The following is a 72,089-nucleotide window of genomic DNA, read 5'->3' as shown; positions in this document are numbered from 1 at the left end:
TTGGATTTTCGGATGCATTTTCTATTAATCTGATTTAGTTTGGAAAAATTAAATAAATTAATGCCAACATAATATGAGGAGCTGGTAATATATTTGGTAAAATGTGAAAAAATGGAAAAGATTGTGCTGATGTCCACTAATAAGAAGGTTCAGGGGAGGTAGAGAAAAGATTTTATTCTTCATATTCTGATGGAGGGCTAAAGCATCTCATTTTCCATTTGAATATTATTGGAAAAGAGTTGTGATTAGTTGACTAAACATAAGATTCTATTCCAGCTCTGGCTTTTTAGCATAAAATGAAAACGCTGAAGGAAAAATCGCATACATGTTTGTTGGAATCACATTAATCTTGAATTGATGCAAGTCTTCTCCTGATCGATACAGTTACCATGGATTTTCATTTTGTCACTAGAAATGAATTGCTTAATTCCTGGAATTGTGCCAGAATGCAGGAATCTCGATTTTCTGCAATTCTGGCAATACAGATCAAAGAGGGATTGATGATTGAGCAACCATGGTGGAGTGATGATGATGATTAGATGTGGCTGGAATCTAATTGGCAGAGAGGTGTTTAAAGAATGTGGCTAGATTGAGAGAGACATTATGTCACTTGCATGAGGGGTGTGTTGCTTCACGGATGAATGAGGATGTTGAACTGAACCTCCAGTTGCAGGTTGGTCTGGCACCAGTGTTGATTGTTCTTGGGTCTGTAGTAGGTGAAACAGATCTAAGATATGTAAATTTGTGAAATGAAGTGCTGCAGCAGAGCAGAGAGAAACAGGCAGTTGACAAATTATTTTCATTCTTGATTTGTCTTTGATTAATCTAACTAAAAATGTTACTACTAAAATTAATTCCTTTACTAATTTCCCCGGCTTAATTTTTAATTTAGTTTTTATTCCACTAAATGCTACTCATGAATGCATATTCCACCATATGTATGTTTTGCAGCTTCTTTTATTTGGTTATTATATCATATGTAGGTATCTGAGACGGGGTGTAAATGAGAAGGGCAGAGTAGCTAATGATGTTGAGACAGAACAAATTGTGTTTGAGGCTGTTCCTGAAGGTCTCCCTGTCCAAATAAGCTCTGTTGTCCAGAACAGGGGTTCGATCCCTCTTTTCTGGTCACAGGAGACTTCGCGTCTGAATCTTAAACCAGATATTATATGTATGTCTTCCCATTTCCTGGATATTGTAAAACATGCAACGCTTATGTTACCTAATTTTATGCACGAGTGACCAAGCGTTTGCTTTTGGGATTGCTTGTCTCCAGTGTCAAAGAAGGATGAAAATTACCAAGCAACTAAACTTCACTTTGAGAATCTTGTCAAAAGATATGGGAACCCCATAATTATTTTGAATTTAATAAAGGTGATCTTCTGAAATGCCTCATATTTTCCCTAATTTGGTAGAAATATTATCCAACCTCCTCAGTCTCCAGTATACAATTTTATTGTAACTTTTCCAACTGAAGGATTTTGGTTTGTTTCATTCTTTGTAAGACTCTTCAAGCGATTGATGTTGCATTGTATTTTACCAACAGTCACGTGAGAGGAAGCCTCGCGAGTCAATACTCCGTTCAGAGTTTGCTAATGCAATTAATTTCATAAACAAAGATTTATCTGAGGAGAACAAGCTTAGGTTCCTTCATTGGGATCTGCACAGACATTTTCAGAGGTTGGTGTCTTCTAATAACTATATCCTCCTTAATAATTTAACTGGAAGTATGCTGTCATTAATTTAAGCTGATGAAATGTTTGCTTCCCCCTTTTCTATTTCCAGAAAATCTACAAATGTCTTGCGGCTTCTGGGAAAAGTGGCAGCACATGCCTTGTCACTAACAGGAATTTTCCATTGCCAAGCGACCCCTAACTTTAGAGCAGAAGACAGTGTGAAATGGCTATCTACTGAGTAAGTTTCTCGTTTTCAATCAGTTAGTTTCACCATTTCTATGTTAAATTTATACTCAAGACAAAGTATTATTATTATTATTATTATTATTATTATTATTATTATTTTGAAAATATTAATGGATGTAAAACACGTTAATTCATCTGCTGATATATTTTGTTTGCCGATGTTAAGTTTTGCATATTGCAATGTTGATAAAGGAAGCTTTCAACCTGCAAGGCATGTGGATGTTGACATTGAGGATGTTCATAATCTTGAGAGGAAACCTGGTGGTGAGAACAATATTACTAATGGAAAGCAGTCTATCAAGCTTCCCATGTTCCAAAGAGGGGTGCTCAGGACCAATTGCATAGACTGCTTAGATCGCACGAATGTGGCGCAATATGCATATGGGTTAACTGCTCTTAGTCACCAGCTTCATGTACTGGGAGTTATTGACGACCCAAAAATTGATCCTGATGATCCTCTAGGCGATGGTTTGATGGGATTTTATGAGCAGATGGGTGACACACTTGCACATCAATATGGTGGTTCTGCTGCACACAACAAGGTGATTTGTCGTGGTCTTAGTTGTTGTTTCAGTTTGAACTGGCTTTTAACATCCACTAGCTTTGTCACTGGGTTTAAACTTTGTAATGATAAAATATTGGATAATGAAAATTCAACACGAGAAAAGATGAATGACATATAAAAGAAAGGAGAGCTCTTTATCTCATCCAGTGTCTCAGTGAAAATGATGTAGTGGTTCATGATGGTTCGTGACTGTATACTGTGATATCTCTGTTGGATTCTCTGTAACAGTTTTCCAAGCTATCATATTAGTACTGTGACTTTGAGAATGGATTATCTCCTGTACTACCTATATATATCTACAACCTTATTCTGAACATTTCCGCATCCATTACTACTGTACTAATTTCTACCAAAATCCGATCACCATTATTAGAATGATTTTGCTTTCAGGAGAATGGGAATATACCACTTGTAGGCTGGTGTTAGTCAATCTCTGAGCTTTTTATATCTATTGGCTGTTGTTTTCCACTTCCTTAAATCTGCATAGTGAAGGGAAGCCTTAGAGCAATAGTGGCATTGTTTTTGTGTAATCTCAAGGTCATGGGTTCAAGTCGTGAAGTCAAGTCCTGATGCTTGGATCAAGTTAGACTTCCTGCATACACCCTTCGAGTGAGGCTTTCCTAGGATCCTGAATAACGTCGGATGCTTTGCACCTGACTGTCCCTCCTTCTGTTAAATCTGCATAGTAGTAGTGGAATGGTCATGAATTTTCATGTTGAAAACTTTCCGTTGATTTTGCATATTGACATAACATAAGACCTTAGCTTCTTAATCTTAAGATGGACTCTCTAACTTTTTTTGTTACTTGCATGTAGATATTTTCTGAGAGGAGGGGTCAATGGAGAGCTGCAACACAGTCACAGGAGTTTTTTAGGACTCTTCAACGGTATTACAGCAATGCCTACATGGATGCTGAGAAACAAAATGCAATTAACATGTATGTTTTGCAGTCATGCTTTACCCCCCTATTTTTGTGTGTCTCTTTCCTTTCCCCCTGTGACCAGATTTATAGCATGTCCTGTCATTTAGGGTCTCCCCCCTCCCTCTCTCCCCCTCCGTTTTTGTGAATAATAATTGAACATTTATTAGATGAAAGAAGGATACCATTGCTTCTAGAATACTAGACAACCAAATGAAAATAACTACTTTTTTCCGTTGATACTAGAAAAAACTGTTACGCATGATGGCTATACCACCTAAGGAGAGATTTAATCATCTTCTCAATAATTGTTGCAGCTTCAATTTTCTTTCTCATTTCTTCATTCCTTATCCTATCCCTTCTATTGTGGCCACTTATCCACCAAACCATCCCCGTCTTTTCCACAGTAAATTTATGTTCTTATTGGCTCTTTACCACCTAACATTACCATACAACAAAACTGGTCTAATACTATGTGATAAAGTTTGCATTTGAGCTTTATAGGTACTTAATTATCACGTGTTGAAAGTCAGTATGTAGTTGGTAGTTAGTAGCTTAGTATTTACGAATGTAGTTGGAGTTAGTAATTTAGCATTTATGATAGTAGTTGATAGATATCTATATATATACCTCTCTTTGGACGAAATGAAAATGCAATGAGTTCTTTCTCCGACGGAAGTTGTTCCTGTGATGTAACTGTCGGCTGCGGCGGTGTCAGCGCTTGCGAGGTAACCATCACCCGGTGTATCAACGGAATCTGTGGTGGTGATGGCTGAGATTCTTGCTTCGACAGAATCTGAGGCTGAGACTGAGTTGAGATTGGGGTTGAGGTTGCGATGAATTGAAGCTATTCCACCATGGCAAGATGAGTGGTTGCAACGGCGAAACCCTGAGAAGTGTGAGAGTCCACGTTACCGTGAAGATACCTTAGGTATGCGGAAACAGGGACTCGTGCTGCTGGCCTCCCGAAGCCAGAAAATCCTTCAACCCCAACAGCGTTGAAAGCGGGCTGTGGAGGTGGCATCTGATGGGGGTGAGGTAGCACGAAGGCAAGCATAGAGTGCAGGGAATTAGCAAGCTGAGAAGCGGAGGGGCGGATCCTTTGGAGACGGGAGCTCGAGGGCCTTGGCTGGTGAATGCGGTGAGGTATGGAGATTCATTCATGGGCTGATGAGCATGTGAGCTTATGGATAGCATCTTTGAAGTTGTTCTTGTAGACTGGTGGCTGGTGCTGCAGGTTCTGATGCTGTGACAATGGTTGAAGGTTTTTGTTTGCGTTGGTGGTTGGGTTTTGATTATGGTGGGTTTCGAAGGTGTTGGGCATTTCAGTGATGGAGGTTGTGGGTTTGGAGGTGTTTCAATAGCTTTTATTAACCACAATTCCATTTGCCACATAGCAGTTCCATTTGCCACATCTGTCTTTTCTACTAACGAGAAACCCCTTTTTTATGTTTGGGAACTTTAGAACGTTCTTAAATTCTTTGAAGGTACTTTTGTTGTTAGGAAAATTCAGGGGTATTCTTGTCAGCAACCAGAAAATAAAGGGGCTCTTTTGGTGGTTAACTCGAAACTAAATTATCTCACCCACACTCGTCTTGATGTTTCCTTTGCAGTAATGGTGGTTAGCAATTCTTGAATTCACCATATCAAAGGCTGCGTTTGTTTTTGAGATCAGGAAAAGATAAGATACTGAGAATAAGACACAAAAGACAGAGATACAAAATTTAGTGTTTTTGAATTCTGTTTGGTGATAAACTAGAACAAATTATGAAAATTTAATTTATTCTCAATTTTTTCATTCAAAAAATTTGAGAAGAAAAATATAATAATAAAAAATATAATTATGAAAAATTAACAAGAATAATGAAAGAAAAAATGAAAAATAAGTTGTGTCTCTTGTTAGTGTCTCTGTGTCCTTCCTGTCAAGATGGATACAAAATACACTAATTCAGTATCTTTGGACACAATTTCTCTGTCCATGTCTCATCTGTCAAATACGATTGTGTCTCAGTGTCTCTGTCTCAGTGTCCCGTTCCTGTAAACAAACGTAGCCCAAAGTGATTGGGATGCGTGATTCGTACCCTAAAATATGTCAAAGGAGCACTAGCCGGGCAGGATGTTGAATAGATAAATATTCAACCTCCAGCTATTGTGTGTTTACAGATGGCAATCTTATCTCTTGGAAAAGTAAGAAACAAATTGTGGTTGCATGATCTAGTGCTGAAGCAGAATATCGTGTTATGACATCAATTTTATGTTTACTTATGTGACAGAAGCAACTTCTTGAAGAACTTCAATTTGGAAAAATAGTCTATGAATCTTATACGGGACAATCAACTAGCTTTGCATATTTCCTCTACTCCACCCTTTCATGAGAGGAATAACAACAATGAAGTCGACTGTCATTTTACTTGACAAAAAATCCTATCTAGAGATCTCACCACAAGCTTTCTTTGTTCAAAATGATCAATTGGCATATATCTTAACTAAGGCTTTAAGAGGTCCTAGATTAAGTTATGTAACAAGCTTGGTATATATGATCTATATACTCAAGCTTGAGGGGGAGTGTTGAAAGTCAGCATGTAGTTGGTAATTAGTAGCTTAGCATTAATGTGAATGTAGTTGATAGTTACTAGTTTAGAATTCATGATAGTAGTTGATAGATATCTATATATGTACTTCTCTTTGGATGAAATGAAAATACGACGAGTTCTTCCTCCTATCTTCTCCTTATTAACAGTATGTAAAACCTGAAGTCCTCCTCCATTTTGCATAAAAAATTCAGCAATAATTCAGTCCTATAAAGGGCAGCCCAGTGTAAAGCAGGCCACACCCAAAAGGTGTGATGTAGGCGACCTAACCTGATGCAAGTATCAGTATCTGATTTTATGACTTGAGTCCATGATCTTGAGGCCACATGATAACAACTAAATCATTGCTCTGAGACTCCCCTTCAATAAGTCAATCCTATAATTACAAGAAAATCGTTAGTGAAATCACTGTCTCAGACTGATTTTATCAAATATAATTGTTCTTTATCTTATACCATTCTAAACTACCTTTTGAACCTGCAAAGTTCTCTTTTCATCACTTGGTCTAGGATTTCCATCTTTTACCAAATTTAAATGTCTTTGTTTCTCTTTGTATTACTTAAAATTTTAATGTCTTAATTTTACTAGTCAATTCTCTCTTCCAAGAAGTGCCTGTTATTAATTGGTGATGTTTCTGTTCCAATAATCATTTGATAACGATTTGATTTCCTTGGCACAGATTTCTGGGGCATTTTCAGCCACAACAGGGTAGGCCTGCTTTGTGGGAGTTGGATTCAGATCAACATTATGATGTAGGGAGACATGGAGATGATGATGCAAGGTATTTGAAATTGATTTTGGCTTTTTCTTTTTAACTCATTTTTAGTGGTACTTGATTGAGGGAGGGCATGGGAGTTTGCTTGGGACTTCTCCATGAAGTGTAGAAATGGACAAGGAAACTTAAACAAAAGAGTCTAAAATACAATGTGATGTATAGTAAATAGGCACAAGGTGCCACACTTTAGATATTGGGAGAGAAAAGATGGAGAATAGTGATTAGTTACAAAGCCTGCTGGGTTGGTTAAAATCCAGGGAAAAGCCTTTGAACTTAGAGCCACAAATGTGGCAGACCCTATCAATCCTAAAATTCCGGGTGAAATTGACATACTAGGTAACTGGTGTCCTCTTGGGTTTTGAGTAGGTGAGTGGATAAAATGTCCAAAACAAAAAGAAATAAAATTTTGGTGTTATCGGAATCTGATGCATTTTAGTTGTGGTATAACAAATATCTAGGAAATGCTAGAATTCATCAAAGATTCCAAACCTAGTGTGGTGATAGCTTTTAAATTCCATGTGTTTAGATGGAGGGCTTTTTCAGTCTTCTATTTGAGTTGTTTTAAGTTTTCAGGCCTTGCAACGTGCTGCTACTCCCTACCTACTATGATGGCAGCTGGAATTTTTCTTGTGGCTAAACTTATTCCACTTATCATAGCTATATCAATCAATAATAATAAGTGTTTTATCTATTCATATCAATAATTTAATGTGGTTGTGGACTATAAATAATGTTCTTTCTATATAATTTAGTTGATTCACTTACTTGTATTATGTTAACAGTAATCACTATTTGCAACAGATTAGCACGATCACTTGTATTATGTACATTGGAAGTTCCTTTTAATGCTGTGAATGTGCTAACTATGAAACATGGTTTAGGTCAACTGTTAAACGATGTTTCTCAGATGGAAACATTCTTCGTGATAGTTCTGCACTTATATCAACCCTGCATCTCAAGCATGGAAGGTTAACTAAGCTAGATTTTCTAGACCAATCAGAAGATGGAAGCAGGGGTTTTTGTGATTCATCACCTGAAATATCAACTTGTGAGAGTGACATGTCTTTTTCAAGGTCTGTACTATCCATTAATGTCAATGTAACTATAATCCGCTTATATAGGACAGAAAATGCAGCACCCTGCATATAAATGTGAGAAAAAAAGAGAAAAGGGGGGGGGGGGGGGGGCTCGGAGTGGTAAAAGGTGAGAAGTGAATTACACCATTTTTTGCAATTCTCTTTATTTATTATATTAGTCCATTTATTTTTGTAATGTTGTCCTTAACTATTAATTATTCTGGACTTATGCTTCATGGATTATGGTAGAAAGTTATATTAGTTGACACATCTCTTTCCTTCTCTTTTCCCTTGTCGTTTGTTCTGTGTTTAAACTTGAACCGACCGGTGGGTAATGTCGACCACTCATACCATGATCTTACAAGTTGGAAACTCATGATTCCTGCTTGCATGATGACATATCCACATGTTAACGATTTTGCAATTCTTTGACTTGATCTAAATAGGTACACTCCTCCAGTGTCTCGGAGACACCTTTTTGGAGAGATGCAAAGAGACTGTTGCTTTGAAAATGATCGAATTTTCTATTCTGAGCATCCAGAATCATTCAGCAGCTCCAACTTTGTTGACTTGAATTGGCTATCTTCAATAAATTCATGTGAAGAGGAGCATAAGAGGTAATAAAACAGGGTATGGGATGAGAAAATACGTAATATAATTTAAAACTAAAAATATAAAGTGTGATAACAGTGTATGGATGCGTGCTTATAACAACACATCTATGATGATATTCAACGTGACTTTACTTTCTTCCATTCTAGGGTAATGCATTACTGATTCCTGAATATCTCCGAAAATATATACATATTAAAGGCCTGTTCATGATATGCAGGTCGTCAATTCCCAGGCTGTCCTCAAAAAGTGTTGGTAATGGAATTACCGGTGGAGATGCAACTCCTTCCACTAGTGAGTCAGGCTACAGGAATAAGGTACCACCCATAATTGCAGCGTGTTATTAACTAAAGATTTACTGGATGCATGGCTGTTAGATTTTGTTAGAGACTTGGGTATTATGAGGTGCTCAAAATCTCACATCGGGTAGTATGGAATGCTTGATGTTGTATATAAGGGGAGTAGTTCTTCCCCTTATCAGCTAGCTTTTAAGGTGTAGTTTCTCACTTTACTTAGATACTTAACAATGGTAATGGAGCGTGGTTGTTGGCACCATGGAAAGGACTTCCTATAGGTTGGATTAAGGTGAACACCGAATACTGATAGCACGGTAGCAAAGTGGGCTACCGTTGGGTCGCCGCCGTGGATTCCGGCTCTCCAGGGGCGGTGTATTGTTAGGGAGGGTAGTATGGGATGCTTTTGCAGCATGAGTTTAAAGTTATTTGTTTAATAGGGAAAGAGTTCAACGAATGGTTAAGGCTGTAATTGGACTAATAAGTAGGTGTTGCTACTTTCTTTGATCTAATAGTACACGTATGTATTGTGTGCATAGTGTGCATCCACCTGTTATCATTTGATTATATCTATACATGAGTTTGATGCCACTACAAATCCCTTGGTAAACAGTTTGATTTTCCAAATGTCTTGGTCTTTTTGACATATTTTGCATTCTAATTCTACATAATTCTCAGGGTAGGAAGCAAAGTGGATCTGATGCATCCTACGACGATACCAGGTCCAAAATTCTAGAGGAATTTCCCAATACTTTTGTACAATGGGTGACTCATGGACAGACACTTTCTCATTGAATTTCCACTAATTATCCTGTACTAAGATATAATGTACATTTGTTTAATTGACTTTTCTTGCTCTAAAGATGTTGATTAGAAGAGAACACCAGAGAGGAGCTTATGATACACAAGCAGGAAATGAAGAAGCCGGCATTATGTAGGCTTCTCTGTAAGAAGCTTATAGTCCAAGAAGAAATCCTACAGGTCTTCTTGGTATTGAGTCGCAGCAGTAATCTTGTGAAATCCATCAAAACCTTGAGGTATAGTCATGTAGTTAATTAGCCAGAGTCTGGCCTGCAGCTTGCTCTTAGTAAGAAAGTATAGCAAACGGTTGTAAATTCTTTAGAAAATATATATTTTTTCCTTTTGCTCTTTTCTCTCCCTTGGAGCTCACTGTTTTCATTCTTGTTTCAACAGTTTTCATACGATTAGTTTTAGGTGCATTTCTTGTATATAGTTGCCCTGCATGTCTGAGCTCCACTTTTAGAACTGCAAATGATTCTTTTAATAATTTTGCTTCTTGGAATATGTAATTCTGGCCTGCACGTCATGCTATTAACGCTTTACCTAATGTGGTGATTTGAGTGTTGGCAACAATGTTTTGGAGCACAGAGCTTGTGCAATAAATTGCCTGGTATTTTTCCCTTGCCCCGTTTTTCAGTTCAGTTTCTTGTTTATTCTACTTGTTTCTTTTTTGCTCATGAATGCTTTGTTAGTTAGTGAACTATTCGTAGCTTTAATGCATCAATCTTTGAGTTCTTCCAAGTTTATCTTTCAACAAAGATAGGTGATATGTATCCCCATCCAAGAAAAAAGATTGCATTTTTTAGGACAGTAGCTTACAAATAAACTAATGCCCTGACCCCTGAATATGCATGAACTCTGGTGTTGGTACTTTCTCAACGAGAAAATGGTGTGTTACGATCTTTATTTGTACACATGCACACCAAAAATGGGCCGAGTCCACTGACTTTATTAGAGGTACACATGTATTGTTGGGTGTCACTGAACTTTGTGTAACTGACTGTATGTTTAGTTCCTTGGAATTGGATCTATACATGAAGTAATCTAATCTTGATTATCTTCTTTCGATAAGCTGCTGATAGTATACAAAGGTGTCTTCCATCTCTATTCAGTACAAGTTGCTTGTAGTAAATATGGGACCTCATGAACAAGTTAAAACCAAATTATATGCACTAATGATTTATTTTAGACATGAATGCTGTTTAGAAGCAAAAAATTTAAAAACAAGGAATAAAGAATAACAAATTAAAAACAATTGAAAGTGTTTTGAATTATATCATTGAATGAATTCAAGCGTAAATTAATTACTGTGTTTAAAAATAAATCAACTGAATGATAGTAAATTGATTTGAATTTAGGATTTTTATATTTTTTATCCTCATTTACAATTATAATGCATGCTCCTGCCCCCATTAGACAGCCGTTGGACTCTCACTGGACCCTAACTCGACTTCTGCCGGACGACTACCAGTCTTCCACACTTCCACCTTTCTCATCAAATCTCATTTCTCTTTACACTAATATTTAGAAAGCAAAATAGCTGCTGCTTTTTCTCATGATTTTAAAACTTAAATCAATTCAGTTGCAAGTTGCAACCAAGAAAAATGAGATAATTTTAAAGAACAAATAAATTTTTATTTTGTTTGATTGTAAATAAGATAATTAATCTACACCCGAAAGGAGAAATGAGATAGAGCAAACTAAGAAATTGTATCTATAATGGTACATTTGTTTTTATAGTTTGAAAATGGCAACTGCTAAGATAGTGTAATTTTAATGTAGTATTTTTGGAGTATTATTTTTTATAAGTAAACTGATTTAAAATTAAATTTGATATTGAAATTATTAGATGAAATAAAATCGGTCTCACTTTAGATAGACAGTATTATTTTCATATAGAATCAATAAAATTTAGGGTAAAAAACCATTATAAGCCAATGCCATCTCAAATTGACGTATATAAGCCAAACTGAAAATCGTTTCAGTAATGCGCAGGATCTTGTATATATATAATTCGAACCGATATGGTTCGAACTGCATATGAGAGTAATTTGAACCGGGGCAGTTCGAACTACAACCTGAATTTTCTTCATAAATCGAACCAGGTAGGTTCGAACCTTGGATGCACATAGTTCGAACCAGAGAGGTTCGAATTATAGAGAGTCCGGCCTTAGTAATTCGAACCAGGCCGGTTCGAATTAGTGGGAGAGAGACCTCTATATAACCGTTCTAAGCGTGAGCTGGTCTCATTAGATGGAGTAAGATGGCTAGTGAGGAGAGTTTTGTTGTTCTGGTTCACCACAGAGGATCCATTAAGAGGAAAACTCGTTCTGGAGTGAAGTTCACAGATAAGGATCCTCTCTGTATTGTCGTGAATCCAACGACAAGCTATGATGACCTTGTTAGATCTGTGCTGATGAAACTTGGCCTGGAAGGTGCGAAGCGGGTTAAGAAATTTTTCTATCGCATTCCAGTCACGATCCTGCACGATACGGTGAAGTATGATTGTCTCACGATTGGTAGTGATGAGGACCTGCAAGTCATGTTTCTTTGTCGGAGGCAGTTTCCGGAGGTGAGGACACCATAATTGCTGGCAAAGCTGATTGATGTGGTATCCAGCTCAGGGGGTTCGAACCGGAATACCACCAATGTAGCCACGGCAGTTGGTTCCAGTTCGAGGGCTGCCATGGCTTCTTCCTCCGTCCCAGTGTACGAGCCAGCGGTCCAACTTGTCGCCTCCCCGTCTTTTGCTGTTGATCTGAATGACGGCGTAGGCGACGAGGGAGGATCCTTTGATATTCTGCCGAACGCTTTAGAGGGCGTTCCACCGGTTGGCGTCGGAGACGGAGTCTTGGGTGATGCAGATGAGGACGACGTCGAGCCGGATACGATTGAGGATGACAGCGGCGACGAGGTTGGAGCGACTGGTCCTACATTGGCGGGCGGTGGTTCTAGCTCTGGCACACAGCAATATCCACCACATTTTTCCTAGTTGGACCTGGACGCCATGAGGCATAAGGGGGTTTTAGGGCACGCTGTTGGATTCGGAGCTAGAAATGCGGAAGGGACTGCTGGTCTGACAGAGTTCCAGGTTGGTCAGCAATTCCAGGATAAAGACGAGGCCCTGTTAAGTGTGAAGACTTACAGCATCCGGCGAGGGGTACAGTACAAGGTGGTGGAGTCTGATCACCGTCGGTATGTGGGCAAGTGTTTCGAGTTTGGGAATGGGTGCACATGGTTGATTCGACTGAGTCTCCGGAAGCGCAAGGGCATTTGGGAGGTCAAACGGTACAATGGACCTCACACTTGCCTGGCCACATCCATCTCGAGTGACCACAGGAGTTTTGATTATCATGTGATTTCGGCGTTCATTATGCCAATGGTTAGGGCTGACGCATCCGTGAGAATAAAGGTGCTCCTAAACGCCACGGCAGCGCACTTTGGTTTTAGGCCGACTTACAGGAGGGTATGGATGGCAAAGCAGAAGGCTATTGCCCTCATCTACGGTGACTGGGATGAGTCATACAACGACATACCTAGGTGGGTGTTGGGTGTCCAGCTGACAATGCCTGGAAGTGTTGCGATCCTCAGGACGAGCCCGGTTCGAGTTGGAGGACAGGTGGACGAGTCTCAAGCGTATTTTCACAGACTTTTCTAGACTTTCCCTTTGTGCATCGAGGCATTCCGTCATTGCAAGCCGCTAGTCAGCATTGACGGCACACATCTGTATGGAAAGTATGGGGGAACGTTGCTCATCGCGATTGCACAGGACGGGAACTCCAACATTCTACCTCTAGTGCGAATGCAGAGTCCTGGACATTCTTTCTCTCCCACCTTCGACAGCACGTGACCCCGCAGCCCGGTCTGCTGGTTATATCGGACAGGCACAACGGCATCAAGGCTGCGCTTGAGGCCCCTGATGGAGGTTGGTTACCGCCATCTGCGTACCGTGCATTCTGCATACGACACGTAGCGGCTAATTTTGCCCTTACCTTCAAGGGCAAAGACGCTAGGAGGCTTCTAGTGAATGCAGCGTATGCGAAGACCGAGGTTGAATTTGATTACTGGTTTGATATTCTGCGGTCTGAAGACCCGGCGATGTGTGAGTGGGCGAACCGGATTGATTACTCCTTGTGGACTCAGCATCGTGATGAGGGGCGGAGATTCGGTCACATGACGACGAACATCTTCGAGTGTGTGAACTCAATCCTCAAGGGGGTCAGAAATCTCCCTGTAGCATCCCTGGTGAAGGCAACATATGGTAGGCTTGCGGAACTCTTTGTTCGCAAGGGGAGAGAGGCTGAGGCCCAGATGGGAACCAGACAACAATTCAGTCAGCATTTGGTGAAGTGTATTGAGGCCAACTTGAAGACGGCCAGGTGCTTCACGGTGCCACTTCTGCAAATAAGACGGGAACCATCGATCGCCGCCTCTCCCGTCCTTGGACATCAGAAAGTCGATGTTCAGGGCGGGAAGCGGAGGGGGCTGTACCCCTCCAAACTGCGGAAGAACACGATCTATCTGATGCCACTCTATGACAGCAAAGTAGATCAGCGCGGTCACAGAGCGCCACAACGCCATATGCCGAGGCTCCAAAACCTCTGGATGCACAACCTGAAGTACGTCGGGGCTACTGTACGGCATCCATATAAACTGCACAAGGAACTCACCCTTGTCAGGGCAACTGTTGGACCCAAATCGAAAAGTTTGATTATAAAAGGACACTTGTTAACTAGCATACTCACCTCCCTGTCCTGTAACCGGTCTATCCTGAGCCTCCACATCTGCACTCTAGGACCCTTCTCGCTCCCGGAAGGGTTGTAACCTGACCATCTGCACCATACACATGGGTTACATCTACTGAAATATGTGTTTAGAGTATGCAATATACTATTAATGAATATGCAGTTATGTATGTAAAATTGAAATAGAGAAGGCCGCTTCTAGTACCTCGAGGCCAACGGCCAGCTGAATGTCTCATATCCTGCAGGCCTAAACTGAGGAAAGCGCCAAAAGATCTAAGACTGAAGTAGCTGAAGCGGGCCCGCTAACTTGACGACATGTCTGTTCGCCACTCGGCACATGCACCGGTACAACCAAGCCAGTGCTGCAGAACCCCAGCTGTAGGTACCCAGCTCCTCCAGCCTCGCTACGTACGGAAGCCATCTGATGTGAATCTGGTTCCCGGACTTGTCCGCAAATAGCTGCGTGCCCAACAACATCATGATGTACGCACGGGCATATCGGCGCACAGTGTCCTCATCTGCATCCTCAGGGCACTCACCAAAAGTCTCCTGAAACCAGCTGCAGTTCACTGCGTACTTCTGAACCTGACTAGGAGGAGGTATAACTCCGAGCAACTCCTGGAACCAGACCCAGGCTGGACGGCCACCCTCGATGTATATATGGAACTCTGACAGGCACCCGCTCACGTAACGGCCGTCCACTGGCAAACCCAGCTGGTATGCCACGTCCTGGAGTGTGATCGTGCACTCTCCGAACGGCATATGAAACGTGTGCGTCTCGGGACGCCATCGCTCCACGAATGCACTGACAAGGGCCTCGTCTAGCCGGAACCATCGGTCGTTCAACCTTGCAAGATGGTATAGATCTGCCATCTGCAAGTACGGAACGTATCTGTCATCAAGTCGCATGCCCTGCTGCCACCGCATGCTCCTAATACATCGCTGGGGCTGCGCATGAAATGAACCGCATAGTTAGAACCAGCTTAAAAACCAACCACAACCGTAAGCCACACGATAAATCATCAACAAACCATTCTGCTAAATAAAACCGCATAACATTACATGAAAGATAAGCAACTGGAAAACAAACCCATAGACAACACAACTAAACCGCTAACATAAACCAGCTTAACGAGATCCACTAACAAGAAACAGCTTAACTAAACCGGTTTACATAAAACAGCTAGCGTAAAACAACTACCATCAAACAAGTCAAACAAATCACCAACATAAAACCACTAACGAAAACCACCTACCCTAAACCACTCACAAAAACCGGTAACATAAACCACCAACATAAACCACTAACAGAAACCACTAACAGAAACCACTAACTTAAACCACTAACATAAACCACTACCCTAAACCACCAACCTAAACCACTAACATAAACCACTAACTTAAACCGCTAACTTAAACCACTAACATAAACCACCAACATAATCCCCTCACATAAACCACCTACATAAACCACTAACATAAACCACCATCTAACCCACATGCAAAACCACTAAGTCACAAATACTGCTAGAATAAAAAAAAATTCCGTACTAACCTCGTCGTTGATGACCCCGGCTATATGAGCGACTCCGTCCAAGCGATATAACCGTGCCGGATCGTGCCCCATCAGCAGAGTTTTCCGTTCAGGTCTTTCTCGGAGAGAATCTAGGTCGTTTTCTCTGAGATTTGGTGGGGTAGGGGGAAAGAATAATAGTTCGAATGAGGGTGATTCGAACTCCTTATATAGCCGAATCACCCCTAATTCGAACCAGCTTGGTTCGATTTATGAAGGAGCACGCATAGGGTAATTCAAACCAGCTTGGTTCGAATTACATACGTTGCACACTTGCCTATAGTTCGAACTAGGCTAGTTCGAATTACTTGGTGTTGGAGTTCGACCCATATTGGTTCGAATTACATTCAAAGTTCCTCTCCACCTAATTCGAACCATCCTGGTTCGATTTACTAAGGTTTGTAGTTCGAACCACCCTGGTTCGAATTACATAAAGATAGCGTTTGGCTTATTGCTGAAACGATTTTCAGTTTGGCGTATTTACGTTACATACTTCTTGCCTTGGCTTATTAGGATTTTTTACCCTAAAATTTAGCTATTTGTATAACTATTTTAATAGAATAATTAAAAATAATATAAAATTTAAATTGAATTGAAGCTAAATATTAGAATGACAAATTTTTACGTTTAGTTTTAAATTATTATTTATGACATATAATTTCACAAATGTTAATGTGACTTTTTATAAGATCTAAAATAAAATTGAAATAAAAATTAAAATTGTAATTGCTGTTAGAATTCTTTTGATAAGCTATTCTTAAGATCCGTAGTAAAAATATTGTTTCCTATTTTATTTTGTTACACTGGTTATCATAAAAATTTCTCACAATAAGTTACAAGTGACTTTTTTTATCTTTTAGGAAAAAAATGCTGAAAACAATTACATGATTAAGGGTTGGTTTAATTATTCTGTTGGTCTTTATAGTTTCGTAAATTTTTTAATTAAGTTACTGTATTTTTTTCTTTTTTAATTGAGTCCTTGCACCATTTTTTTTTAAATTAGATTTCTGCATTTTTTTTATTTGGATTCTTACACAATTTTTTTTTATTAATTGGATCTCTATAAAATTAAGTCAATTAACCTAATTAAAAAAAATTGGTATAAAAATTTAATTAAAAAAATATATATAAAAATCTAATTAAAAATTTCACAAAACTATAATAAGGTTTCTTCAAATGTGGATAATTAATGTATAACATTGTTAAATTATAAGCTCTAAAAAAAAGTAACTCAATTTAAGTAAAAAATTAATGTCTTCTGAATATTATGGGAAAAATACTAAATGCTTAAATAATTCAACATGCAAACCTTTTTCATCTATACGGCGAGTCGGCGAGTTAGTGGTCAAATTTAAAAGCAAGCAAAAATAAAGAATAAAAAGAAAAAGAAGCGCCAAGATGAACTGAATTACTGATATGTGATGATGAATCAATTAACTCCACAAGCTTCAGAGACTTATGCACTTCATACACCAGTTACATGCAACAAACAAAGCTATATATATTGACCAAACCTTTGAATCTCATGTAGCGAGCCTCCCGAAAATCCAAACCCATTTCCACCCCTTGGTTCCTTCTAACGTCCCAAGAATAAGGAAAGAAAAATATAACAAAAAAAAAAAAAAAAAAAAAAAAAAAAAAAAAGAAAAGAAAGAAAAGATGCTGAAAGCGGTGGCGCCACTGTTCAACCGTCACAACAACAGGCACTCCTCGCGCCCCTTCAAGGACTACTACAACGAGTGGTTCAGCACTCTTAAGCACAACCTCCTCCCACTCCTCCGCCGCTCCATCTCCGGCGACTCCCTCACCGTCCTCTCCACCCACGTGGAGCTCATCCACCAGCACTTCCACTCCTTCTATTACACCCTCGACTCCGCCGCCACCTCCGACCCCTCCCTCCTCCTCAACCAAGACTGGCGCAACTCCCTCGAGAAGCCCCTCCTCTGGCTCGGCGACCTCACCCCCTTCCTCTTCACCAACCTCGCCCGCTCCTTCCTCGATGAATTCCAAGACTCCGATTCTAACCCAAGCTCTAACCCCAACCCTAACCCTAATTATTCCTCTTCTCCTCCTTTAATCCCCGATCTTCGGGAATCTTTCGACCCCTATGACCGTCCATGGCAGGTCGCGATGGCGTGGCGAAACGCTTCCGAGGCCTTAACCACTCGCATGGACCAAATCGAGTGCGGGCTGCGCGTCATTGTTCCCACCCTCACGGAACGAATGCGATGTGCAGAGGCTACATTTGTTGACCGCGTGGTCAACGATTGGTTTAGGTGTAGGGATAGTAAGGGCGCTGCGATGGTTGCTGTTGGTGCTGACGTCAAGGCTCACATGGAAGAAGTTGTGAGTGTGTTTCTTTATGCCAATAGACTTAGGAGAAGCGTTCTTGTGGATATTATTAGTGCTACCACTGTTTACCAAGCTGCTTTGTTTCTTGAGGCCTTGGCTCAGTTTCTAATTGGGTTTAGGAATCATGATTTGCTCCATGCTGTGGAGCTCAGCAACAATGTCAATAATAATGCTGCTGCCAAAGAATGTCGACCTTGGTGTCACTGATATGATGAACAGAATATGAATATCATCAGCCATTGTATGTTGAAGTTGATGGTAACTGTGTTTAGGAAATGTTCTGTTCTGTGTGTTTCTTTCGTTCTTTGATTGTTAAAGTTGCTAATGATGTGCAATTACGTTACTGTATTTGGTTTTGATCTCGAGTGAAAGATGTCTAGACTTGTGAATTCTTCATTTTTGAGTTTTAGGGGAAAGGATGGATCGGAGTGGTTTATTTCTGATATTCAATCTAGCAGTAGTGTTTGTCCTTACTATTAATTTGATTTAATAGGGTCATCTGACTTAGCATTCTTTTACTGTTGAGTGTGTGTGGTGCCTTTAAATCCAAGTCAAAGCATGAAGTGGCATTATTTCTTTTCTAATGTAAAAGTCAAGCCTTATGAATGTCGGTAAATGATAACCTTTAAAAATAATCAATAGTAATGAGCTCCAACATTTATACCTAAATGGCAGATGCCATGCCCTGTGATTCCATTTAATTTTCAGGGTAAGGCAAAGGAGTTAACTTATTTTTATATGATTTATTGTCGTTAAAATAAAAAATTTTATGAGCATAAATAAAGATGACCATTAAATAATTTTATTCTATTTAGCATTTAAATTTTCAAATTTGATATTGGCATCTCTTTTTGAGTTAATGCTTTTGAGTCCCAATTCCAAATCAAAAATGAATTCACTGATTGCAAAATGCTGATAGGTACTTTAATTATAAATATTTTAAAAATATTAGTTTTATTTTAAGAACATTTTTTAAGTGTCGTTAATATTATATTATTATATAACTATAATAATTGTTACAATGGTAGACACCATAACACATGTACCTTTTATAATTGCTACTAAGTACTAACTACTAAGATAACCACATTTCTAATATCTATAGAATTATTTAAGTGGTAACCCAAATATTGTAATCATAATTATGTAATTAAAATTTGGCTTATAATTATTTAGTTCTTGTAGAATACCTAGCTACTTTTTTCTCTAATAAAAGTAGTCTATTTTGTTTTCAATAGTTATTTTGTTACGTTAAAAGATGATGTAATAGGCTAACCACTAGCATATCTTGCCACATTAACAATTTAGTAGGACAAAACAAGAATTTATAAAAATTAAAAAACTTATTTATGTCTTAAAAATAAATAACTAACGTAAAATTCTTATTTAATATTTAATGAGTTGTGGACAAGTGGATGTATACTTTTGGTCATATAAAAAATATACTATCTCACTAGATAACGAACTTGGATATCAGCTAACTTGAACAACTTTTTTAAATAATTAAAAAATAAAATTTATAATTTATACTTTATAATTATAAAACTCTGAAAATTAATAAATTAATTATTATTTAAAAAACTAAAAGATTAAATTTTATAGTTTAGAATGAAAAAAAATAATTAAAATATGAATTTTGACACAAATTTTAAAAATTTTAACTCAAAATTAGATCGAATGGACCAAACCGAACTCGAATCGAGCTCAAATCGAACCCAAAACCTACCAACACTTGAGAGCGCAGCTCTTCTTCTCTTCCACATATGAAACACACGTTGATATATACATTTGGGGGAAGAACATTGATTCCAAACCCTTAATTTGATTTCAAATCCACATAACTTTTGATTCGGAGTTTCGATTGACGAGCCGTCAGTGGCCACGTGTTCGTCTTAGAATTCTCAATAAAACCCACCGAACAATTTGGTAAGAAAATCACGTTTTTCACCAAGTTCTCTCCTTTTTAGTTTGTAATTTGGGTTTTGATAATTGAGAGATTTTGTGATTTTGATAATTTAAGGGTACTCTAACGATGGATAATCACCGGGTTTTGTTCATTTGAGTCATGGGTAAGGTAAGAAACTCCTATTACCTGGTGAATTTCCAATTTAGTGAACTCTATGTTGATTATAGTGATAATATATGATATTAGATTGAAATTCACAATTGGTTGAAGTCAAGTTGGTAAAGTGGAGCAAGTGATGCGGGTTTGAGCTTATTGAATTGAGAATTGGAGGAATTGGAACTTGTGGAGCAGAAAATTTTGGTGTTCCGAGTTTAGGGAGGAATCGGCCAAGGTATGGTTTTGGTTTCTCGTAAATAATATATACTATTTTGTGAAAACATAGGCTAGATGACCATAGGATAAGTTGTATGATATGGAAGGTTGAAGTTTAGTAACTCGTTGTTAGAAATTGTTGAGTGGGTGGTTGAAATGCATGATGATTGATTATTAATGATTGTGAATAATGATTGATGATTGATGAATGATATTGAATTATAATGATGAGCTTTGAAATAAATAATGAATGTAATAAATAATATCGATAGTAAGTGATGATGAGGATAGGTTGTGGAGATTTGTTGAATATATATATGTGTGTATTTGTGGATGATTGAGCGGTTTGGGTGGTGATATGTTCAGGAATGAATGAATTGGGTAAGATTTCAATTTTAGTTATATTTAGTGCTGTTTTGATAGTGAGTTATGAGTTTGAAATGAGGAATTGAAAACAATAGGGATTTTTGAAGATTTTGATAAAAACTTATTTTTGACTGAACTTTGACAGGCCATAATTCGGCTTTCGGACCTCCAAACTTTTTCAAATTTATCTTAAATTAAAGTTGGGTCCGTAAAGTTTATATCGTTCGAAGAACGAACTAAAAATAATTTTTTAGAAAAAAGTTATGTCTATCGAAAATTTGGTATGTAAAAATGGATTCTGCAAAATTTAATAGCTTTTTAACAATTTTGGAGGACTCGCGTACACGAGTACACACGTGACGCGGCCATTCACTTCTATCTAGGGGGCTCACATACGCGAGTAGGGCAAATTGCAGTATTACACCCCTGCGTACGCGAGATCATGCATGCGTACGCGGGACTCTGTGTTTGGGAAAAATACAATTTTTGTGATTTTAACTCAAATTATAACTTCCAAATCTCCATAGTTACCTTCTAAAGTCCCTAATTTAGTTTCTAATTATAGGAAAAAAGTGTGAACCTAGAGAGGGAAGTACTTTGGAAGTGAAAAAAGATTTTGGAGTAATAATTTATGATGAGAAGTGCGAAAATGTTGGAGATATATGAATGATGACAATGTTAAATGAATTTGAGATAAAATAGGAGATGAATTAACGATGATAATGACAATGAAAAATTTGAATGAAGTAAAATACTATATGATGATGTGAATGAACTTGATTTAAAATTGTTTTGTGGGGGATCGTGGTTATTTACTGCCCACCAGATTTGATATGAAATTATTTTATGGGGATCGTGGTTATTTACTGCCCATGTGTGTGCTGTTTTCCAATTGAAAACGTCTGTGGGGATCGAGGTGGTTTACCGCCCGCATATGGTGGGGATCGAGGTGGTTTACCACTCACAAGGTGAGGATCGTGGTACTGTACCTCTCACCAGTTTTCAAGAGAACGATGTCTGGGTTAGCCACCGGACATGTCGAGTTAGTTATATAACCGACAGATGAGACTCATCAGCCATAGGGTAGACATACATCATATGCATATATGTGTTTTGTTTGATTGTGCATGTATTGGGATTGCCTATGTGATTATTATGCTTACCTGCTATATTTGCTACATGTTGTATCTGTATCCTACTTGTGTTTGCTTTGTCTATATTGATTGTTTGTGCAACGGGGTTTTGGAAGATTGGAGGAAGGTGAGAAGTTGAGTGAATAAGTAGAATTGAGTTAGACTTAGGAACCTTAGATAGCTCACCTTGTATTATGGTTTTAAACTTTAATTCTAAGCTTTATATCTGAGTGTCGGAATTTTAGGATTGCCTCTGACTTTTCTGGGACCTTATATCTTATGTACGTGGACACCTTTACCATGTTGAGAACCTACGGTTCTCATTCCATACATATGTTACTATTTTTTCAGACGCAGTTCGGGAGACACCGTAATGAGCATTCTGGAGACCTTCTGGGGACGAAGAGCTATATTTTGGGTTTAGCATTATGTTCTACTTGTATATATATTTACTTAGTTGTTCTCCACTCCTTGTATTTTGTACTTAGTCCATCTTATAGGTTGACTTGGAGAAACATGAGTTTATTTTATAGTTTGGAATTGTATTTTGGGTTATGTATGTATATATATATATATATATATATATATATATATATATATATATATATATATATATATATATATATATATATATATATATATATATATATATAGCCGGCCTTAGCTTTGTAGGTCGAGTAAGATCTTGTTATCTGTATTTTGGAATTCTGATCTATATGTATATATTTTAAACCTTCCTGTCAAACTTGCTTATTATAACACCCTAATATACAGATCCTTATGCTCGAGTCATAAGTCAATGATATTAAGGTGGTACGACTCTAAAGGTGGATTATAATACGTAATTTTATATATATGTTGAAGGAAAATACTAAACAAGAAGCCTGAAAAGGAGTAAAATAAAATTGCGAAGTCGTAACACTCACGTATCGAAGCATAAGAAAATTCAACGCATTCGGCTAACGGATGAAATAACTAAAGCATATAAGGAAGAAATAGAATAGATTAGAATAGACATAAATGTAAGTATACTAGCCATTAGTCACGACCTGCGAAGTTTAGGTCGACTAGGGTTATAGAGTTAAAATAGTTGACAATAGAAAATCCTATCTCTCCCAAAATACATCAAAGTCTCTATAAGCAAGTTTTAAAAGAATACATACATACATCATAGTTGGTTTTACAAAATAAGGGGAGAGATCTAAAAGCACAAAACAAAAATCAGATAAAATTTGCCGTCATTCAGACAAATCCAGTTCATTACTGAGCGCCAGGACCTGCATCTGAAAAACAGAAAATATATACGGAATCAGAACCCCCGACCCATGGGTTCCAGTATGGTAAAAGTACCAAATAAATACAATGCACTATAATATAAACTCACTAAGCATCTTAAATTTCTTATCTCGTCATATCTATCCTAAGTACTCACAAATTCATAACTTGGCAACTATCATAGGGAATTCTAATCTAACACAATATCCTTCATACTTCGCCACCTCCCAATCCGACTAACCCAAAAACCGAATCAAGCACAAACAATACAGACAAGTAATACACAAGTAAGGCAAGTAAGACAATTAGCAATTAATCATGAAACATGTACAATTAGGTAAACCAAAGCAATTAAGCAAACCCAAACAATTTAAACATATGCAGATGATACATGCCTGTCCTACTAGCCGTGAGCTCACGTGTCGATTACTTTGCCAGAACTCAACACACCTGGTAGCTAACCCAGATATCATCTCTCTGACATGCTTCCACACTCTTGGGATATAGTGCCCATCACACTCTCGGGATATACTGCCTGTCACACTCATGGGATAGAGTGTCTGTCGCATTTCTTGGGATAAAGTATTCCCACTCTTTTGGGATATAGCACCTGCCATGCCACGCTCTTGGGATATAGTGTTCGTCACACTCATGGGATATAGTACCCGACACACTTCCCAGGGCAAGGTGCTCCCACACTCTTGGGATATAGCGACCGCCATGCCATGCTCTTGGGATATAGTGCCCGACACACTTATGGGATATAGTACCCGACACACCTTATAACAGAGAGAAACTTATATACATTCTCATCATCAATCATTCCTCAATAATGTCTCATAATCACATTCATTTATTCATGATAGTCTCAATCATCACCTATCAAGAATATAGTGCCCAGTACACTCTTGAGATATAGTGCCCGTCACACTCCCCAACTACATTCACTACTTATCATTACCACCATTGTACCCTCTCCCGTACACTCACATTTCATCAATTCATATCTTAATTCAATCTCAGGTTCATCATTCACTTTTCATTCAATATTACCAACACCTTATTACTTAATTACTCGCTTTATTCACACTTTTCAATTCCAACCCCCCCACTTCAAAATCTCTCTTCACCTATAAGTCACCATTCCTTCATAGTTTAACCCCCTTCATTACTATTACGATTCAATTCTAAGGTCTTAGAGAGTGAAGATAAAGGTTTAGAAGTTCAAAATTTGGTTTTAAAACATAAAACTCATATTTGCTGAAAACAGGGCCATGCGTACTGATGACAAGTCATATTGACCCAGTTTTACTAGCCTTTTTTCTTTATTTTTAGTTAGTTTTATACACTTTCTTGCATCCTAAGAAATCAATTTGGAATGAAAATGCACAACTTCTTTGAATCAAACAACCACCATGAAATTGATGCTAAATCATGAGGTTTAAGCTAAATTTAATTAATTTTTAATGATTTATAAACCTTGTGAATTTGGTGATACTTTGATTGGTTGTTTTGATTAATTGTAGGTGAAGAAAAGAAGAAAAGAAGAAAAGCGTGGCCTAAGAAGCGTGGTTCAAGGAAGAGGAAGTGTGGCCAAGAAAGGAGGAAGTGTGGTGCAACAAACCATGAAGCTCACTCCAAGAGCACCAAGCTCACTAAATGAGCGCTACACTCACTCCCAAGGGACCAAGGCACAAAGCTCAGCTCACTTTGTGAGCTGAGCACAACATGAGGCCAAGAAACAAGGAAAGAAGAACCAAGCTCAGCTCACAAAGTGAGCATTATCGAGAGCACTAAGGAAATAATTCAAGGAAAATGATTTGCAAATGCATGCTCCAAGACTTGAACCCATGACCAAAGGGGAGGGGGGAGGCGCTACTCACAAGGAAAAATAAGCCAAAATTGGCCAAGTGCACTCCCCAAGGTTCGAACCCCACACCTTGAGGAAGCAAGGAAGCAAGGCAACCAAGAAAAGGGGTAGCGCATGCTTCCCATGGGTTTCGAACCAAGGACCTTCCCTTGGATGTCCCAAGGCTCAGCTCACTTGGAGAGCTGAGCGCTACTTCTTGATGCATGAGGCACGCAACAAATTGACAAGGTCCATGGGCATCACACAACAAATTTGACACGGCCAGGAGCACAAGGAGCGCGCATGACACGGTCCCTGGGCAGCACACAGCGCACAACATTTGGCACCAAGGCACCAATGCTCAGCTCACAAAGTGAGCTGAGCTCTCCCCTGATGCACCCCAAGATAGCAGCACGCTACCAATGCTTCCCCACACTAAGTGTCAAAGCTTAGCTCACTTTGTGAGCTGAGCACTCCCCTGGAAGCATATTACCCATGGGCTGAAAATTCAACCAAAAGTCCAATTTAATTCAAATCTTCACCAAATCAAAAGCCAATCCAAATTCCAATATCCAAGAATAGAAAGTGTATAAATAGGAGTTAGTTTGATGGAATTAGGGAGCTGAATTTTATTTTGAATTTTTCTTTGAACTTTCATTTTTCATTTTGAGCTTTTGTTTTTGAGTTTAGATTTCAGAGAACTTGGAGGAAGAATTGATCTCTCTTCTTCTTGTTTCTTGTTTGAGCACTCTTTTATTTTCTTGCTTTGGATCTTGGGTGGAGAATTGAAGAACTTCTGTTTCAATCTCACCTTGAGATCTTGTTTTAAATTTTCTGCATAATTGAATTCCAATTTCCATTTACTGCTTCTTCTTCTACAATTTCTGCAATTCACTTTTCTTTATTTCCTTTGCAATTGTTCTTGTTGGATCAAGGAAGGATTTGAGATCTAGAATTGTTATCTAGTCTCTTCCACCCCTGAGATCTTCAACCTCTTTTACTTTGCTGCAAATTAAGCACTGCTTTCCTGTTTTTAAATTCTTCAAAGCATTTTACTCTTTTGTTCAAGATCTACTTCACTGCAAGTGAATTTTCTCTTTTATGTTTAAATGCAATTTACTTGTTCTTGTTTAAATTCTGCAATTCCAATTCCCAATTCCTTTTATGATTCAAACAATTTATATTTCTTGCACTTTAAGCTTCAACCATTTACATTTCTTGCAATCTAAGTTTCTGAAATTTACATTACTTGCACTTTAAGATTCTGCTCGTTTACTTTCCTGCTCTTTAATTTACTGCACTTTACCCCTCTCCCTTTACATTTCAAGCAATTTAGTTTCTGCAAATTACAAATCACTCAACCAAATCATGATTCGCTTGACTAAATCAACCACTAAACTAAAATTGATCAATCCTTCAATCCTGTGGGATCGACCTCACTCATGTGAGTTATTATTACTTGATGCGACCCGGTACACTTGCCGGTGAGTTTGGGTGTTGGAATTCGTTTCCACAAAAATCCCATCACTTACGCATGGGCCACGCGTACACGTGGGGGTGCGTTTGGCTCATCATGCATACGCATACACATGCCTGCGTACGCATACATGCCAGACAGAAAAGACCCTTTGCATATGGAGAGGTTCGTGTATGCATACAGTGCAGACCAGTCAAAATGGCTAAGTCTGCAGAATTTCAGCCTTACATACCGAATTTCCGGTGAGCATAACTTCCTCGTTTTAAAACATTTTTCATCCGTTATTCGAATGGCGTAAACTTTATGGACCCAATTTTCATATGAAATAAGTTTGAAACAATTTGGGGGTCCAGAAGTTGAGTTATGGCTCGCCAAAATTTGGCCAAAAATTATATTTTCACAAAATCTTCCAAACTTTTATTTTCACAAAATTTCATTCTCAAACCAAAGTTTCTCAACCTAAAACAACCCAATTTCCAACCAAAAAAATCCTTCCATACCCTTATCACCTCTCTCTCTACATATCAATATCAAATTCTATCAATTTCAAACCAATAAATTCACAATTAACCAACATTATTCATAAATCAACAATCAATTATTATCATTATTCATAATTATCATCTAAATCACCAATCACCAATCATATACTTACTGTCCTTACCTTGTTCCGACCTCCGGCCCAAATTCACGGCCTCCAGCCCAATATTTCATCAAATCAATATAACTTATAAACACACAATCATTATCTAACACCAATATCAAATTTATAAATACAGTATCAATTTCCTTTATGCATCCTCTACGCACATCAATCCATCCAAACATATCATTCAAGCTTAATCCTAGGGACATCTAACCTAGGAATTCACATTATATTACACGGTACTTAAATAAAACTTAAATCGTACCTTAGCCGATTCCTCGTAAAACCCAAAGATAACCCAACTAAGCAAGTTCACAAGCTCCAGTGCCAAAATTCAGCATCCAAGGGTTTAGTCAAGCTTCCATTTTCACAATCTTACTCCACATCACATATATACACTACCTATTTCACATCATATATCCATACATACACACTCAATACCCAAACACAATTAATTAAGGAATTTACTAGGATTTGAGGGTCCTTACCTTGAGTATGCCTCAATCAAACAGAAGCCTGCTAATTCTTCAAGTTAATTTGACCCTAAAAAATCAAATTAATCAAAAATCTCAACATTTAAAACACATAATTTTCGAATTAGGGAAGAGAGAATTAAAACTAGAAATGTGGCTTTCATACCAAATTAAGTACTGGGCTTTGTAGAGAATTCCAAGAGAAATGCGTGGCCGCTGACGACTCGTCAATCGGAGCTCCGGATTGAAAGTTATGGCGGAATGAAATTGGAGCCAAGGGTTTGCTCTTCTCCTTCTTCCCCTCTCCTATGTTTCAGCGTGCTTCCCTTTTTGTTTGGGGAAGAAGCGCTAATGCCCTTCATTTAAAGGGGGTTGGGCTGGACCACATGCCCAATCTTGGAACAAATTCTTTAAAATTAGAGCCAAAATTCTTATTTTAATTGGCTCTATCTTATTAAACCATAAAATTTCATTTTCTAGTTTTTTTAAATAATAATTAATTTATTCATTAATTATTTACTAATTTTGCGAGTTTTACACTTATCCATCTATGCGTAGCTTTCATGAGGGATGCGATTTCTGTTCCGTTTTTGATTAACTTCTCTTTCAATGTTCCTATTTACAACTTTCTTCAATTATATTACATTAGTATTTTTATTTTTAGAGGTCGTAGCACCTCTCTACCTCTAGTTTATGTCCTAGGCATAAAACTTTGTGTGGTAGGGTGTTACATTATGGTATCAAAGTAATTCATTCCCGTAGAGCCTGGGGAATGGACTGATTATGCTTTTGAGCATACTCTGGGTATGTGTACATGCTATTTAGGATGTCAACTTGACATATATAGCATAAATATTCATGAGCATTACCTTTGGAGATTCGAAGCACTAGACTTGAGATATTAAGACTGATCACCTTGATATCCATTGTTCGGTGTGGATAAGACCTAAATAACCTCTCGTAGACGCGAGTGAGGTGATACGGTTGATTTTATGGCTGCTGCTATGCGAGCTAATGCTGAAGGGGATGAAACATATAACCTAGGAATGATGATGGAGGCAGAAATGTATTAGGTGGTGGAGACAACCAATGATTAGAACTCGTGCAGCTGAGTAAAGGGTCAATGGCATTTAGTTAGAAAGGTACAAAGATTCAAGGAGGTTCTGGTGGAAGCAAGTGAAGGATTAAGTTCTTAGTGGTTGATAATCAGCGTGACGCTGCATAAGCACGGTGATTTTGATGGCTCTAGAATTGTAGTAACGTGAGTAAGGAGTTTTGGGATATGAGGTTGTTTTGAGGATTAAAGTAGGATCGAGGAATGGAAAGTGTGAGTGTGTGAGGTTATAACAGGTTGAATCAGACTGAGAGATTGAGAAATTATTTAGTGTTTGAGACGGCAAGAGGGATTTGAGGCTTAATTTGATTTAGATGGCTCCCTTGAATAATGATAAAATTTGTAGTTGCTAAGAAAGAGTTAGACGAAGCTAAGTGTGAAACAAACGAGTATAGCTTAGGTTTGAATTTGGTTAAGTTTATGATCTTGTACCTGATGGGAAATATGAATTAGTGTTTGAATTAATGTGGGAGAATGGTAGAAATTGGGTGTAAGGTTGGTTGGTATTGAGAGAGCGTATATGAAGATTTGAAAGGAAATTTTGAGGGCAAAATTTTTAATTTGGTGGGTTGGATGTAAAGCCCTGAAAATTAGTAAATACTTAACCAATAAATTAATTATTATTTAAAGAAATTAGAAGATTAAACTTTATAATTTAGAATGAAAGAAATAATTAAAATATGAATTTTGACACTAATTTTAAAGATTTTGTCCCAAAATTAGGCCGAATGGCCGAATCGGCTGAACCAGGTCCAAACCAGGCCCAAAATCCATCAACACTTAATAGCGCAGCTCTTCTTCTCTTCCCCATATGAAACACACGTTGGTATATACATTTGGTGGAAGAACATTGATTTCAAACCCTTAATTTGATTTCAAATCCACATAACTTTTGATCTGGAGCTTTGATTGACGAGTCATTAGTGGTCACACGTTCGTCTTGGAATTCTCTACAAAATCTATTGAACAATTTGGTAAGGGAATCACGTTTGCTCACCCAGTTCTCCCCTTTTCAGTTCGTGATTTGGGTTTTGATAATTGAGAGATTTTGTGATTTTGATGATTTAAGGGTACTCTGGAGGTGGATAATCACCAGGTTTTATTCATTTGAGCTGTGGGTAAGGTAAGGAACTCCTGTTATCTGATGAATTTCCAATTTAGTAAACTCTATGTTGATTATAGTGATAATATGTAATATTGGATTGAAATTGGTAATTGGTTGAAGTCAAGTTGGTGAAGTGGAGCAAGTGATGCGGGAGCTTATTGAATTGAGAATTGAAGGAGTTGGAGCTTGTGGAGGAGAAGATTTTGGTGTTCCAAGCTTAGGGAGGAATCGACCAAGGTATAGTTTTAGTTTCTCGTAGATAATATATACTGTTTCGTGAAAATATAGGCTAGATGACCATAGGATAAGTTGTATGATTTGGAAGGTTAAGGTTTATGCTATGTTTGTTTGAGGAAAAAATGGAAGAAAAGAAAAGGGAGGAAAAGAAATGGGAAGAAAAATGATTATTTTTCATTGTTTGGTTGAGGAAAGAAATTAGACAGGAAGAAAAATGGATGAAAAACTTATTTTCTCTCTCTACTTCCAATATTACCCCTTCACTTTTGTCAATATATTTTATGATACAAGGGTAAAATTATCTTTTTATAAAATATTTCTTTCCTTCTTATTTTCCTTCCATTCAAACACATCTAAGGAAAATAAAAATCCACCAAATTTTTTTCATTTCCTTTCTTTCCTTTCTATTTCCTTTCTCTCTATTTCTTTTCTTCCAACCAAACATAACCTTAGTGACTCGTTGTTGGAAATTGTTAAGTGGGTGGTTAAAATGCATGATGATTGATTATTAATGATTGTGAATAATGATTGATGATTGATGAAAGATATTAAATTATAATGATGAGCTTTGAAATGAATAATGAATGTGATAAATAATATTGATAGTAGGTGATAATGAGGATATGTTATGGAGATTTGTTAATATATATATGTATGTATTTGTGGATGATGAGCTTTTCTTTAATGATTGTTGAATATATATATATATATATATATATATATATATATATATATATATATATATATATATATATATATGAATGAATCGGGTAAGATTTCAATTCTAGTTATATTTAGTGCTGTTTTGGTGGTGAGTTATGAGTTTGAAATGAGGAATTGGAAAGAATAGGGGTTTCTGAAGATTTTGATAAAAACTAATTTTTGAACAAATTTTGACGAGCCATAATTTGGATTTCGGACCCTTAAAATTTTCCAAACTTGTCTTAAATTAAAATTGGGTCCGTAAAGTTTATGCCGTTCGAAGAACAGATTAAAAATAATTTTTTAGGAAGAAGTTTGGTGTATAAAACTGAATTCTGCAGAATTTAACAACTTTTTAACAATTTTGGAGGACTCGCTACGCGACGCGGCCATTTGCTTCTGTCTAGGGGTCTCGCATACGCGGACAGGGGTCGCGTACGCGAGCAAGGCAAATTGCACCCCTGCATACGCGAGATCATGCATGCGTACGCAGAACCTTGTTTTTGGGGAAAATGCAATTTTTGTTATTTTAACTCAAATTCTAACTTCCAAATCTCTATAGTTATCTTCTAAAGTCCCTAATTTAGTTTCTAATCATAGGAAAAAATGGTTTACCTAGAGAGGGAAGTACTTTAGAAGTGAATGAAGATTTTGGGGTGATGATTTATGATGAGAAGTGTGGAAATGTTGGAGATATATGAATGACGACAATGTTGAATGAATTTGAGATAAAATGGGAGATGAATCGATGATAATGACAATGAATGATTTTGAATGAAGTAAAATACTATATGATAACGAGAATGAACTTGATTTGAAATTGTTTTGCGGGGATCATGGTTATTTACCGCCCACTAGATTTTAACGAAAATTATTTTGTAGGGATCGTGGTTTTTTACCGCCCACTAGATTTGATATGAAATTGTTTTGTCAGGATCCTGGTTATTTACCGCCCACATGTGTGTTGTTTTCTAATTGAAAATGTCTGTGGGGATCGAGGTCGTTTACCGCCCGCAGATGGTAGGGATCGAGGTGGCTTACCGCTCACCAGGTGAGGATTGTGGTACTATACCGCTCACCAGTTTTCAAGAGGACGATGTCCGGGTTAGCTACCGAACATGTAGGGTTGGCTATATAACCGACAGATGAGACTCATTAGCCATAGGGCAGACATACATCATATGCATATGTGTGTTTTGTTTGATTGTGCATTAATTGGGCTTGCCTATGTGATTAATATGCTTACCTACTATATTTGCTACCTGCTGTATCTGTATCCTACTTGTGTTTGCTTTATCTGTATCGCTTGTCTATGCACCGGGGTTTTAGAGGATTGGAGGAAGGCGAGAAGCTGTGGGAATAAGTAGAATTGAATTAGACTTAGGAACCTTAGATATGTTACCTTGTATTATGGTTTTAAACTTTAATTTTGAGCTTTATATCTGAGTGCCGGAGTTCTATGATCGCCTTCGGCTTTCCCGAGACGTTATATCTTATGTACGTGGGCACCTTTACCATGCTGAGAATCTCCAGTTCTTATTCTATACATATGTTGCTATTTTTTTTCATATGCAGGTCGGGAGGCACCGCACTGAACATTCTGAAGACCTTCTGGGGGTGAATAGCTATATTTTGGGTTTAGCATTATGTTCTGCTTGTATATATTTACATTTTTATTCGCCACTCCTTGTATTTTGTACTTAGTCCCTCCTAGAGGTTGATTTAGAGAAACATGAGTTTATAGTTTAGGATTGTATTTTGGGTTATATATATATGTAAGTATACTCTGGCCGGTGTTAGCTTCGCAGGTTGAGTCGGAACTTGTTATCTATATTTTGGAATTCTGATCTATATGTATATGTTTTAAACCTTCCTTTCGAACTTGCTTATCCATCTATTGTAAATTTCTTGAGGGATGCGATTTTTGTTTTGTTTTTTACTAACTTCTCCTTCAAGGCTCCTAGTTACAACTTTCTTTAAGTATATTACATTAGTATTTTTATTTTTAGAAGTCATAGCGCCTCGCCACCTCTGGTTTACGTCCTAGGCATAAAGCTCTGTGTGGTAGGGTGTTACAATAATCGCTTCATCAATGTGAAGCCCATCTCATCCTCTCTTATTGCGTCGCCAATACCTCGTCTTTAACCGTCCGTCGCGCTGCCGATATCAGCCACAACTCTTCTGTGCATTGTGCGGGACCGACCTGCATCAAAATATCACAAGTTTAAGAAAAGAAACATCCAAAGTTTAACAAAAAAAGCATCTCAATTTAAGAATAGAAATATTACAAGTTTTACAAAAAAAAATATCCCAAGTGTAACAAAAACATTCCAAATTTAATAAAAAAAATTCTTTTTTAAATAGAAAAAATATCCCACAGTTAGTTTAATAAAAGAAAACATTCTAAGTTTTACAAAAAAAAAAATTCCAAGTGTAACAAAAAAATATCCAAATCTCTGCAAAAAGAAACATCTGAATCCTACAAAAAAAAAACATCCACAAAAAGTGGTAGTATGTTAAAAGAAATATCCAAATCCCTGCAAAAAGAACATCTGCTTATTATGAAAAAATATCGAATCATCAATTACATGTTCCTGCCAAAAAAAATTTTAAAATAAATGAGAAAATGATAATGGACACAAGCAGTGTTACCTTGCAATCGGCGGTAAACAGTGGTAACTATGCCTCTCATTCTATGCACCAGGTGCAGGGGTGGGAGCCAGTGGATGTACGTTTGAGGTCGGCGTTAGATTGCGTAGTGCAGTGACGCCGCCAAGAAGCTTCCAGTGTGTCTGTCAAAGGTGATGCAAGCAACGGGAGAAGTGATTAGTTTTGAGTATTAGAAGATATACTCAAGTTTGAATACACTGATGGCGACTCTAATCGAGTTGTTTTGTTCAAATTTCAATGGTATGATTCAAGCTGTCTAAATAGAACCCGTATTCATAATAACTACAAAATAATTGAAGTCAACCATAGCAAAAAACATCGCCGTTATGATTCTTTCATTGTCGCTCAAGAAGCTAAACAAGTTTACTTTTTACTTTATCCTGAAAATTGCAAGTCTATATGGCGTGTTATTGTAAACACTATACCAAGAGGTTGACTTGAAACCAACCATGTAGATGAAGATGAGGAAAAGGATGGTAATGTAGCTTATCAAGTGGATGAGAGCAATCTTTCTAGGATTTCTAACACTGAGCTTCCTGTTAGTCTTAAGCCTCCATTTGGAAAGAACCGCATTGTCGAATTGTCCATCAGTTCTAGTTTTGCGGTTAATCAAAATGAATATGATGATATTGCAGACTTTGATGATAATAACGATTTTTAACAGGGTAACCATTTTTAATATTTGACTTGTCTTTAATATTGTTTCAGCTTGTATTGTTTGAATGTGTATTGCATATTATTGTATATTTTTTAATAGGGTTAATCTTTAAAATATATGTAGGTCATGTCTCCTCGGGTCAAAGATAAAGGTGTCAATAGTCGTAGAGGATCGCGCACCACCACTGCAACCCTTATTACCATCACCTCCACCTCTTCTAGGACTTCGGTTGTGCAAGGTTTTCATTCAGGGCCATTTATCTAGCAACCATATTTGATGGTACCTAATCCAAGCTACACGAGTCCTCTTCTACCAAGTTGCCCTACTATAGGATGTATGAGTCTCCCTCCACCACTCCCTCCTGCAATTTCAATTCCTCTTCCACCTCGCAATTCCAATCTATTAGTTAATTCAGAGATACTTGGAAGCTCTAGTATATCTCCTCCATCAGAGACTGCATCGATTTCTAATAGTGTCACAAAATAAAGATTGGTTCCAAATGAAAAAAATAAGGTAAAATTTGATTGCTAGAATTAGAGATATAATTACTTTTTTTTAGTTTTCTAACTTATGAATTCTTTAGGAAATTACCAGTTAGTTACTTTTTTTTCTGGTCCTCAAAAGATTATAGAGATCATCAAGAAATGGTATGATCAATCATATAGAAAATTTGGGAATGTCCCTCTTCCGATAAAGAAACTTTGGTTTAAGGAGTGAAAGATAAAAGTAACATATATATCATACAAATCATATAAATTATTCTAAGAACAAAAAATATGTTATTTTCTTATCTTATCTTATATTATCACCAACAAGATTATTTTTTTATATCATAGTATCTTTTTTATATGCAGAGCCACTTTCTTATCGATGATAATGATGATGAGTTTTTTTTGGAGGGCTTTTAAGTATAGGACAAGTAAGTGATTTAGCCAAATGATATCAGATATCTATGATAGTATGGATACAACCCACGAATGGCTAATCTCTACTTACAAAATAGTGTTGGAAAGGTACTGAAAAATAGATGAAAAATAGAAAAATATAAGGGAAAAAATGAGAATCAAGCGTCTCTTTTAGGTGGTTCTGTCCATTGCGGTGAGTCTATTCCACTAACTTCAACTATAGAGAGGATGGTAACATAATTTAAGTGACTTTAGATCTTATTTAATAGATATTTATTTATGTGAAACCTTTTTTATTTTGTGTTTTATGTGAAATAAAAAAACAGTTGGGTCATATACCAACCTACGAGAATGTTTTCAAAAAAACTCAGTTAAAAGTGACAAGTCCAAATGAGGAGACAACGCTCTCAAGATATTCACGTGAGATACAACATAAATGTTAAATCATTAATTAATGAAAATGTTATATAAATGTGACCTTGAATTTGTTTGTTTATGCATGTTTCTTATGATTTCCTTATGTTTACATGTGAAAATAGCTTTTATTTCAATTCTTGTTGAGAAACATGTATTGATATACTGGATTGATTTCCATAAAAACCATACCATTGTAATGTAGTTGCTACAACTTGCTTTACTTGGTCATTACACTGTCTTGTGCTTTCCAACATATTCGCTTTTTTGGGAGTTTATAGACTTCCTATTACTTTTTGGCTTTTCAAAAATAATTTGTTAATGTTAAATTAAAGCTAAGAATTGGATAAATTTGAAGATTTTGTATAAATTATGCTTGACTTTGGCATAGATTTTGAACAGTAGATGAAAGCACTTAATTCTTGTATGTTTAGCTGTTGATGAACCACCATATGTTCTTTCATCAATGGGACTTGGAGAAGGCCTGATTTAATCTTGTGCTATGGTTTTTTACGGTAATTTTTAGTGCAAAATAAAAAGCTGTGTTGATTTATATAAGTATTATATCATTGTAAAATAGTGTATAATATTGTTTGAAATTTAGTTTATATCATTGATATAATTATTGTGTAATAAAAAAAGTTTATAAAAAAATTGGCAGAAGTTGAGGCCAAACATGCCAAGGCTCAAGCACATGGAATGGAGCTACCATTAATTGATGAGGACTTGATTTGGGAAAAAATGCATCGTGGCATAAAGAAGAATCGAGTTTATGGAAAAGGAGCATTCTTCTTTAGCTCTATCAAGTCTGGAACCATTTTTGCTAACTCTATATCTGGAAGAGCATTTACAAATCAAAGTTTTATTCCTAATTTGTGGGAACAGATTCATAATCTGAATGAAAATTTTTTCAGCGTGTTACTCAACAGACAGATGAGAGTATCAGTAAGTTATTAGATGCACACTTGACTCCTTTGGAAAAGACTCACAAGAAATTAGAGAAGTTGGAACAGCAATTGAAAAGGCCTAGAAGAAAAAGTTGAAATATAAGAGCTGAAATGAGACTTATATTAGCTATTATAAGAAAGTTAGAGCGCCAAGTAGTTTTAGTGTTGTTCCAATACCACCGCCACTGTCCCACCCTCAGTTTCTTTGGATGAGAACTATGATAATAATGAGGATGAAGATGACAGCGAGTACTATAGCTGATAGTTTTAGTATGGTTGAATAATACACTAAGGATTATAGTTGATGTATCGATACAATTTGTTTATATTTTGAATTGACTTGCTTATTTATATTACTTTTCTTTTAGTTTGAAAATACAATGAATTTGTTTATTTTTTGAAATATTATGAATATTTGAATACAAGTTAGATGAAATTTATCTTGGTTAAATTTATATTTATTTTGTATGAAAACAGGTTTATTTTGCAATGAAAAAGTTTAAAAAAATTCTGTTTTACCTTGCTGACAGATTTACAGACAGAAAATCTGTCTGTATTTAGAGTTGTGATTATTTTTCTAAGCTCTAATCACTACAACAAAACCTAATTTAGGTGACCATTTGGGGGAAGCGGTCAAATAGAACCGCCGTCGCTTCAATCCCTACTTTCACATACCAGCGGTGAAACACAACCGCCTCTGAAGCACAAATCCAGCGGCGGCCATCATGCTCCTTCCACGGCGGTCTGTGAATTCGCGCCATTACTTACTCAGACCGCCTAATTTCTCTTTCCTTCGCACTTCTCGCTAGCTCCACTACCCACTACTACTTGCCATTACTCCAATTTTTCATTCTTCCCAAACCTAGTGTGCCCAGAACCCCAAGTGCAGTGAAAAGAAGATCTTCGTGCAAAACAAAAATCTGCAACGAATTGGTGCTTAGCAAAACTATACGCATTTGTTCCTGTCCTTGGTAAGCTAATTGGGTTTTTCTTTGTTCTTTTCTAATTCCATTTTATGCTTCTTCTAGTTAACAATTACTAATAACCCATTATCTTATTCTCTAGTTGTTTCTCCTTCTTGTTCATCACTCTGAACGCACGAATTTCTCTCTTAGAAGCGCAAAATTTCTTCAATTTAAGGTTACTCTGTCTCTTTCTCTATTAGGATTTTCTTCCCTCTCTATTTTTCTTATGCACATAAGCTTTTGATTGAACAATGTTGATTAATTCTGTATTTACAAACACCTTAAGATAGAGTGATGTCAGATATGGAAATATAATATTTTGTTGCAAGAATGACCCAAAAAATAACGAATTGAAATTGTGTAAGTGCAACAAAGCAAGTAACATGAGCATATACCTTCTGGGTTTGTTGTGAAGTTTGAGACACAAGTGAGGGGACACTAATAACAGAATGGGAGAGAGTAAGGTTAGAAATTGGGTAGCAGAGGAGAGACAGAGTGAAATAGGAAAAGGTAAGAGTTACAAGCTCTGTTTAATTGGCAATAATACAATTAGAATTTTCAAAAAAATGATCAGATTATTCCTTCCCAGTTTGAGATAATGATTTGGAGATTTTGAAGAATTGAAAATTGACACACCAAACTACACAGAAATTGAATTATAACTATACTTTAGTTTGATAATATAGGCCTATTGATTATTCCGAAAGCTCTTACAGCTCGTAAATTCTCTGAATACTATAACCATACATGATGGGTTTTGTCGGGAAGCTTCTAACATAGAAGATGTAGTGTTTTAGCAGGATGATCATAAAAAATTTTATATTGTTTACAAACTTACTTTTTCTCTTTCCAGGTTTGATAATTTAAGTTCATCCTGGAAAGACTTGTTCAATTTCTGTTCCTCTGTAATTGAAAGAAAGAACATGATAGTTAGCAATTATTTAGTCTACACTCCCAAAATGCGCCAAAATCTAATAAATACTGAAGTGTTGAATATAGACCCTGGTATTTTAGTTGAATGTTTGTCAATTTATTGCGTTCTTGCTCCAATTCCAACTTCAATTTTTGTATCTCATGAGTATGTAGAATAGCTGCTGTGGGGCTATCTTTTTCCTCCTTCAAATCCGCAAGCTCCTAGAAGTCATTCATACAATGTCGCACAAAACAAATAAGCTTGTGATTACATTACATTTGAAAGGTGATCTTATTCTGATATTTTTTTGTTCGTATCAGGAGTTCACAAGAGCTGGAGCATGTGGAGCTACATGACGAGGAACAAGACGATGAGCCAATTTTTTTCTAATTGATGAATGGAGAGAATTCTTCGCAAAAGCTGAAGCAAGGAGGAAACAAGGTTAGCAAATTTATCCTCAACACTCTCATATTAATACAGACTTTTTATATATATCTTCTTATATAGATACTTACACAAAGAGATATACTGCAGTTTGTGTGTGTTGATATGTTTAGGATTATGTGTACTTTATTCTCAAATCTCAAGTGAACCTGTGACATTTGAGAAATTGAGTAAGTCATTCAGCCTGCATACTGTTTCCTTCTTTGTATTTGTCTCAAATATGATTTTTGAGTCAAAATCCATAAGATGAAGTCAAGTGTGGAGTTGCTAAAATTGAAAAAATTGGATGGAAAGATTAGGACTAATGAACCCCTTATCACTAATGCACCTAGAGCATGTTTTATAATCTCTATAAACAGTTTTTTGAAACAATCTAGTAGTTTGATAAGTAAAAAGATAGATTTTTAAGTTGTGAAATAGTTTATAAGTATAAATCTTTTTCTGAAGTATAAATCTTTTTTTGAGGTTTATGATTGTAAGTAAAAGCTGGTTATTGTTTAAGAAATGTTGCTTTTACCAAATGGATCCAAAGTACTAAATAATGTAACAAAGAAAGCAACGTCTTCCAAGAATTTCTTCCAAGAAAGCATCAGTATTTTCATTCTTATTCTAATTAGTCTTGGATAAAAGATCAATCTTATAAGGTTTTTTTTTATTGATATAGATTACATTATTCTCTTTAGAGTTACAGCCTAATCTAATATTTTCAGCCTAATACATAATTAGCTTTTTCTTACAAATATCAAAACCAATTCTATATCCCTAATTTAATTTCAACTCTAAACACTTTGCTATGTATGTAGATTATGAAAATTTAATCTCTTGATTTGACTGAATATAAAATCAATGTTAAGGACTTAACTCAAATTAAATTAGTTGAGGTTGAGCTTGCAATTTTTGAATTCTAATAATTTAGATGAAAAGAGAAAAGAAAAGAAAATGATATCTCAGTGGTTCGGCGGTTTGACAAGAACTACAAAAACAATGATCATCAGTGGTTTAACAAGGATGAACTTAAATTATTACAATGATCATCAATGGTTTAACAAGGATGAACTTAAATTGTTAAAAAACTGTCCCTTTTTATTTGATATTTTGTTCAATTATTGCCTTGTCATTACCTTTTTGAAATCATTGATAAGGTAAAATATCATCAACAGTGTGAATAGCACAATTTGTATAAACAAGTTGTTATGGTGGCATCATTGTGTATTGTCACACAACATAAATAATTGATGAATTGTGTTCACAGGACGAAGTTGCATGCAGATACCATCTTCACTTTGCATTTATCTTTATCATTAATGCTCTAAAAAGAAAAGACAAGAAAACAAAAGGAAAAAAAAAAAACTGGTTGGGGTTTAAGTAATAGTACATAAGTTATGAGTTAGTAATTCTCTCTATATATTTCACCAGTGTTCATCTTTATTTATTTTTTGATAAATTGTGTGTTTTGATCTTTATATAGTTTAATTTGTAGTGATTAATATGCTGAAACTATGTGTTTGTTTGACTATATTCGCCAAAGACAATTTTTGTAATTTGCACTTGAATGTTTGTGAAAGTGGACAAGCATGAATTGAACTTTTAATAATATAAATTCTCTTTGGATGTACGTGCACATTGTATATGATGTTTCAATGAGTATATCCAAGTATGAGTCTTTATTCTCTCTGTATTGTGATATTTTGACTACTTTCTAATGTATTTTTCAAGTTTTTAATCAAAACTAATTGTCTAATAAAAAAATTAGACCGGTTTAACAAATTTAACTGTTTTAATTTATTTTATCGATTTACTACTGATGTCTGCAATATTTTTTTTTATTTGACCCGAATTAATTAAGCACTGATTTGAGATTAACTAAATGAATAAAGTGACAAATAAATTTTTAAAAATTTACACTTTGGATAAATTAATTCTTAAAAAAATATCAATAAAGTTTTTTTTTTTTAAAATAAAGATAAACACACTCATTTAAATTAGTTGATGTAATTAGGATAAAAACTCTTCATTTAAATTAATTTGTTCATATTTATTATTTTAAATATTTTATTAGTATTTCTATTAAAGACTAATTTATTCAAAATATAAATTTTTAGTAATTTATTTATGACTTAATTCTAATTAAACTGAATCAGCTAGTTTAATTCGATTGTTAGTACCATAAATTTTTTTATATAAATTTTTTTTTTATTGGGTCGTCATACTGATAGGTGCTAGAAACTAGTTAGTATAGTAGTTGATGTGGTTGTTAGTTTTAATTAGTTCATAAATAAAAAGCTATGATTAATAGTAAAGCGCATAGAAACATAGATTTAAGAAATGAAGATATCTATAAAAGATATATTTGTACTTGTATTGAGAAGTTATGATTCCATGACTAATTTAGAAATGTAGGCCACCAATAAACATAAACCATTGAGTTCAATTTGAGAGTGTTCCAAACACTAGCTTTCATCCATGTTCATTTATTTTTTTTATTCTAATTCTGATGCTAATTTCATTATTTTTCTTTGGCAGTCAAGGCTGTTTCTTTGGAAGTAACAAATCTACTTATTCGATCTTATATGTGCTGATTTTTTTTAAGAACAAGTAAGTAATATCTCTTTCACTATGGTTGGTAAATTAGGATTTTTTTTCCTAGAAAAAATATTTTTGTAGTTGTTACTAAATAGTGCACATGGCTATAGTGTAGAAAAAACACGTTAAGCTATGGAAGTTATTGATAAATCGTGGATTAAGAGACCACGGAATTCTCTTGAGTATGCACAAGGTGTTTCAAGATTTATTGAGTTTGCTTTTGCGCATCATTCTGCCGACGGAACAATCATATGTCCATGTAGTGCATGTGCTTTTAAGAAGTGGCTAACAAGGGACGAGGTGTATGATCATTCGATTTGTACACAATTCCCAATAGGATGTACATTTTGGTTTTATCACGGAGAGCGCTCGATAGGAGAAACTAGCAACGTCTCAAGTAGTAGTTTTTCGGATGTAGTACAAAATCCTTTAGCCAATGAGCAGCATCCAATGGTCGAGGTTGATTCAATTCGAAACTTGATCAGTGAAGGACTAGGAGTTGGTGGGAACAACCGACAAGGAACACCCATAATAGTAAATGAAGTTAGTGATGGTGGTGGTGAAAGACCGATGCCTAGTGAAACTCCTGAAACACTTGAAGCGAAAGGGTTTAGCGAGCTGCTTAAGGATGGAGAAGAACCATTATACGAAGGGTGTACAAGATACTCGAAGTTATCTTTTCTATTGAAATTGTTCCATATCAAATCCCTCTGTGGTATGACCGACAAGTCTGTGAAGATGATTTTAGAACTATTGAGTAACGCATTCGAATATGCGAGGACTCCAAGCTCTTTTTATAAGGCAAAAAAGATCATTTCTAAACTCAGTTTGGATTGCACGAAGATACATGCTTGCCCAAACAATTGTATATTGTATTGGGGTGAAGATGAGAACATGGAGACATGTAAGGTTTGTAATAGGTCTAGATGAAAGACATATAAGAAAAAAGGTCCAGCTGAGACATCGAGTATCATTGGTAACAAAAAGAAGAAGCATCCGGCAAAAGTTCTTCGTTACTTTCCTTTAAAATCTCGATTGAAAAGATTGTTCAACTCGTCAAAGACTGCTGCTGATATGCGATGGCATGCTACAGCTGAGAATAAGGATAACACAATGAGACATCCAAGAGACTCTGAGGCCTGGAAGAGGTTTGATTTGGAGCACTCCAACTTTGCAATCGATCCACAAAATGTGCATCTTGCATTAGCTACCGATGGCTTCAATCCACATGGAACTTTGAGTGCAAATCATAGTATTTGGCCTGTCATTCTCATTCCGTATAATACTCCTCCATGGACGTGTATGAAATCGACATCATTCATAATTTCAATTATCATTCCTGGCAAGAAAATACCAGAAAATAACATAGATGTTTATTTGCAACCTCTAATAAAAGAGTTAAAGGAGTTATGGGTTGAGGGTTGCGATGCATATGATGCTTTAACACAAGAAGTGTTTAAATTGCACGCAGCTTTATTGTGGACAATTAGTGACTTTCCTGGGTTAGGGACTCTTTCTGGGTGGAATACATACATAAGACTTACTTGCCCATCTTGCAACTTCGATAACATCCCTCATCGTCTTAATCACAGCAAAAAGTATTGTTTTATGGGTCATCGTCGCTTTCTGGATCAGAGACACAAGTTCAAATCAAACACCGTTCAATTTAATGGAAGACAAGAAACGAGGCATCCACCAAGAACATTATCTGGCAGTGAAATCCTTTTACAAGTTGAGAATATTAATGTCACATTTGGCCGAAGAGAAGAAATAGGAAGAAGTGGTAAAAGATTACGCACTGGTGGACCTATTGAAGGAGGTGGTACTCAACAATGGAAAAAGAAGAGCATTTTTTTGAGTTGCCATATTGGAAGTCTAATTTGCTGCGTCACAATCTCGATATGATGCATATTGAGAAAAATGTATGTGACAACGTACTATATACTTTGTTAAATGATAGTTTGAAGTCAAAAGATCACATAAATGCTCGAAGAGACCTTCAAGAAATGGGTATAAAGCCTGATCTGTGGCCAAGGGAAAATGGAAAGTGTCCTCCGGCAATTTATACTCTAAACAATTTGGGTAAGAAGAGATTCTTGACAACTTTGAAAAACGTCACAGTTCCTGATGGTTATGCAAGCAACATATCAAGGTGCATTGACCTAGAGTCTCTTAAGTTGAGTGGGATGCTAAAAAGTCATGATTGTCATATACTTCTGGAGCAATTATTACTGTTAGCCATGCGAACAGGACTGCCTGATGAGGTCTCTGCAGTGCTTATTGAGATGTGTTCATTCTTTAGACAATTATGTGGTAAAGCGTTAAGTGCCCCCTGTTTGGAAAAGTTGCAAGATCAAATTGTCCTCACATTATGCCACATGGAAATATTATTCCCTCCTTCATTCTTCACAGTTATGGTTCACTTGATGGTGCACCTTGTAGAAGAAGTTAAATTTGGAGGCCCTGTCCATTATAGATGGATGTACCCCATTGAGAAGTAAACTTATTAGCTTAGATCGTTATTTAAAACTTTGTTGGATAGTATTTAATCTTCATTTCTGGATAGGTATTTAGGACACTTGAAGTCATATGTACGTAACAAAGCACAACCAGAAGGATCCATAGCGCAAGGATACTTAATGGAAGAAATTCTTACATTTTGCTCCAGATATTTAGAGAACATTGAGACTAGATGGAATCGACCTCGCCGAGTTGATGATGAACCAACCTATGAAGAATCAAATCCTTGGTTAGATACTTTGTTTCCTCAAGTAGGTAAACCACTTGGTGTTTCCTCATATTTCACTTTAACAGTCACCGAGAAGTTACAAGCTCATAGACATGTGTTAACTAATTGCTCCATAGTTGACAACTATCTCCAGTGAGTATTTCAGCATGTTCTAATTCATATATGTAAGATTCTTTTAATGACCTTTAATCCTAATATTAAGACATATATAGGGAGTTTAGAAACATTGTACGAAAGCAATTAAGAAGTCGTACAAGAAATACATCAGAGATAGACAAGAAAGTTTATAGAGAGTTTGCAAGTTGGTTCTCTACCCGTGTTAGTCAAATTCTTCCTCTTTGAAGTTATTTTTTTCAATTTCCATCATATGAAGTTGATAAAAAAATCCATGCTTTCTTAGATTGTTCGAGATCTTGATAAAATTGAAGAATCTAAGAGAACGGAATTTTTAGTCTTGCCAAAGGGCTGATTGACCAAGCCAGAAGATTTTCTGCATATAATGTTAATGGATACAAGTTTAGGACTGTAGAACGTGAAAAAGGTTTAAAAACTCAAAACAGTGATATTTTTGGGACCTTTGGAACAATAAGCTACTCCCGCAATAGTGATCCCAACATGAGGTTTGGAGCAGTTCCTTATTATGGAAAGTTAGTTGACATCATTGAACTTGATTATGATGGTATATTCTTTGTAACCTTGTTTAAATGTGAATGGGCTAATACCACAAACCCAAGGGCCATGTAAGTAGACAAGTTAGGTTTTACCTCTATCAACTTTAGTAGATTGATACATACCGGTGAGCATGAGGATGATGAGCCATATATTAAGGCTAACGAAGCTCAAATGATTTATTATGTGGAGGATGAAAAAGAAAAAGGTTGGAACATACCAATTCAAGTAAAGCCAAGAGACTTATATGATATGGGCAATGAGGATGAAGACATAATTTATGACAATGTGGGTTATCCATCACAAGATTTGGGACAATTTTTTCCAGATAACATTTCACATGTACCATTAGCAAGATCAATTATAGACGAAGAAAGTTTAGAGTAATGTAAGTCTTTAGTTGCAAGTCATAGAGTGTATTGTATTGTTTTCTTTCATAATTTTATGTTTTATTACATATACTTAATAGTTTGATTCAGTGGTTTCTTGTTTCTTTGGTTGTTAGTTGATTAAATTAAGTACTATTATTTCATTTTTATTATGTTATTGATATATTAATCTTAATATCTCTTGATACGTTGTAGAAATGACTAAGAGAAAAATTGTTCCTTCACGTGAGAATACACCTACTCATGAGTTTAATGATTCACCACCTGTTGATCAAAATGAGTCCTCTCAATCCATAGAGCCTGAAGCTACTTTATCTACTAATTTAGAAGTTCCACATGTTCAATTAGATGTACAAGGAAGAAAGTCCAATAAGTACTGGACAGTTGAATTGGAAGGTATGTTATTAAATTTAGTTCAATTATAGCACTGTATATTTAAATTTCTACAAGGAAGGAAGTATAATAATGTATGGTATACTACTTGAATAATTTGGTAGATGCAAATGAAATGATTAAGGAAGGTCACTTAAAGTTGAAAGATGTGTGGGTGCTGTCTCATGAGACTAAAATTATTGTGCATTGGAATGAGCATGGCCAACCGATTGGTGAATCTGGTGGACTTTTAGGCTTGTTTTTGGGAGCTGTTGCTGGAAATTTCAAGAACTTTCCTATAAGTTATGAGAAATGGCCTTTGGTTCCAAAAGAGCCATACAAAAATGGAGTCTATAGGGATATTATTCAGGTTCTTTTTTATTTAATTATTTAATAATGATTTAATTATTTTCAATACATGCATTCCTATGTTCTAGTATTGTGTCATCCAAGGACAATTTCAGCTGTTATTTATTAATGAAAATAATATAGCTAGCCAACTCATTAAACGCTCCCTAGCCTAATACTAGTTAGGTATGTACCAATGTCTTTATCCTGTATTTCTTTTTTTTTTCTAATTATTAACTCGAAGGATTTCCAGTTGACAACCTATACTATACCATTAATATGGAAGTATAAATATCGGGGCATAGGTATGAAGTACGTATTGTTGTTGAATAATTGAAGATGGGCTATTCATGAAAAAGTTATTAGCTAGCTTATTCTCTTAATTAAATCTGTATTGGCCACTCACCAGATATTCTATGCTTTATTTATTTAACTATTGAATGTGCTTGGTTAGGTAATCAGATAATCAACTTTATTTAACTAACACTAAAGTTAATTTCATTCTTCATTCTTTCTTCATCCTTCTTTTTACTTCTGCCTTTTTTTTTGTTAGCAAAAAAATAATTGATGTTTAAATTTTTTGTTGTCAAATTTATAAATGAAAAAACAAATTTAAAAATTGGTTCTGTGTTTCTTTTTATTGGTGGCAAGAAACTTGTTTTTCATTTTGTTTTATTTGATTTTCAGGCATTCACTGTTTTACTATGTGCTTTCCTGGCTTTTTTATTTAGATAAATATGTAAAATATATTACCTCTCCCAATGTGTATAAGTGCACCACTATCGAACAATTTGCTGATGAACCTCTTTGTTCATGTTAGAGTTATTGTTCTTAATAAATTTTATTTATACAATTTTATGAAAAAATTAAATCTTATTTTGTTAGATTTTAATTTTTCATTTATAAAATTTTCGAAAAACAAGAACTAAAATTAAAAATTGAAAATAAAACTACAAATCAAAGATGCGCTAATTTTCTGTTGAGTTGTCTTCTCTAAAATATTATCTGGCTCACACTAATAAATATGTATTGTACAGGGGTGATTGATTTTTGGTCTATACTTGTGAGCATTCTTTCATATCATAAATTTTCTTATGCTGTATGCCTCTTATGGCCATATTATGCTATTATTTTAGTTGTAAATTACATTTTGTGGTTCTGATATGCTGAGACTTAACTTTCTTGGTGCCATATTATACTAATAATTAACTTCCTGATTAATTATTAGAGCAATTCTAATATGATATTTTCAGGTATTATTTTTAATTTTTGGATTAATTGAATGTTAGACCGAGCATTGAAGTGACAAATTTTCTGCATCTCAGATTGGCAATTGGGCATAGCATGAGTCTATGAACATTTTTGTGAATTATGTTCCAATTTTAGTTATTAATAAGTTTAAATAATTTTACCTATAAGTCTATGTTACAATTATTCAAGTTAATTATTTTTATGTTTATACTATGTAGAGATTCTTTAAAGTTGATGATGGACAACAAAAGAAGTACATACTACAAAATCTTGGTAGGAAGTGGAAAGATGATAGATGCAAATTGTTTAACGACAATTATAATTGGAATCTTATTCGAGAGCAAAATATAGCATTGTTACCAAAAGGAGTTGGAGTCAGCTTGGAGTAATGGGCAACTTTTATTGATTATAGATTAAGGTCCAAAACTCAGGTAATTGTATGAACACACATTCTATATTTCACTTTATATTGACAAGTTGCTAATTGAATTTGCATGGGTAGAAAATGTGTGAGAAAAATGCAAGTAATCGAGAAAAACAAACAATTCCTCATACACTCGGATTGAAGACAATTGCTAGGAAGAAACACGAGTTGGTTTGTGATTTAGTCCTTATCAGGATAATATTATGTTATTTAATTTTTACATGCATTGAAATTGAATTCCCATTTATTGAATTGATAGGAAACTGCAAACAAGAGAGTTTTTACTAGAGATAAAATGTATCCAATTAGTCATAAGAAGAAGGATGGATCTTTTGTTAATGATGAGGCTAGAGAGAAAAGTGTAAGCACTTTCACTTTATTTTGGCTTTGTTTGTTAATGATGAAGGAGATTATTCTAATGATGATGCATTTCTCAAATTTTTATCATAGGAACAATTAACTTTGCTTCAAGCTAATGAGAGTTCTACTGATGATGCATATATCAAGTTATTTGGAAAAGAACACCCGGGTCATGTTAGAGGTGTAGGATTTGGTGTTTGTCCCTCCCAAGTCATGAAATCTTCTAATAGTTTAGGAGGGGCATCTTCTTCATGCAATCATGACTTTGATATGGCTAAAGTTCTCTCTATGAAAGTAGAATTACAAGAGAATAAAGCAGCAATTTCTTTATTACAAGCCCAGGTGACATATTTCATTAATCATTGTATGGGTGGAAAAGTGCCACATGACTTTCCTACAGCTACGAATAATGGGGTAAATATTATATATAGGTTTTTTTCTTGAATCTTTCATTGTGCATGTTTTAGTAAAATAATGATTTAGTTATTGTTGTTCATTTTCTTAATTTGTGCAGATGACTTATGCCTTTTCATGTTAGACTTAAATTATTTAATGGTCTTTGTTTTTATTCTAACATATTTTTATTTATTTTTAATCCTAGGTTGCAGAATCTCCAATGGAGACAAGGCCACCTTCTACTATTCCATGAAGTAGTTGTAGAATTTCATGATTGAAGTGACTGAAGACCTTTATTATTAAAGTAACTCTTTATTTTAGGCTTTTAGCTTAGTTAAATATTAATAGCAAAATTCTTTTCTAATTCAATTTTAGTATTGCGTTATTTGAATTTACTTTGATATGTAAATATAGGTGTTAAACACTGATTGTGTTGGATTTATGATTATGTAAGACTTATTAAATATATTTTATATTTTGAAATGCAATGTTCATATTATTTTGTTCAATTTTTCTATTTTACTTTGAGATGTAGATTTTAATATTTGTAGTAGTTATTTTTTTTATTAGGATTGAAGCATTAGAAAGTAGTTTATATATAAATTTATTTATTTTAAAAAAAACAACTGATGCAGTTTTTGCGGCGATTATCATGGTAGAAGTTCCGAACGGCCTTTTAGCGGCGGTTCAAAACCGCCGCGAATGTTTAACGGTAACTAAAATTTTGAAATTTGCGGCGGCTCTAAACCGCCGCCATACACCCACTCTGCCTGGTTCATGCACATAGTGGCGGTTTTAAACCGCCGCTATTTGTCGAGAGACTCTAGCGGCGGTTATTCCAGCAGTTCTTCAAAATCGCCGCCGTTGCTGTGCTAACGGTTGACCTGGCCGCATTTTGCTCACCGCCGGGAGCTGATTCTAGCGGCGATTAAAACCGCCGCAACCCTCCCCCCCCCCCCCCAAAATAACCGCCGCCGCTGCGCTGTTTTGTTGTAGTGAATTACCGACAGAAAATCTGTCGAAAAGTTTGACTATAATTATCGACAAAAATCTGTCAGAAAATCTTTTGTTTTTAGCAAAATGGAGGGGACGATTACCGAAGAAAAATCTGTTGGTAACAGAGACAAATCTGTCAGTAAATTATTAATGAAAAAAATTTGTCGGTAAATAATTTTTAACGAGACTTTTATCGATAGACAAAATCTGTCAGTAACTAAAAATTTGTCTATAATGAAGACCAAATATGTGTATAAATTTGTTTGTAATAAGTAGTTTTCTTGTAATGTGTGGACGTTAATTTCAGTGCTAGGCACGACGACTTCTTTATGCGATGGAAGATTGATTGGCACAATTGGGTGCAGCCATAATGTCTCTCAGTGACGGAGCTTATTGGAAAAGATGAAGTACGGTGCGATTGGGGTGGGAAACGAAGGAAAAGTGCAATTGTTCTTTTTTATTTTGAGTAACAATAAAAAATCAAATTAGAGTTACGTTTGGATAATGTTATGAGATATTTTTTATGTTATTAAACTTTTTTGTTGTGGTCTATATTATAGTTGACAGAGTTGACTAGTATCCTAATTAATTCTCTTTTTCAAAAATATTTTAGTATTTTAAGGTCATAGTGGCCATTTTTTTTTTTTGGACAGGTCAGTGGGCATTATTTGACTTTATGGTTTTGGTCGGACATGGGCTATTGGGCTTTACACCATATAAAATTTGGCCATTTGGAACTACAAAGAGAACATGGGCTAACCTAGTCATATTAAACCAAACAAAATATGGTAGCCCAAATAGCCCAATAAACTCTTTAAGTAATAAATCAATAGAAAGTAGCGAAAGTAAAAACCACAAGAACCCCTGTCCAAAGAAAACCCTGTCCAAAAAAAAAAAAAAAACCACAAGAACGATGTAGGATGCAAAACAAAAGGTCTTGAAGTTGTTCTATGCAAGTCTTGAAATTCTTGTGTATGTTCTGACCAAAATAATAATAATAATGACAACAATAATAATAAACAAATAATAAAAAAATATTGCTGAAGTGAAACTATATATGAGAGTATGTAAAGTAAGGAGGTGAAGTTCTAACTACAATAGTAATTAACTTTTTATTTTATCAATTTTTTTCTTTTAGCATATTTTTTTCAATATTTTATATTTAGGTTGAAGTTGGCAAAGATATAAATATTGTATATAATATTTTTTTTTTAATAAGTTGTTTTCAAATTAACGTTACTTTATTTTATAAAAGAGGAAAACTTCTTATCCGATCCAAACATGCTATCTCTACCTAAGCTATATGATCTGTTTGTTTGTTCTTTTAGGGTTAAAAAGGTGTAAAAAGTGGGGGGAAAAAAAGTAAACAAATTTTCTTTAAAAAAAAAAAGTTAAATTACAAGTTTATCTTCATATATTTCTACAAAGACAAATATATCCATTTAAAAAACCAAAAAACATAACCACTATACAAATGTATCATATATTACATACTACTATTAAAATAAAATTTTTTAATTTAAACTTAATTAAAAAAATAACATAGTATTTTTTTAATAATTTAGGTAATTATTTTATTTTATATCGATAAGTAAATATATAATAAAAATTATGCCCATTAATTTTTTAAAAATATCGTATTATGTAAAATAGTTTTGTTTTTACTTTTTAGTTATCAGCATAACTATAATTTTATTAAAAAAAGTATTATATATTTGTCATGTCCAAATAGTTTAATTATTTCTGATTCTAATGAAAAATATTTTTGTAAGCCTATCAACACAATATATATATATATTTTTTTTACTTCTACTTCTGCTTCTACTTTTAAGAAATACTTCTCTCATGAATAAGGATAGAAATAGGCCAGGTTAAGTCAGGCTTTATTCTTAACAGGCTAGGTCTGTAATAGAGTATATTGGCCTTAGCCTGGCCTGTAGTCTGGTATAGGCTTTTTAATGAGTACTGAGTCTGGCCTGTTGTTAAATCTGGCCTGGCCTGAAGTCTGTCACTAGGCCTGTTTTTTTAATAATAATTAAATTTAAGATATAATTTAATTTTTAAAATTATAAAATATAAAATAATAAATTTATAAATAATATTGATACAAAATACACATATATAATTAAAGAGACAAATGGTTGAGTGGATAAAGATATTTTTATAAGATAGAAGACCCAAGTTCAAATTCTTCCAATAGCATTTTTACTAGTATAACAAAACTCTCTATATATATTTGCAGGCTCAGGCCAGCCTGACAGACCCAACAGGCTATTTCAAAAGCCTAAGCTTGGCCTTTTAAAGAATATAGACTTTTTTAGTAGCCTAAGTCTGGGCCTATTTTTTATTAGGTCAGGCCAAACACAGGCCAGGCTATTTTTAAAAGCCTAGGCCTGGCCTTTTAAAGAATATAGACTTTTTTAGTAGCCTAAACCTGGGCCTATTTTTTATCAGGTCAGGCCGAACACAGACCAGGCTGCAGGTCCTGACAAGCCGCCTGGCCTATTTCCACCCCTACTCATGAACCACACTAACAGATAAGTTCGTAAAAACATATTTTAGCAGAAAACCTATTATAATGGCATTGTTAAAGCCAAAATTAGATTAAATAATGAGTTAAAGACTTTTGTAGGATATACAATAATGAAGATATTGGTGCTTGAGGATATTCCATGAATATTGGCTATATGTTGCCAAAATTTATTTATTTTTTTTAAAAAATAGTTTAAAGTTAGTAGTATATTTATTTCATTTTATTTTATTGTTTTTAGCAATTTATTATGGTTTTAGTATATTTTTATTTTTCTTTTAATTTTAGCTACTTGTGAATATTTTAAGAATTATAAAATAGTGGATTTTAATATAATTATATTATGGTGGCTACGTGACTATGCAATAAAATTATACTCAAATAAAAGTTTCTGGTAACTGAACCACTTTATGTATAAGACATTAAGACATAAGAGTATCATATTCAGAAAATGTGAAGGAGGACATTGTCATATTGAGTTATTAATAGCAAATGCCATCTCTACCCTTTCTCTCTGGCGGGATTCGGCTTCCAATACTTATTATGAGCCAATCTTGCTTGATTCCTCTAAGAAACGAACTTTATCTGATTCTCTTTTTCACTTTTCAAATTAAATATTATTTTGTGCAGATCAATTCACCTAAGTCCAATATTCCTCTTTAGCAAAAATGTCAACAATTCACGTCTTATGGGCCTAGATAGTTCTAAACCAACCAATTTGGTAGAATTTGATTTCAATTCTCAATCATTTGTTTGCTTTTTGAAAACCACAGATGATAGGACAAAATGAAGATACCAAACGGGTCAAAGTCTGTATGAAAAAGAAAAATAAAATTGCCCTCTCATACCGTATCTTATACTTTTATGTACAGATGAAACGTACAAATTACACAGCTTCTGACCTTAACATAATGAGAGAGATAATCATAAATTAACTCATTTTCATGAGTTTAAACTTTTAAAGTATTTCTGTTTTCAATTTTCTGTTTTCTATCCAATTTTAATTCTCTTTATCTTTTTCTTTCTCTTTTACACACACACATAACACAACTTAATGCATATGAAATATATAAAAATGTATATAGTATTTGTTGTGCCGAAAATTCGGTACAAATGGTTGATATCAAAGAAAAGAATTCAATAGTTAAAGTCGAAAATTATATATGCATAAAAAAAATTATGGTTGGAGAAAATAAGGATGAGTTAGACTTGGTGGTCAAGTTATTTCATGTTTGGTGTCCAAATTTGCTTAAGGTACAATACTACTTAGGATCCAAGTTTATTTGAGGTCCAAAACTACTTGAGATTTAAGACTACTTGAAGTCCAAATTTACATTAAGTCGAAGACTACTTGAAGTATAAGTTTACTTGAAGTTTAAGGTTATACCAATTCGCTTAAGATTCTTTTTCTCTATTAATAAGATTAGTTTCAATATTCACACACTCACTCACTCTAAAAATTTTTAATCACACTAACGCACGAAAACATGAGGTACGAGTCCATGTAAGTATTGGGAGACTCCATTTTTCTTCCGGTCATTTTAATTTTTTTTTCTTTTTGTTATTTAAATTATATTATTTTTATTCAAGGTCTTGTCAATTTTGCATATTTTAATATAAATCTTGTAATTTTCAGTTCTATATTTTTGTACTTGCTCTTTCTTACTTCTTACTTTCTATAATTATTATTTTTTACATTTTTATTGAGTACGATCTCTAAATCCTAAGATCAACGCACAAAAATGAGTCGTATCTGCTCATCGAGTTGAGATCATTGATACAAGCTTGGTCGACACCTCCTGTTGATGTTTAGAAAGCAAAATCCAGGCGAATCAAATTGGCATGCCCAATGGGATATTGGGTAAGATTGGTTGCCTAAAGTGGTATTGTGTATACGTTTGTGAAGTGGTAAATTTATACCTTATAACAGTCCAAATACATCTATTTCTATGTCATCTCAGTCGTCCTCTTTAACAGAAGCGTTAGACCACGACTTTGAAAAAATAGTACTATATCCACAACCACAAGTCACTGAATCGTCACATGTAAAATTACGAATTTTTGAAAATTAAATAATAAGTTATTTATGATCTATTATATTTATTTAAAATTATATTTTTAGAGATTTTATATATATAAGATAAATTTTTATTTGTAATTTAAAGTTTTAGTAATTGAAAAATAATGAGAATTTTATGTTCTTTAATTTGAAATTCAGATTTTGAATTTTATTTTATGAATAAAAGAAAATTAATTTGATTATCACTAATTCTTATTGAATTAGTATTTATTTGAAAATAATTTACTAGTTGATAATTAAATATTATTCTAAAGATAATTATTGTTGGATTAAATTGGCTTTTAATTACTACTCTACCCTTTAATTTTATTAAAATTACCAAACTATCATTACCCCTTTTACCCACAATAAACCCTAACAACACACTCTCACTCCCTCACCCTTACCAAAAACCCACGCTGTCACCCTCTTCCCACATTCACCATAAAAAAATAGAAAAGAAAAAAGAAGGAAAGCTGCGATTGAGGAAGGAGAAAGGAGGGGAAGAAGAGAGGATGACGCTGGTGAGGAGGGACGTTCAAGCCACCAAGCAGAGAGAGAGAGAGAGAGAGAGAGAGAGAGAGAGAGAGAGAGAGAGAGAGAGAGAGAGAGAGAGAGAGAGAAGTGGTGCACCTTGTCGTCACTGCCGTCATACTCGTCGCCTTCGTTCAAGGAGCTACGATCCTCCGTCGCTGTCATTATCAAGTAGAAGAGAGGGAGATGTTGAGAGAGAGAGCTCGCGACGAGGAGAGAGAAGCAGTGATGTATAGATTAGATGTTGATCTAGAATTCCTCAATAAAATTGAATCACTTCGTTGCAAATATAGTCTAGACCAACAACTAATCCTCCATCAAAGTTTAATTTTGGTTGTTACAAGTCCAACCCAATAAAAATAACCGAGAATATTAGTCCCGGGTCGTTCTCTATAGGAATTACAATCGAGTGCTCAATTATTGATTATGAGTTTCAAGGGGGTTAGGTTGATAAAACGAGAAATTAAAAAGGCAAGAAATGTAAATCAAACAACTATAGATAACAAATGCTAAAAAGAGGCATTCATGGCAAGGAGTGAGAATCTAGACTTTTTATCCCAGTCATTAATTATCATACCATACTTAACAAGAGCTAATCCTATTTCGTCATCTCCAACATAGGAAGAAGGTATAATATTATCTTCATATTGAGAGAAAATCAAGTAGGACTAGTTAATCCCAATCCATAAGTAATGTCAATAGATACAAGACTAACTAATCACTCTAGATCACCAATCTAAATTGGGTATTAATGACTCAAGATTGCCTAATTTCTCTTTCCAAGCCAAGAATACTCAAAATCTACTCTAAACCTAAGCCAAGCATATTGTCAAACACTTGGAAGGCATAAAAGAAAAACATGATAAAAGTGTAATAATAATAAATTCTACAACAACCCAATGCAAGAAAATGACAATAACAACTCAATCAAGCAACAATAAACAAATAAACATCAAAATGCATTAAAAGGAAATTGAAATTGACAAGAGTGTTCATAAACTAAAAAGAGGCATAAAAGAAAAATTAACAAGAGGAACTAAGGAAAGTAAAGCAAATCAACAAGGAAAAGTAAAGGAAACTAAATCAAAACAAGTAATTAAACCTAAATCTAAGAGAAAACTAAACTAAGAACCCTAATTTCTAGAGAGAAGAAGGAGCTTCTCTCTCTAGAACTAACCTAAAGCATGATCCTAAGCTAATCTAATTGCTCCTCCCTTGTTCCCTCTTGAATTCTGCATCAAATAGCTTCAGAAATGAGTTGGATTTGGGCCTGGATAGCTCAAAAATTGCTCCCAGTGTTTTGCCTTTAATGAGGTTATGTGCTGCTTGTCATGCGTACGCGTCGCCTGGCTGATTTCCTCTCCACGTATACACATAGACCAAGTATACGCGTCGCCTGGTAGATGTCATCCCCACGCCTACGTATGGGTCACGTATACGCGTCGCCCTGAATTCTGCAAATCCTCATTTCTTCATGAATGCTCTACTTTGCATGCTTTTTCTTCACTTCTTTCATCCAATCCTTGCCTTAAAAACCTCAAATCACTCAACAAACATATCAAGGTATTAAATGGAATAAAAGTGAATTAAAATTAGTAATTTAAAGCCCTAAAAATCATGTTTTTAACTCTTAAGCACAAATTAGAGAGAATTACAAAATCATGCTATTTCATTAAATAAATGTGAGATATGTTGATAAAATTCCCTAATTCAACACAAGATAAACCACAAAATTGGGGTTTATCAAGCAGCTCGTGGGAGGCCATCGCCATCACGGTCAGAGCTTCCACCGCCATTGTTGGTGCCATTCGAAGCCGCCGCTGCATGAGAGAGGGAGAGACGCCATCGAGGAGCCCGAGGAGAGAGACGAACGTGGGTATGGAGGTCGCGAGGAGCTGGCGCCGGAGGGTGCCATTGCGGTGGTCGTCGTCGCGCTGTTGGGTAGTAGTGATCAGAGTCGCCACTGATGGAGTTCGTCGGAGCTATTCGAAGGTTGCCGCCACTCCTTTTGGTTCTGTTCTAGCTGTGCCGCCATTCCTAGTAGCCAAAAAATAGTGGTGACATTGCCAGAAGTCTCTATGGGAGCCGCTGATACTCTGCTCTTTGGTTTCTTTTTGGTACAGTGAGTTTTCTTATCCCGAAACCCTAACCGTTGATATTTTGTTATAAGTTACTGAGGGTTTTGTGACGTTATTGCCATAGGATTGAGTTTCGGTTCTTGCATGTGCCATTAAAGTTGCTACGGTTGCTGCGAAAGTGGTATGGAGCTGTGGTTGCGGCTACCACTGTTGTGGGCTAGGAGAAAAAGGGGTTTTGATGCATTTTTAGCTTTCGAGTTTTGATGATTCGAGGTAGGGACTTTTCTTAAAACCGATTTATTATAAAGAATTGTTACAAGTCGATATTACCATGAAAAATATATTTTATGATTTCATAAATCTTATGGATTAAACTGAGCTATTTCGGATTAATGGAGTTGTTTGCTTAATAGATATATTGATTATTTGAAAAAGTTGTATAATCTAGTTAATTGATTGATTTTGTTGAGATGGTGATTGTCGAATTGGTCTCTTGATTTATTGAAATTGATTGGTGGTTGTAATTTTGTTGTGTTGATTTCTTGATTTGGCGTTGGATTGAAATTGGTTTGACAAAGCGTATTTTTGAAAGTTGATTGAAAAATATCAAATGCTGGGAATCCTAAATGAAATTGGTTTTCTTGATTTATTGGAAGTGAAGTTATATTTGGAAATGATTTGAGTTTTGGAAAGGAGTTGATATGAAAATTGGTTTGATTTTGACATGGTTTGACATTGAAAATGATTTGATATTTGAAAATCTGAATTATATTTTATTGGAGAATGATTTAGTTTGAACCCATTAGAAAGGGTTGAGAAATGGTTTGGATGAGATCCTTGAAGGGTGGCAAAAGTCTGAATTTTAGATGAGATGTTGCCAAAATTTTTATGAAAATTTAGAAGCATTATTTTGATTAATTTGATTGAAGAATTATTTTATTTGATTTTGATTTAACAAAAGAAAAGAGTATAATTTTGGGTATTTTAGTAGAATTTTAAAGTAATTATTAAAGAAAAAATAATTATGTAGTTTTAGTTAAAATTTTGATTTACAAACAGGATGATTTTTTAGTCTTTTGAAGGAGGTTCACATTTGAAAAGGTTTTGAAGTTATTTTCGAGAAAGCTTGGTTAATTCAAAAAGAGGGTTTCGTTTGATTAAGTTTAATTAAAGAGATTATGTTTTGAAAAGTTTTAGTGAGTTTAATGAATTTAGATTCGATTGGCGAACTGGGATAATTTCTGAGAATTTGGAAAGGCTTGAAATTTGAGAATGGAGTTGAAGTCAGTTTTGATTTTGATTGGGTTATGTCTGATGTGATTATATAGAGAATTGTAGAGTTGATTAGATCTTGATTATGCTTGATTTTGATTATGTTAATGATGAGATTATGATTGATGATATGATTGGTAAAATTGATGGATTTGAATTGTAATTGTGATTGGATGAGACAAAGACTTGAGTTTTGAGACACTTGGGTAAGATGTAAGGGTTGTGGCTTAGTCTCACTTGCTTCGGGTTAAGCGGTTAAATATCTGCCTCGGTAAGATGCAAAGCTTGTGGCTTCGTCTCACTTACTCCAGATAAAGGTTGAGACACCTTGGTAAGATGCAAGGGTTGTGGTTCGCCCCACTTGCTCCAGGTTGAGATTGTTAACACCCGCCTAGGTAAGATGCAAGGCTTGAAGTTTGTCCCACTTGCTCCGAGTTAAGCGGATAAGTGATAAACCACAATTTATGGTTTATTTTGGATTAAATTGAGTGGATTTTACCAACTTATCTCATATTTATTGACTGAAATAGCATGGTTTTGTGAATTTCTCCTAATTATACTTAACGATTAAAAACATGTTTTTTAGACCCTTAAATTGCTAAATTTTATTCACTTATATTCCATTCGATGCCTTGATGTGTTTGTTGAGTGATTTCAAGCTTAGAAGGTAAGGATGACTTGAAGAAGTGAAGAAAAAGCATGTAAAAGTGGAGAATTCATGAAAAAAAATGAAGTTTTGGAAATCTGCCCAGTTGCGCGTATGCATGCCTCATCCATACACATGACCTGAAATTTCGTCAATTTGCGCGTACGCATGCCTCATGCGTACGCATGCCTCATGCGTACGCATGCCTCATGCGTACGCATGACTACCAGAACATGATTTACTTAGGTAAACACGTGGGTCGCGATTTCAGGCCAATTTTGCGCCCAATCCAACTCATTTCTGAAGTATTTGATGCAATTCTCAGGGAAGATCAAGGGTGGAAGTAGAAAGTAGTGTTAGTTCAGTTTTACATCATGTTTTAGGGTAGAATTTTAGAGAGAGAAGCTCTCTTTTCTTTGTAGAATTTAGAATAATTTTAGGTTAAGTTCTCTTAGTAGAATTTAATTCTTGTTCTTGAGTAGTTCTCTTTATATTTTCTTATTCTATTGTCTTAATTTACTTAAATTCTCTTGTTAGTGTCTTTATTTTGTCTATTTTAGTTTATGAACTCTCTTGTCAATTTTAATTTTTCTTTAATGCACTTTGAGGTTTTTCATGTTTAATAATGTTTATTTGATTGGGTATTGTTGCCTTCTTGTTTTGGTAGTTGTACCTTTTATAATTCTTGTAATTTATCATATTTTACTTTTGTGCATGTTAAGTATTTGATGAAATTCTCTTTTTAGTTTAGAGTAGATTTTTGTATTCTTGGCTTGGGTTGGTAACTTGGGTGACCTTGAGTTACTAATGTCCAAGTGGATTGATAATTTGGAGATCTTAACGAGTCTTGTTTTCATTGACACTAGTATTTCACTAAGTTAATTAGTGAGTTGGTTAGGACTTATGGATTAAGATTAGTTAAGCTCATTTGACTTTTCTCCGATATTGGAGATGACAAAGTGGGTTTGCTCTTTGTAATTATCATGTTATGGTTAGTAATAAGAAAAGTGATCCTTGACCATCAACCCTTACCAAGGCTTTTTTATCATTTGAGTTTCCTTTTCTTTGTTACTTAGTTGTCATTTAATTTCTTGCTATTTAATTTTGTGTCAATTGCTATCTTGCCCCTGATTTTCTTCATAGCCAATAATTGAGCACTCGATTACAATTCCTAGGGAGAACAACCCAGAATTCTACTCCCGACTAATTTGGTTTGTATTGTGACAATCTTTTAAACTTTGATTGAGAGTTAATTATCGATCTAGACTATGCTTGCAATGAAATTCTATTGAGAAATTCTAGACCAACGTTAATCCTCCGTCAATAAGATGCAAGGATTGCGCTTTAGTCCTACTTACTCCGTGATGTGGTGTTCTATGTCTGGGTCAGCTATTAGATGTGTTAGGTTCTAGCAATATAACCGACACATGAGCTCATGGTCAGTAGGACAGACATACATCATACTGCATTTGTTTACTATTGTTTGGGTGTGCTTAAGTGTTTCAGTTTGCCTATCTGACAAATTGTATCTAACTGTTAATTGTGGTACTTGTTGTAACTATTCTCAAATTGTGTTTACCTTGTATTGTTTGTGTCTGTGATTGGTTCTGTCTTGAGACTGAGTATTGGTGAATGAATTGATGCTTGTGTTGATAGTGTGGTCGATTTTATTTGGGCTGGAGGCCGTGATTACTTATATGTTGAGCTGGAGGCTGTGTTTTGCTTATTGGTTGGGCCGGAGGCCATGAATTGATTATCTCTTGGGTCGAAGGCTGTAATTTAGTTTTATTTGGGCTGAAGGCCGTGGTTGGCAAGCTAGATATGTATTGATTATGTTATGGGATATTATTTGAGTTTTGAAATTTTTGAAGTCAAATAGAAAATTTGAATTTTGAATAATTATTTGTTGTGATCCTTGAGAAAGATCCATAAGACGAATGATGATTATTACTTTTGGAAATTCATTCTTCTTTTTATACGTATCCTCTTATGACAATTCCTAAACCCTCTACTGAGAACCTGCGAGAACGATGTTCTCACCCCCTACAGACTTCTCTTTTTAGGATAGACAAGGAAGCTTATGGAGTTTTGCAAACTTCTTAGCTATGCTGTTTCTATTTGTATACATGTTATATATTTTCCTTGTCTTTATTATTATATTCTTGTAAAAGGGATAAGAGTCGTGATTGTAACGATATGTATGTATACGATACTTGTAAGTTACTCGTGTAAGAAGTTTGTATATACGTATATACATGTTTGTTTCAAGAAAAAGAACTTTCGATTTTTCAAAGAAAACAGCGATATAGTTTTAAGTTAAAGGCTCCAATTTTATTATTAAGTATATAGAAGTCGTCATAATATCCTCGCTATCGGAGTGGCGTAGTCGAAAGCATGACATTCTGATAGTAAAGATGTTACAACACAAGTGCCTATGACTTTTGCTAGAAGTCCAACTAAGCATATGAACAATACAAATATGACTTCAGTGACTTCTCCTAGTGTAGTCGATGTAAATCCGACTACCTGGCCTATTTATGGGTTACCTCAATATTCGTCATTTTTTGTTAATCTACCTATTCATAGAGTATATACGAAAGTTTTGTCGAACCCAATTGTTAGAACAAATCCACAAGGTTTTATACAAGGATACAACCCGTACTTATATCAATTTATGATGGCCAATCCTCCCTATTTGGGATTGATGATATTAGGACCCATAATATCACAACTACCTCAACAAGGCATTTTGTCAATGTCGGCACAACCATATGTAAGAGCAACATCAACTCATATTGATTTGTCGATTCAATCGTCGATGCAAATGGAGGTACCTTGTTCGATCCCCATTATGTCTTCAACACCTAGAAAAATGTATAAAGGTCTATTATTCTCAAAAAAGTCGAAGAAAATACCAATCTCGGGGACAACTTTGCCTAGCTAACACTATAGATTTCTTAACAGTTTTTAGACAGCAAATAATAATGCTAAGTTTGAACAAATAGTAAGGCGGTTGAATGAATTGACTAGTACAGTCCAGGACAATTATAAAACACCAAATTTACTGGGAGGTCACCAACCTCTCTTGGGACGTCGTCAGTTACCCGTAATAGTTAACAAGGGGCACAATTCTGATGATATAGTGAATGGTGCTCGACAAAATTAGTTTGCCCAATGTAACATTGTACAACATGATGAGTAAAATATTAAACAAGATGTCGAGCATATGTTAAATAGGGTAGGTTTCAACATAAAGTTAGCTCACCAACCATATTTTATATCTCTTATTTCTGATCCTGTGTTGCAAGTTGAACTTTTTAGAGGAGTCAAAGTCTCAAAATCACTCACTAAATTTTTCGAAAAAATGGTGTATCGATTGTCGAGTATGTGGCTCACTACACAATTGAAATCAGAGTTCTAGCTAGCAATAAATAACTTAAAATGAGATACTTTTCTTTCTCTTTGAATATGAATGCTTTCACTTGGTTTCAAATTTACACCCCAAGTCGATCCGTTTCTAGGAATAGTTGGAGAAAAATTTTCATGATCAATTTTTCAAAAGAAAACTAAAAGTTATATTGTCTGATTTGTTCTCAATAAAAAATTCAAGGCAGAGACGATGGAAAACTATCTTATTCAATTAAAAAATATGAGAAATGAGTGCCATAATTTGATCCCAAATCCTGAAATTGTCAAGATATTGATTAATGGGCTTGACTTTAAAATTAGAAAGAAGTTAGTTAATCAAAAATTTATTGACCTTGCTTAATTGGGAGACAATAGCCGACGGATCGAAAGGTTACAAAAAGAAAAAGAGCAATAAGATGAGAATTTTTTTGAAGAAAAAATAATAGTTTTTGTTAGCTCGTGATGTATTCTGAGTTGAATATCGAAAATGATGTGCTTGCAGTCGAAACAAATTAAGGACAGGTCACATTTTATGTGTCAATCTTTTAACTTTGTCGAGGAAAATATATTTCCAAAGAAGGAAATTATTAAAATAAAGTTAAGATTTTCTAACAAGACACTAGATACGAATGTTAGCAAAAACCTTTGCAAGGTGACCTCGAACTTTGCTGAATTTGAGGGGTTTGTTGCCAATACGATGGTGAAACAAAAAATGCAATTTGACACCAGCATATTCAGAGTAAGACCTATATACACTAAGGCTGGAAAAGATTTGTTAAAATTTTTAACCTGATAGAAAAATTCGAAAATGAATATGACTATGTGTTTAAGCATTGCAAAAGAGAAAAAGAGAAGTAGTCGACAAACAGTCAAGATAAAAGACGGACTTGTGAAAGTTGATATAGAAGGTGAAGATCAATTCCACTACTTCGAATTTAGTTCAGAGGTGGTTTCGAAGTTTTTAATGCTTCTTCATCAAAATTAAAGCCATCCAAAACTTCGAGGGGCATCTTGTTGTGTCAAAAATTTAGTACAAATGGTCGACATCGGAAAGAATTCAATAGTTAAAGTCAAAAATTATATATACGTGAAGCACACCATGGTTGGAGAAAATACAGATGAGCTAGGCTTAGTAGTCAAGTTGTTGTATGCTTGGTGCCTGTTCTGTGGGTTACCTGAAACTATAGTTCGATCTCAGACGAAATCTTCTGTGCTGGTCAGAGATGACGTATCCGACTTGTTGGACTGGCAATGCGGCTGATCCTTCGTCACCGGAGGGTGGTGGCGGTACCTGCAAGGGACTCCGATGCTTAAGTTAGCAAAGGTATTAATCAGGTTTTTAGTAGAATCAGAGTATATGTTATACCTGGGTGCTCCAGTGTATTTATAATGTTGTAGAGTGATCTTTTCTGGAGATAAGATAGTTATTTTATCTTATCTTTGAGTGGAGTTATCTTATCTTTGAGAGAACCGCTCTTATCTTTCTAGGCTTGGGCTGCCTTTGGACTTGAGTCGTGCTCCTCTGTCTGGGACCTTTTTGGGCTTCTCCTGGTAATTTGGCCGAACTCTTTTTAGAAGAGGTCGGGTAGTCCTGACCTGAAGAGGTCGGTCGAATTGTTGCCCATCAGCCCGGGTCGTACAGCTCGACCCAGGATATGAACAGTGCCCCTGAGTGCCCCTGCTTGAGTGTGGTCTTCTTTTTGAGGTCGAGTTCTTTTTTAAGACTTTGATCCTTCTTTGGAAAAAGCCGAGCTCGAGCATCGTCGATCTCTTTTTGTAGAGCTCCCCCTTTTGAATGCGAAGTGTTTTTCTTTTTTAGTTTTGAAAACGCGCGTTTCTTGCTTTGGGAACGTGCGAAGGTTTTTAATAACCCATCAACTCCTCTTTTATGCCGTTTCTTCCCTCTTTCTATTTTGAATTTGCAAAAAGAGTTTTGCTTTCAGTTTTCTCTCTTTTTCTTCCTGAAACTCCATTTTTTGCCCTTCTGTTTTCTGGTTTGCCTGGGACTCTTCATTTTTTATGTTTTCGCGCTTCTCCTTGTGGCACCGTTGGTGACTGTTTGGTGCTTCGTTCTTTCGAAAGGTGATCTTTGGCCTCGTTGTTTCTTTAAACTCTCAGTGTTTATCGTCTCCTCCTCTTTTCAGGTTGGTTTTCTTTCTATTTATTTCTTTCTTCTTTTACTTCTTTCACTGTTCTTCTTCATGCTTGCATTGTTCTATTTTTTGGAAAAGTTTTGATCTTGCTTGAATTCATGTTGGAAAGCTTGAACCTTTTTGTATCGTCGTGCTTGATTGTTGCTGTGATCCATGTTTTTTGGAGTTCCTTCGACTTATGTATGCTCCTTGGCGTTTTCCCTGACAGTTGATGCTTTTAGGATTTTGCATGTTGTCATTGCTTCTGATCATATTATTTAATTTTGAAGCTTTGGAACAGCCACTTGTTTAATTCTGAAAAAATGTTGCGTCTTTGATGATTTCTATTTTGACGTCGGTAGTTCTTTTTGCTGAAAAGATAGTAGCTTTGATGACATTTTATGATTTAACTTTCTTTTTCAAAGTGTTGCTATTTGAAGTCTTCTTTTTCTTGTTTGAGAAATGTCGGGATGTATGGTGTAGATTTTTCCTAAAACCTTGCTCTGTTACTGCCTCCAAAGGATGCCCCTGGACCTTGGTTTGAGCCTTGGGGCTTCCTTTTGCTACTTTTCTATCCTGTTCCCCTTAGATCGAGTTATATCCATATTTGCCCGAGCTGTTTTCTTGATTTGCCCGAGCTGTTTGATTAGTAACCATTTTCCTTTTTCTTACTGTAGGACTAGTTGACCCATGTCTTCTCGCAAAAATATTGTTGATACATCCTCCAAAGTTCCTGAGGGCATCTCTGAATGGCTGGACTCCCTCGTCTTGATGTGCGTCTCAGTGGTCAATTCTGAATACTGTGTGGAGCTTAAAAAATATCACAGGAATTGTAGAAGTAGAGATCAAGAGAAGAACTATGAGTTGGTAGCGTCGGACTCTGATGAGAGGGTTTGCTTCCCTCCTTTGACCCAGGGGGAACGCCCCTTCTTTTATGCTTATGATTACTTTTTTAGTCAGATGAACATTACCCTTCCTTTTACCTCTTTCGAGACCGATTTGCTGTGGTCATGTAATGTAGCTCCGTCCCAGCTCCATCCAAATTCCTGGGGCTTTATTAAGATCTTTCAGTTGCTTTGTCAAGAGTTGGATGTAAAGCCTTCTCAAACTCTCTTTCTTTATTTCTTTGTCCTGACCAAACCTGGGACTACCAAAAGGAAAGCTTCTTGGATTTCTTTCCGATATGCTCAATGACATAAAGTGTTTGCTATGTATGACGAGTCCTTTAGGGACTTTAAGAATTACTTTTTTAAGGTCCGAGCTGTTGAGGAAGCTCGACTATTTTTCTTAGAGTCAAACAATGAACCTACCTTCCCCTTGTGTTGGAAAAAGTATGTTGTGGTTTCTAGATACTCATGGGAGATGCTTGATGAGGTCGAGCAGACTTTTGTGAATGTGTTGGAGGATATTTGGGGGCAACCTCCCCATCTCGATACAAAGAGATTTTTGGGGGACCCCTCTCTTGTCCGAGCTGAGCTAGGTAGTGACCGACTACTTTTACTCTATTTTACTTGCCTCTGTTTCTTTTCTTTCGATCTGTAACTTGTCTTTTGCTAATCCTCTTTTGTTTTTTCAGAGATGGCGAAGACTAATGATTCTATGAAGGCCTTTAAGAAGGCAAGGAAAGCTACAACTGCCCAAAATATCTCGGCTAAGGCTGCTGAGGAGGGATCTTCTCAAGTTCCTCCTAAGAAGCCGATCTTGAGCTCTTCTGAGCCGAGGAAGATGATTCCTACTCCTCAGGTCCATTTGGTTCCTCCCCAAACATCTGCTGCCACTTCTTCTCCTACTGCCGGCCCTCCTCCAAAAAGACCGAGGATTGTTGAACCTTTTAATTTGGATGCCCCCGATTTTGATGCTATTGGGTTTGTAAATCAACAAATTTCTCCTTATGGTGTTGTTCCTACTGATGACGTATCCATTCTTCGACATCTGGACTTTATTACCCGAAGCAGCATTAAAATGGCACATATGGGGGCAGCTTTATTTCGAACTGCCCAGGATCTTCCGATTCGTGCGACCAAGGCTTTTATGGAGGAGGCCAAGTCAAAATATGACAGGATTAAGGGTTTGAAGGAGGAGCTCAAGGTGAAGGTGGCGAAGCTGGAAAAGGAGTTGGAAGGTGAGAAGACTCGGGCTACTGCTGCGGTGGCTTCGGCAAACCTGGCTAAAGAGATGGCATTGAAGCATAAGGAGAGCTATGTCCTAACTTATGGTGAGATGGTAGAGCTCAAGAAGAGGTTAGAATCTGTTCAGGCTGATTATACCGAGCTCCAGGGCCACCTCGTTGCCAGTGTGACCTCTGCTTATGAGAACTTGAAGGATCAGGTCCGAGTTCTTGCTCCCGAGCTCGACCTGTCTCTCTTCAGTTTGGACAATATTGTAGAAGATGGGAAGATCGTCCTTGCCCCAGATGAGGATGATGATGATGTAGATCCACCTCCTGCGCCATCTACCAAGGCTTCTGTTGCGCTGACTCCCCCAACTCCTACAACTGAGGTCGGCCATTTTGAGTCGGATCCTGATGTTCAGATCCTGAACCGGCCGGATGGGACCGTTGATGCTGTCCCCTCCAGACTCGTCCTCCTTCGCCTCGAGATGCCGCCACTGGAAAGTCTTTGAATCCTTTGTAGTTTCTGTTTGTGTATCTTTGAATCCTTTGTGTTTTGGTATAGCCTGATCTGTGGGCTTTTGAACTCTTATTTTGATGACTTGTGTCTTGTTTGGATATTCTAGTTGCTTTTTTTAGCAATTTTATTTGGAAAAATAAATGCTTTCTGACTCTTGAGGTCAACTTTTGGGGGGCCTTCTGAGTGTTCATTATAGTAGTGTTTGTTTCTTTATGGTATGGTTGTTTGCAGTTTTTTGGCGTTTCCAGGAATCTTTAGAGTGTTGGAGTCTTGGTGCCTATTCCGAGGGTTTCCTGAAACTGTAGGTCAATCTCGGATGAGATCTTCTGTGCTGGTCGGAGATGACGTGTCCGGTTAGTGGGTGGCCGCCTGAGCTGTCGTGTCTGACTTGTTGGACTAGCAATGCTGTTGATCCTTTGTCACCGGAGGGTGGTGGTACCTGCAAGGGACTCCGATGCTTAAGTTAGCAAGGGTATTAAGCAGGTATTTTGTAGAATCAGAGTATGAGTTATACCTGGGTGCTCCAGTGTATTTATAATAGTGTGGAGTGACCTTTCTGGAGATAAGATAGTTATCTTATCTTATCTTATCTTATCTTTGAGTGAAGTCATCTTATCTTTAAGGGGAACCGCCTTTATCTTTCTGGGCTTTGGCTGTGTTCCTTCGTTTAGGCTTGCTTTTGGGCTCTTCTGGCGATTTGGCCGAGCTCTTTGTGAAGAGGTCGGTAATGGGCCAACCTTCTAAGAGGTCGGCCAACCCGGTCCTTTGTAGCTCGAACCGATGTATGAACAGTGCCCCTGCTTGAGCTTCGACCTTTCCATGAGGTTGTGCTTTCTGAGCTTCGACCTCTTTGGAGAAGTCGTGCTCAATCATCTGTCTGGCTTTGGTCGATCTTGAGTAGTTTCTCCTTGTGCGAGTCTGGTATTGCCCTTTTTAGTTTGTTGAGAGGACTTTTCAGCCTTTCTTCCGACTTATTTGTCTTCACTGCTCGGGCTTTTTAGTCATAACCCAACAACTTTTTAGGTAGTGTTCCTATGGGGAACCTTTTTATAGTTTGTTTGGATGACTTTTTAGCTCCGTCTTTGAGGCCGTGCTTTTCGCTTTTTAAGTAGTGTCTTTTTTTAAGACTTCGTACCTTTCAGCGAAGCATTTCTGGCTTTGGCCTTTTGACATTTCCTTTTGTGAGATGTTTATAGAGTGTTGGCACTTTGCTGTCTGACCTCTTTTTGATCAGATATTGTTTTGTCTGTCTCCTGTTTGGGCGAGATGACCTCTGGGCTAACTTGTCCGACAACTTTTTAGTGTTCTCGTGGAACCCTTTTTAGTTAGTCTGAACAATTTCGATAGCCTTGTCGTGGAGCCGTGGCTTTTTGGGCAAAGCTATGTCCCTTTTAGTGCACGCTTTTCGTTGATCTGACTTCTCTTGTCAATCCTTCTTTTGCTTTCGTTGGTCTGACTTTTCTTGTCGGTCCAAGCTGTAGCTTTCGTTGGTCCGACTTCTTCTTGTCGGTCCAAGCTGTAGCTTTCGTTGGTCCGACTTCTTCTTGTCGGTCCGAGCTGTAGCTTTTGTTCGGCTGACTTTATCATGTCGATCCCTTCTAAGTTATTTCTAGTAATCCATTTTATTTGAACCCTATCAGGTCTCTTTTTATGGATTACTTTTTATAACTGTTTGTAGTTTTGCTGGGCTGACTTCATCATGTCGGTCCCTTCTAAGTTATTTCTAGTAATCCATTTTATTTGGACCTTTGTCAGGTCTCTTTGATGGATTACTTTTTATAACTTTTTTAGTTTTGCTGGGCCGACTTCATCATGTCGGTCCCTTCTAAGTTATTTCTAGTAATCCTCTTTTTTAGGGCTGGCCAGGCCTCTTTCTAGGGATTACTTTTTATAACTTTTGTTGTAGTCGACTGGTCCGAATTATTTATGTCGGTCCGTCTTTAAGTTATTTCTTAGCAACCCATTTTTATTAAGACCTCGTCAGGTCCTTTCCTATGGATCACTTTCTTATAACTTCTTGCATTAATATGCTTTTACCATTTTTTCATCTTTGCCGATTTTGTAGAAATCAGGCGGTGAGTTTGGTTCTCACTTGGTCGCCCTTGTCGAAGTCGGGCGGTGAATTTAGTTTTCACCTTGCCGGCCTTTGTCGAAATTTGGACGATGAATTTGATTTTCATCATGGTCGGACGGTGAATTTGTTTTCACCTTTGCCGACCTTGTCGTGATCGGGCGGTGAATTTGGTTTTCACCTTACCGACCTGTAGCTTTGTAATCGGACGATGAATTTTTGCGCTCAGATTAATGCGTCTTGGTTGGAAATTTTTTGGCGAATCTGCAAACTTTATTTAAATAATAAAAGTAAGATATAAATAAGGGTGTGTGCACGTTAGTGCTTACCCTTCTAGGTTGGGCAATCTCTTAGATCTCGGCCTGGCGCCCTTTTTAGATTGCTGGCATGCCATGACCTTGGTAGCTCTCGCCCCTCGAGGTCGGACACTTTGTGATGACCTTTCCCCAGTACCTCTGAACACTTGGTATGGTTCTTTCCAGTTGGCTGCTAGCTTCCCTTCTCTTGACTGACCTGTTCCGATGTCATTTCGGATTAGGATGAGATTATTGTTGGCGAAACTTCACTGGATTACCTTCTGATTGTATCTTGAGGCCATTTGATGTTTTAACGCTTCCTCCCTAATCCGAGCTCTTTCTTGGACTTCTGGAAGTAGGTCGAGTTCTTCCCTTTAGATTTGGGAGTTGACCTCTTCCTTGTAGACGATTATTCTGGGGGATCCTTCTTCAATCTCTACTGGGATCATTGCCTCCATTCCGTAAGCCAATTGGAAGGGTGATTCCCCCGTGGTGAAGTGTGGAGTTGTCCGATATGCCTATAGGACTTGTGGGAGCTCTTCAGCCCAAGCTCCCTTTGCGTCCTGTAGTCTCCGTTTTAACCCCGCTAGTATGACTTTGTTGGCAGCTTCTGCTTGTCCATTGGCTTGTGGGTGTTCTATGGATGTGAATTAGTGCTTTATTTTCAAGTCGGCCACCAATTTTCTAAAGCCTGTGACTGTGAATTGAGTGCCATTGTCTGTGGTAATGGAGTAAGGAACCCCAAACCTTGTGACAATATTTCTATATAGGAATTTTTGACTTCTTTGAGCAGTGGCATTGGCTAGGGGCTCTTCCTCAATCCATTTTGTGAAGTAATCAACCCCTACAATGAGGAACTTGACTTGTCCCGATCCTTGGGGAAATAGTCCGAGGAGGTCGAGTCCCCACTTTGCGAACGGCCAAGGTGATGTTACACTGATGAGCTCCTCTGGTGGGGCAATGTGGAAGTTAACATTCTTTTGATGTAAAGCTTTGACTTTGTATTTGGGTTTTTGCTCTGTTGTTGCCTCCAAAGGGTGTCCCTGGACTTTCATGTGAGTCCTGGGATTTTCCTTTTACTGTTGTATCTGACACCTGATGTTTTACTTTTATTGCCCGAGTTGTTTCCTTATTTTCCCGAGTTGTTTGGTAGTAACCCCATAGTTGACCTATGTCTTCTCGAAAAAACATTGCTGAGATGTCTACTAAGATCCCGGACGACATGTCTGATTGGTTGGATTCCATAGTTTTAATGCGTGTTATTGTGGCTGACCCTGAGTACTGTGTGCGACTTAGGAGGTTCTGTAGAATTTGTAGGGATAGGGATGAGGAGAAGAATTATGAGTTGGTGTCACCGGACCCTGAGGAGAGGGTTTGTTTTCCTTCCTTGACTCTGGGGGAACGACCATTTTTTTATGCTTATGACTACTTTTTCAGTCAGTTGAATATTACCATCCCTTATACCGCATTCGAGATCGACTTGTTGTGGTCTTGTAATGTAGCCTGGATGAGGCTTCTGTTATTGCCCCCTGGTTTGGTGTTGGCTAGTTTTGCCAATGCATCAGTTCGGGTATTCTGCTCCCGAGGTATGTGTCGGACTTCATATTCCCTGAATTGTTTGAGCTATTGGTGCTGGCTGGTTTTAAAAATGCATCAACTCGGGCATTCTGCTCCCGAGGTATGTGTCGGACCTCATATCCCCCAAAATGTCTGAGCTGTTTTCTGTTTTTGTCCAGGGTCCCCCGAATTGTCCGAGCTGTTCTCTAGTTTTGTCTAGGGTCCCCCAAATTACCCGAGGTATTTTTTCATGGTAGGATCCTTAGCTTGGTTGCTCCCTTCTATTTGTGAGGTGACTACTTGTGAATTACTGGACACGGTAAGCTCCTACCTTCTTAGCCAGCCTTAAACCAGCCATTAGTGCCTCGTATTCACCTTGGTTATTTAGCTCAATTTGGGTTCCCTGATCACTTTCTATAATTGCACCTGTGCCACTTCCGGTTCTGTTTGAAGAGTCATCCACGTAGAGATTCCATTTTATGGGAGTTCCCGGAGTGTCAATGTACTCTGTAATGAAGTCGGCCAGATACTGTGATTTGATGGCTGCCCGAGCTTCATATCGAAGATCGAATTCGGATAACTTGACTACCCACTGTAGAATTCTTCCAGCTAAGTCTGTTTTTTGTAGGATGCCTTTTATGGGCTGGTTGGTCCGAACTCTGATAGTGTGAGCTTGAAAGTATGGGTGGAGTCGTCGAGAGGTGAGTATGAGGGCATAGGCGAACTTTTTCTATCTTTTGATAGTTTAGTTCGGCTCCTTGTAGGGCTTTGCTGATGAAGTAGATGGGTTGTTGCCCAATTTTGTCTTCTCTGACCAGTGCTGATGCTATTGCCCGACTTCCCACTGCGAGGTATAGTACGAGTGGTTCTCCTTCCCGTGGCCGGGTAAAAATGGGTGGTTGCCCCAAGAATTGTTGAAATCTCGGAAGGCTTGTTTGCACTCCGTTGTCCTTTTCAAACCTCTCTCCCTTCCTTAATATACCCATTTGAGGTGTCTTTTGCAAGATGATTTAGAGATCCCTCCTCTTACGAATCCTCCATTTATCATATGAACATGTCTCTCAGGGGTGTGAGATGGACGTTCAACTCGTCCGACCTTTTCGGTGTGAGGTAGACGTTCAACTTGTCTGACCTCTTCGGTGTGAGGTGGACGTTCAACTCGCCCGACCTCTTCGGTGTGATGTGAATGTTCAACTCGCCCGACTTCTTCGGTGTGATGTGGACGTTCAACTCGTCCGACCTCTTCGGTGTGATGTGGACGTTCAACTCGCCCGACCTCTTCGGTGTGAGGTGGACGTTCAAATCGTCCGACCTCTTCGGTGTGATGTGGACATCCAACTCGTCCGACCTCTTCGGTGTGAGGTGGACGTTCAAATCGCCTGACCTCTTCGGTGTGAGGTGGACGTTCAACTCGCCGGACCTCTTCGGCCCTTCTTCTTTTTCTTGGTTCATCCGCTTTATTGGCCAAGTACTGATCTAATCGCCCTTCTCTTGCCAATTTCTCTATGACATTATTTAGGTTGAAGCACTCGTTGGTAGGATGT

At 36.4% G+C, this 72,089-nt stretch overlaps 3 protein-coding genes across 5 annotated transcripts in view; all 3 read left to right on the top strand.

Moving 5' to 3' along the window:
• The window catches only part of LOC112738388 (phosphoinositide phosphatase SAC3), a 13,287-nt gene extending 3,113 nt beyond the window's left edge, over nucleotides 1–10,174 (top strand). For 2 of the 3 annotated variants that reach the window (XM_029291618.2, XM_025788833.3), the window contains 11 exons: nucleotides 984–1,171; nucleotides 1,277–1,374; nucleotides 1,547–1,680; nucleotides 1,786–1,914; nucleotides 2,089–2,464; nucleotides 3,303–3,424; nucleotides 6,677–6,778; nucleotides 7,654–7,845; nucleotides 8,295–8,465; nucleotides 8,681–8,777; nucleotides 9,432–10,174. In XM_029291618.2, the coding sequence (XP_029147451.1) occupies nucleotides 984–1,171; nucleotides 1,277–1,374; nucleotides 1,547–1,680; nucleotides 1,786–1,914; nucleotides 2,089–2,464; nucleotides 3,303–3,424; nucleotides 6,677–6,778; nucleotides 7,654–7,845; nucleotides 8,295–8,465; nucleotides 8,681–8,777; nucleotides 9,432–9,548 (1,726 nt within the window). In that variant the 3' untranslated portion in view covers nucleotides 9,549–10,174. The remainder of the gene's footprint in view (nucleotides 1–983; nucleotides 1,172–1,276; nucleotides 1,375–1,546; nucleotides 1,681–1,785; nucleotides 1,915–2,088; nucleotides 2,465–3,302; nucleotides 3,425–6,676; nucleotides 6,779–7,653; nucleotides 7,846–8,294; nucleotides 8,466–8,680; nucleotides 8,778–9,431) is intronic. The other variant, XM_072211982.1, reaches the window with a different exon arrangement.
• A 7,129-nt stretch (nucleotides 10,175–17,303) lies between these two features.
• LOC112738387 (protein INAPERTURATE POLLEN1-like) lies at nucleotides 17,304–18,697 on the top strand. Its single transcript, XM_025788832.3, has one exon. It carries the CDS (start codon nucleotides 17,331–17,333, stop codon nucleotides 18,429–18,431), a length of 1,101 nt encoding a protein of 366 aa, XP_025644617.1. The 5' UTR covers nucleotides 17,304–17,330; the 3' UTR covers nucleotides 18,432–18,697.
• A 22,813-nt stretch (nucleotides 18,698–41,510) lies between these two features.
• On the top strand, nucleotides 41,511–43,283 carry LOC112734524 (uncharacterized). The gene is made up of 2 exons (XM_025783875.1): nucleotides 41,511–42,287; nucleotides 42,441–43,283. The coding sequence occupies exons 1-2, from the start codon at nucleotides 41,511–41,513 to the stop codon at nucleotides 43,281–43,283; spliced, it is 1,620 nt and encodes a 539-aa protein (XP_025639660.1).
• The last annotated feature ends 28,806 nt before the right edge of the window (nucleotides 43,284–72,089 follow it).

This window comes from Arachis hypogaea, chromosome 13, assembly GCF_003086295.3.
Source record: "Arachis hypogaea cultivar Tifrunner chromosome 13, arahy.Tifrunner.gnm2.J5K5, whole genome shotgun sequence".
NCBI classification, from domain to species: domain Eukaryota; kingdom Viridiplantae; phylum Streptophyta; class Magnoliopsida; order Fabales; family Fabaceae; genus Arachis; species Arachis hypogaea.
Note: the sequence above shows the minus strand (reverse complement) of the source record. Positions and strands in the feature narration are given on the sequence as shown.

Excerpts from the sequence above, each read along its gene's own strand:
- LOC112734524 (XM_025783875.1), top strand. The coding sequence starts at position 41,511 with ATGGAAGTTATTGATAAATCGTGGATTAAGAGACCACGGAATTCTCTT. Across the intron at positions 42,288-42,440 it reads AGAACATGGAGACATGTAAG|ACTGCTGCTGATATGCGATG; the intron begins GTTTGTAATAGG and ends AACTCGTCAAAG.
- LOC112738387 (XM_025788832.3), top strand. The coding sequence starts at position 17,331 with ATGCACTTCATACACCAGTTACATGCAACAAACAAAGCTATATATATT.